This window comes from Cenococcum geophilum, assembly GCF_001692895.1.
Source record: "Cenococcum geophilum 1.58 unplaced genomic scaffold K441scaffold_21, whole genome shotgun sequence".
NCBI lineage: Eukaryota > Fungi > Ascomycota > Dothideomycetes > Gloniales > Gloniaceae > Cenococcum > Cenococcum geophilum.
Window position 1 is genome coordinate 770665 of NW_027137579.1, and position 72089 is coordinate 842753.

Sequence of the window (72089 nt, forward strand, 5' to 3'; positions counted from 1 at the left end):
ATAGTTAATAAATATAGGTCGTCTTCTCGACAGAGGGTTGCTGCTACGTAGTTGTGGCCTTAGTAGACCGCTATGTTGTTAGGCCACTACCCCTAAAAAGGGATGAGAATTTAGTACTGTTAGGACGCTAAGGTCCTTAGGGTATGTAGTAACGTGATAATAGTAACGGGATGCGAAGAGTATCTGGTTCTTAATGAAGTAGAACTGTAGAACTGAATTCTGCTATTCTCTGATGCGGGGCGACTACGTTTTGTAGGCGCCTCGCCTGCGCCTCGCCTGCGCTAAGCCGGTTACGGCTAGTGCGTCTCTATGGCCTAACAGCTTTATAGTAGTAGGTTATATTTCTTAGCTATATCTGCTATATAGTCCGCTATTACCTTTTCTAAGATTTTACTAAGGGTATTTTCTAAGGTAATAGGGTAGTAGCTTCCTAAGATTAAGTAATCTGCTTTACTTTCTTTCTATAGAATAACCGTTGTTATAGATCTTCTAAGTTGTGGGTAGTAGCCTATAGTAAAGTATACCCTAGCTATATCTATAAGCTAGGGTGCTATAAATGGTCTATAGGTTTTTAAGGCCTTATTTAGAATCCTATCTAGTCCTAGTACTATATTATTTAAAAGGCGGCTAATAGTTCTAGCCATTTCCTCTATTATTATATCGCTGTCAACCCTTAGGTAAGTTACTAGTGTTTTACCTATAATATTACTAAGGTCTACTAGAGCCGGTTAGGGGAAGAACCTCTTTATAAGGATCTTTGCCTTTTTATTATTATTATTAGTAGTCTATAATTCCCCTACTCTTTATAGGGGTAATAGGTATAAGTCTTTTACTAGGCGCCCTATCTTTTTTATTATCTATTTTACTATAGCCTAAAGGCCCTTATTATAGGGGAGGCTTAGGTTAAAAGTGTGCTTATTTATAAACCGTCTCTAGTTATTCCTTACTTCTTTCTTTAGGGTATTCTTTAACTAGTTTCTCGTGTCTTTATATCATCTCTTGTTTTTAGGGTTATAGCTACTTATATATTTCCTTCTTACTTATTATTAGCTAGTAATAAGAACTGTGTATTATGTGGACTATATATATTATATATAGGGGCCCGGTTTTAAGACTAGGTAGTGCTTTTCTAACCTATTTTTAATCGCTGCCTAGATTCTTTCTAGTCTTTAGTTAATTTCCTTAGGGGTAGCTAATAAGCCTTACTTATTTAGAATTGGGTGGATTTCTTCTAGGTCTTAAAGTTATTATTTAACTATATTAAGGAAACTGTTTGTCTTAAGCTTCCTTATTACATATCTTTTACTACTTAGTTACGCCTTAATATCCAAATCTAGCTATATCTAGATAGGGATATAGTCTAAGGCGAGTGCCTATTCTTCTTTAGGGTTATACTTTTTAAGTCTCTAATATAGGCCTTTGTCTATAAATATAAGGTTAATTATACTTTTAGAGGTTCCTTATTACTATATAGTTGCTCCTAGGGGGGTAGCTAACTTAAGGCCCTAGGTGTCTATAGCTCTTAGTAGGCACTTTACCTATTAATTAGCAGTAATATAGATACCCTTCTACCACGGGTGGTGGAGGTTTATATCTCCTAATAGGATAGACTCTATACCTTTGGTTTTTAGCAAGCTTATTACTAATATAATATTCTCTATTTATAGGACCCCTTTAACCCTAGGGTTATATATATTAATAATTTATACCGGTCCCCTATATATCTAGATTATTATAACTATAATATCTAGGTTAACTGCCTGCTATAACTATAAGGATAGGCTAATAGCCTTACTAATTATAAAGCATACGCGTATAGCTACTTTTGGTTTATATAGGAGCTAGAATCCTTAGGGGCAGTATATTAATTATATATAGGTATTATAGTACGGCTCTTATATAGCAAGGATATAGTATTTCTTTAGGTCTAGACTGTCTAATAAAGGCCTTATAAGACGGTGGTTTATATTGCCGCAGTTATACTATATAATGAATAGGTGGCGGACCCCCGGCAAGGGTCCTTTGCCTCTCCTTTATTTCTTACTTCTTCTATTTTTACTTTCTCTAGGATATTTAGAACTTTTATCTCTTATATTTATACCCTAGTTACTACTTATTTTATATAGAGCTTTCTATTCCTATATTTTATATTCCTACTAGCACTTTTATATCTAAATCTGTTATTATCTCTAGTTTCTCCCCTATTCTTACTAGCTAGCTATACGCCCTTTATAGGTCGGCTGTAAATATTATATTTGCCGCGTTAAATCTAATTCTTAATTATCCTGGTCTTAAGCTTACTATAGCTGTCTATAGGGGTCTTCCTACTAGGCGTCCTCTCCCTTATATCCCCTATAACCCTTATATCCCTATACGGTTTAGTAATATTACGCGGCGCCACTTCTGGCCCGTTAAGGCTTAGAATAGCTAGCCTAGCCCCCTAGTACTAAAGGTAGGAAACGCTAGGAAGGCACCTATATCCCCCTAGCTTATTACTTATTGTTTCCATTTATATAACCTAGCGTATAGTTATTCCCATAGCTATTAAGCCCTTACCTTCCGCCTCCTATATTTAATGCAGTCTTCTCTCTCCTACGCCTTATATATGCTTTGGTGGCAGTTTACGCATTTTATTTAATCTTAATTTAAGCAGTGTTTTATATTATAGGGGCCTATATAGTGGCCGTAGCACACCTATACTATATATATGGATTAGGTATGTCCCCATTATATATAGCGGTAGCATTATTCTAGGCGTAGTCTGTAGTTATAGAGCCTTGCGTTGTATATAAGGCCATTTATAATTATTTCTTTTTAAATAAGGAGTTTTTGCATTCCTAGTATATATATACTAACAATAAGGGAGCTATGCGTTTAACTAGCGTCTCCCTAATAAGTCTCTAGCGACCCTTATATCCTTTTATTATTCTTATTATTTGCTTAGTTTACATTTTCCTATTAAAGCTATTAGATTTGGGTAATCTTAAGGCCTAGTATAAGGCGTTCTGTATGTTTTACTATCTCCTATATAGTTACTATATTATCCGCCTAGCGTCCCTTTTCTACCCTAAAGCTTATAGAAACTGCTAGGACTTTAACTAGGTAGTCTTTACGGAGCACTTTTATGCTAATACGTTCTCCTAGCCTATCCCCTACCCTTATAGCTTATTTCTTTACTTATTAGTCCTTTAGGGTAATTCTAATGTCTCTACTTTTAAGGTGTTAGACTATAACTACGTCATAAACCTCTTTATAAATCTTTATAAGGACTTCTATTTCTAATTATCCCCTAAGCCCCTCTACTTTTTCTATATTTGGTTATATTATAATTATATACCCAGTTATTATCTTAAGGGGGGTAGGTTTCCTATACTATAGAAGCGCGGCTATAGCGGCCTAGGTGCGGTTCGCCGGTAAAGGGGGTTATTATTTATTTTTAATTTTGCTTAGCCGTTAGAGGATTTAATTAAGGGTTTACTAAAGGGGCGCCTAAGGTTTACTAGACTGGCGGAGCTATTCTACTAGCTATATTAGTTCGTTATAGCTAATAGTTACTCCCCTATAATTCTGGATACTAGACGCGTCTAATAGGCTTTATATTTTATTAGATGCCTTCTTAATAGAGGTATTTCCGCTTTATAGTGTGGTATTCGCCCATCTTTATTATAGAGGGCCGTTGTTAGGCGTGGATCTGGCGGTTACATATAAGTGCGAGCCACCATTAGTTAACGTGTGCCTCCCCTGCGATATATATATCTTAGGGGGATTCTCTAGGTATTTTTTAGGGTTTTTTTTAGTTGGTTTTAGTCTTTTTAGGCCGGGTATAGTAAGAGCTCCTTTTATAAGTATAATATATAAGTATATTACTAGTAAGGAATATTATCTTACTATTATAGGTTCCTTAGAAGTATAAAGTAAGGTAATTTATAAATACGCTGCTTTTAGCAGCGCCTATAGTATTATAGAGATGTAGAATTAGTTATAGGCTAAGCGTTAGTAGTAAAAAGGCGCAACGTAATGTTATGGAATGTGGGCAGTGGCTATAGAGCGTATATATTCGAGGAGTCTATAAGACGTTGCGCGATCGATCGTAAGGGTCGAGGGCGTAAGGAGGTGATATACCTACGCGTAGCTGATATAAGCTATACGCGAGGTATACGCGAGAGCACGGGGCTCTCCTATAGAGGCCCTTATAGTGGGGTTCTATAATATAGGACTAGATAGGATTTTAAATAAGGCCTTAAAGACCTATAGACTACTTATAGTATTTTAGCTTATAGATATAGCTAGAGTATACTTTACTATAGGCTATTACCTATAACTTAAAAGATGTAACGGGATTAGCCTAGTTATAGTGGGAATGTCTTAGTAAAGTACTTAATAGATAAATTCTAACGCTTTAACTAAATTCTACTAAGTTCTACTAGATTAATTAAATTCTACTAAAGTTAGTTAAAGACCGCGTATATATGTGCGTATATATTAACTACTAAGACCCCTAACTATTTAATATATAACTCTCTTGTTATTCCTTTCTCCTTTTTATATAATATCTTGTTCTTAGTAAGAGCTATATACCCTTAGATTTAGATAAAATTTATATTATTTCTTTAAATCTTCCCTAAAGTCTCTTTACGCCCTTATATTACGTTACGTTAAAATAACTACTATTAAAATAGCAAACGAACTTAAACCCCTTGCGTTAACTATAATGCAATAGTCTTTTATAGATGCTTTAGCCTAATAGCAAGTGATATTAAAAGCTTAGTACTAGTAATTAATGGGAGTAATCTATAAAGAGCTTCGTAACCTTAAAGCACTTATATTAAAGACCCTAATAGTAATACCTATAAACGAAATTAAAATAACTATATATAAACCTAACCTGTTAAATATAAACCTTAAACTAATAATAGTAGCTTAACCCGTACCTATAATAAACCTAATACCTACTATAAAATCTAAAAAACTCCCTAACCTTCTAATATTTAATAAAAATAAAAATAACCTATATCCCTTTATAACTAAGCTCCGTCTTAAACTTTTAATAATTTATAACTAATACTCTACTAAAGCTAGTAAGATTAGCTATAGAATGTCTTATTTAAGTAAAGACGCTATATAAACTATAGACCTATTCTTTTATAATAGCACCTTCGTTAATTTTAAAATCTTTATCTCTCTATTAAAATAAATATATAATAATACTAGCTGTAAATATATAGCTATTACTAAACTTAAAACCCTATAATAATAGAACCGAGACTTTACCAGCTTCTTTTTAGAATTTTTAGGCCTTATTAGTAAACTAGATTAGAATAAAGCCGCTAGAGTTACTGCTCTCTGTTAAGCTATTTTAAATAAAATTAGAGTATAGTTAGTAGGTAGAGAACTGCTAAAGGACTTACCCAAATTTGCTATAATATATTAACGAATTAATAAGAACCTTTAATATAATAAATAGACTCGTTTTCTAAAGCTAACTATATCTTATATTTAAAACTTTATAAAACTAGTATATACCCTAAAGCGCGATCTGTTTCTAAGACCTAAGAGCCCTATATATAACCCTATAGACCTTAATACCACCTAATTCTATATACCCTTAGGAACTAATAAATAAAGAACTTAAGCTATAAATGGAGAATGCTTTAGATGCGGTAAAAAGGGATATATTTAAAGGAATTATTAAACTTACCCTTTTAAAAAGGTCCGCCGTAGTTCCTTCTAATTCTTAAATTATACTCGGTTACTATAAAGTATCTCGTCTTTAGTTAGCTTAGAAAATAAATTATCCTAAGGCTAAGTTACGCCTTAGGATAAGAAATGGAAGAGTATAAGTATCTAGGCTTTTTTAATACTAATATATAATACAACTCCCTTAATATAATTAGCAAAATTTAAACACTTAAAAAATAAAAGGAAGTATAAATTCTTATAGATAGTGGAGCTACTAGTATAGGCTTTATTAATATAAACTATGCGAAAACTTAAAGCTTAAATTTAAAGAAACTTAATAAGCCCTAAGGCCTATAAGGCTTTAATGGTAAGCCTTTAATATACAGTAAATTAACATACTACGCTTTTATAAAGATATAAATAAGCAAATACCTTAAATATATTTCCCTATTTATAATACCCTTAAAGTATTATAAGGTAATACTTAGATATAGATAGCTAAAATAATATAACTCTTTAATTAGCTAGGCTAAAGAAATATTAAAATTCCGTATAACCTACTGCCGAAATTATTACTTAAAATACCACTTACCCTATAAATATACACACAACTATTTAAATTTAATATAATATAAATTGCCCTTACTATAAACCTTAAACTAATATAATAAAGTTATAACTACTAATTATAGTAAAGAATGCGAAGATAATATATTAAAACCCCTTAAAATTTATATAATATAAGCTATACCCTTTTATTTATTAGCAAGAAAATAAAACTATAAGATCTTTACTATAATACTAAAAGATATTAAGAAGGCGTTAGAACTAAAGTAATATATATATATATATTATTTATTACTTAACGTCTAATTCGGATCCCTATTGGGCCTACGCGGGCTACTCCTTATATACATATAGGGAGAAAACTCTATTTAAGAAAAACCCGTAATCTATCTCCCTACCTTTAGGGACTCGCCTACAAGGCGCCTACAAGTTACCTATAGTGCTCTACTACCTTACTTTTTAACCTTTTTAGGAACCACTACTGCCGTAATAAGCCTACGGACGCGCTAGTATTATAAACTTTACTTTACTACTATAGAGTCATTAAGGGGCGCTTATTGCTCGCCTCCCTTGCCCTTTATTACTATTTCCTTTATAACCCAGAACTGGTTTAGTATATTTTAGCTAATAAGCCACTAGGTAACCGCCTTAAGGCCTTTTTATATTAAGAGTAGTATATTATAGTTCTCTATGCTAGCTACTAAGAGTATTACTTCTTAGTTGGTGCGTAAGGGGTATAACAGTATTACGTATTTTAGTGTTTATCTTAGCTAGCTATATTTACATCTTAGGCTACCTACTAGGACACCCACCTAGTAGAGCCAATCTTTTAGTCCTATTATTCCTATTCTTAAGAGTATTACTATTATATTTTTTTGCCTTTATTAGGCCTTCTTAGAGCTCTAGAGTGTTTACCCCCTATAACGTTAACTATACTACGGCTTAGGTTTCTCTTACCTTAGTTAGCCTCTATACCTTTAACTCCTATATACCTCTTTAGCATTAGTCTAGCCAGTATTATATTATAGTAAATAGTTTCCTAGCGTTCTTTTATGCTCTATTTTAGCTTCTTTTTCTCTCTTACTATTATCTTTACTGGCCTCTTATACGTTTCCCTTCTTCCTCTATATAGGTCTAGGCCCTAAAGCAGCACTATTCTTCTTCTACTTTTTTTTACCTGTTTCTCTAATATATCTTCCCTACTTTAGGGTTGTTAGTTTATTCTCCTATAGGGCGCCCTAGGGTCCCTCTATAGTNTATTTAGGCGTATCTTAATATACTTTATAACATTAAAGTTGCGTTTATTTTACGCCCTTTATATTACAGCGGCTTTAATATATAGTTATAGGGGGGGAATATTAGCTTCCTTTTTAAGCAGTACTGTAGCCGTTCGCTTATATCCGCCTATTATACTCTAAAGGCAAGCTATCTAGACCTTTTAGAGTGGTTTAAGGAGCGATTTAGGGGGGCCTTTCTTAGATTCTCTAATGGCCTAAATACTGGACCTATACGTTATGGTTGGCCGGACAACTACTATATATAGTAGGCGTAACCTCTAAAAGTATAGACCCTATATAGAATTAATAATCCTGGATAATACGATATACTATACTTAGCCCTTATAGGCCGCTTACGCCGCATATACGCTTTACTAGAGCTTACTATCTACCTATACTCCTAATACCCTTAAGCCCTAAACTAGTTAACCCCTAAAGCCTTAGATATAAATTATATGCTAAAGATCTACAGATTAGTTACGTTTTCTTATAAAGTGGATTAGCTAGTATTTCTCTAATAAGAATTGGACTTTATATCGTCTTGCCTATTCTATATAGGTATTATAAGCTTTCTCTAGTGTTCTACAATTCTCTATAGCTATTAGCCCGTATATAATTAGGTTTATATTATTAATAAAGCCTATCCCCTAGGTCGCCCCTTTCTTAAAGAAGTTAAGTAGGTTGCTTATAAAGAAAAGGAAGAGTATAGGCGAGAGGGGTAATCCTTATAGTATTCCTATTATAACTATAATAGGGGGGCTCTAGTATCCGCTAAAGACTAGTAATATTTCTTTCTAACCTATAAACCCTTAAACAAATTATATAATCTATTCTAGGAAGCCTTTTACCTTAAGGATATATAGGAGACGCTTATGGGGTATATTATTATAGGCGCCGCTAATATCTAGGCTAAGTATTAATACTATAAAGTCCCTTCGCATCGCCCATGCGTATTTAATAGTAGCAATAAGTAGCGTAAGTACTAATAGTATTAAGCGGTTCTTTCTTGCCCCTATTTAGCTTTATAGTAGTAAATTATATTTCTTAGCCATATCTACTATATGGTCCGCTATTACCTTTTCTAAGATCTTACTAAGGGTGTTTTTTAAGGCAATAGGGCGGTAGCTTCCTAGAATTAAGTAATCTACTTTACCTTCTTTCTATAGAATAACCGTCGTTATAGATCTTCTAAGTCGTAGGTAGTAGCCTACGGTAAAGTATACCCTGGCTATATCTATAAGCTAAGGTGCTATAAGTAGTCTATAGGTTTTTAAGGCCTTATTTAGAATCCTATCTGGTCCTAATACTATATTATTTAAAAGGCGGCTAATAGTTCTGGCTATTTCCTCTGTTATTATATCGCTGTTAACTCTTAGGCAAGTTACTAGTGTTTTACCCGTAATATTACTAAGGTCTACTAAAGCCAGTTAAAAAAAGAACCTTTTTATAAGGATCTTTACCTTCTTATTATTATTATTAGTAGCCTATAATTCCCCTACTCTTTATAGGGGTAGTAAGTATAGGTCTTTTACTAAACGCTCTACCTTTTTCTTTACCTATTTTGCTATAACCCAAAGGCCCTTATTATAGGGAAGGCTCGGGTTAAAAGTGTACTTATTTATAAACCGTCTCTAGTTATTCCTTACTTCTTTCTTTAGGGTATTCTTTAACTGGTTTCTTATGTCTTTATATTATCTCTTATCTTTAAAGTTATAGCTACTTATATATTTCCTTCTTGCTTATTATTAGCTAGTAATAAGAACCGCGTATTATGCGGACCATATATATCGCGTGTAGGGGCCCGGTTTTAAGACTAGGCAGTACTCTTTTAGCCTATTTTTAATTACTACCTAGATCCTTTTTAGTCTTTAGTTAATTTCCTTAGGGGTAGCTAATAAGCCTCGCTTGTTTGGAATTAGGTGGATTTCTTCTAGGTTTTAGAGTTGTTATTTAACTATATTAAGAAAACTATTTATCTTAAGCTTCCTTATTATATATCTTTTGCTACTTAGTTACGCCTTAATATCTAAATCTAGCTATATTTGGATAGGGATATAGTCTAAGGCAAGTGCCTATTTTTTTGGGGGTTATACCTTTTAAGTCTTTAATATAGGCCTTCGTCTATAAATATAAGGTTAATTATACTTTTAGAGGTTCCTTATTACCATATAGTTGCTCCTAGGGGGGTGGCTAACTTAAGGCCCTAGGTGTTTATAGCTTTTAGTAGGCACTCTACCTATTAATTAGCAGTAATATAAATACCCCCCTACCGCGGGTAGTGGAGGTTTATATCTCCTAGTAAGATAGACTCTATACCTTTAGTTTTTAGTAAGCTTATTACTAATATAATGTTCTCTATTTATAGAACCCCTTTAACCCTAGGTGTAAGGGATATTATTGCAGACACCTTAGGTTGCCCTTAGGACAACCCCCGGACGCCCCTTGGATGGTCGCCGATTACGTACTAGAGGTACGTGCCCGTAGTATATAGTCTCCACAATCCCAGAGGCCTTACCTCCTTAAGGATTCGTCTCTCTTACTAATCTATCCTGTTCCACAATCGTGTCCTTATAGCCCCCTATCTACAAGATCCTCTTATATTTAAATCCTTTCTACTCTTTTTGGAAGGGTAGTTAGCTTTAAGAACCAGATTGTTTATTTATATCTTTTATTTATAACCACTATCCTCCCTTAAAATCTCGCGATAACCTAAATGGAAGCTCCATGGATACCTTATGGAAAGCCGTCGCGTAAAGGCAGGAAGGTCCCTCTAATAGCGAGAGATTGCGATAATATAACCCTCTAGGTAAGACGGCCGAACGAGCCCTAATACCCAGATGCTCTAGGAGCTTGAAGACTCTTACACACCTATAGTTACTGCTAAGGAAAACGCAGACACCCTTTATAACGGTTATAATGCTGCCGGAAAGCAACCGGAACCCCTTTAGTCCCACCTAGGCCAATTAGAAGATTAAGCGCTAGAGGCGACCTTAAGATCTTCCCTTAAGCTAGAAATACCAGAGGAATATATTAACGCGTCCGACTAGGGACCTAACCGGAACCCTCTTGGAAGACCACTAGCCTATAATTGGCATAGTAGTAGTATATAGACTGCTTACGAGCTAAGCGGGCTTACCCCTTTAGGAAACTAAACCTAAACACTAACTTAAGACCTAAGGCTTATTAGGAAACCCGCACTAGCTACTAGTGCTAATACTACCTCTATAGCAGGAGCTTCCCTAGGCCTAAGTTTGGAAGGTTAAGAGCCCTATACCAATCTCCTTTAAGACGGATATTAGGAAGCTGTTATAAGGCTCTTAGAAGCCATACGGGAGGAAGCCACTAATAAATATATTAGAACCCTTTAAGGGCAAATCTAGATCTGGTAGGGTTTAATCTAAGCTAGATAAATTCTTTTATAACCTAGTTAAGGCTAAAGGCTTTTTAAGGGCTACCTAGTACCTACCTAAGGAGGTGTGGAAGACTTAGAGAGGCACCTACGCAATAAATAGAAAAAGGACATAGACTGACTGGCTAAGGCCTTTAGTAGTTTAGAACTTTGTTATAAACCTAACGCCTAATAGCTGGATAATTGGGTTCGTGAGGTAGACAACTTCTTTAAGATGCTAATAATATAAGATAATACTAAAGAGCGTATACGCTAGATTATTAGCAAGATTAAAGACCGATTGCTAAACTAGATCGCGCTTAATTAATTTAGTAAAGAGTAAATTATAATATGGCTATAGCTATAGACCTTCCTAAAGGGTTAGACCTAAGATCCGTATATTATATAATATAACAATATAGAATAATTCTGGAATAGTACGTAGCTAGACCGTTAAGACTTCTGCCAGTTTATAAACTTTATGGAAACTTATGCTTAATAGATGGATCTAAAGCCCTTTAAAAATAAGGACGGCAGCGTCCGCGAGAAGGAGAAGATTGGATTTATCTAGGCTAGAATTAAGCTAGTAATTTGTGATAAAATAAAGCGCGTAGGAGCCCTACCGCGAATTACCGTATATATGGATTTTAAACGAGCGGTTCTAAACGCTAAGGATGCGGTAAGGAACTAGACCTCTTCCGGTAGGAAGCTAGGGGGTTACTAGAAGCGTAGGCACTCTAGTAGTAATATAGGGTAGACCTAACCTTTAAAGAAGCCGTTCTTAAAGAGAACTTCAGAAGGGTTAAAGTTAGGAACCTTAAATAATGGGAAAGACTCTTGGGGTTAATCTAATACCTATCTAGTACCTTTACGGGAACACTTTAAGAAGTTAAGAGAAAACTCTAGAGGTAGATCCTATTGGAAAAATAAGTAGGGCGATAACTGCACTAACAATCTAAAAAAAGAAAAGCCCTAGTTATAGACCTCTCCTAGCTGCAACTAGGGCAAGATATAAAAGGAGAGACTCTCCGTATTGCTGTTAAGCTAGAAATAATACTCCCTATAGGTGAGGTACGATAGTTCTAAGCACTATATAATAGCGGCGCCGAAATTAATCTTATACGATATAATTTAGTAAAAGAGCATAAACTTATCCCATTATAAAGGTGGCGGAAACCTATTATAGGCTTCCTGGATAAGTATTGGATTAAGCTACACAGTGCCTATAAGCTTATAGTGTTAGTGGCCGATATATATAACTATACTAAGGTAGTCGGCCCGCAACCCTTTTAGGCGGCTGATTTTGTAGGTTATAACCTTATCTTTAGATACCCTTAGCTTATAGAAGCAGATCCTAAGATACGCTTTAAGACTGGAGCCTTTAAATAGTGGAATAATAAAGATTTAGAAGGGCGTATATTACTAATAAGCCTAAAGGACATCCTAGAGAATATAGCCCTAGGCGAAATAGTATACGCTCTATACCTAAAGGAGTATTAAATCTAACCCCTATTTAATAGCAAGATAGGTATAGAGCCTAGTATAGGTAATAACCCCTCTATAATAGAGACCTTATAGGGAACTACTGGATAGGTTATAGAGACATTGTAGGGAGGCGGCGATCTTAAGGATCTTATGAGATACTTTAACCGCTATAGGTTACTCTAGCTTAAGTAATATGCGGAGAGTATGCTATGGCACCTTAAACGCTGCGTTAAGGAGTTCCCTACCCTTTACTGGCTACCGCATAAAACGGTTTAATGTATAGTGGCAACTATATATAAGCAACCACTATAGCGCACAACGCTGCCTGTAAGTATTTTAAGGGAGCTCCGGAACCTACTTGACAATAATATAAAGGATAAACGCGACCCTAATTTGTTAAATATTCTAATAGGCCTAAGGGACTTACTAAGGGTATTTTTAGGTAGGAGAGCTAAAGTCCTACTATAGAACTCGGAGTATGACTATGCAATTAATTTAGAAGAAGGTAAGTAACCGCCAAATCTTTCTATTTATAACCTCTTGCGTAAAGAGCTTAAGATCCTATAGGAGTACCTTAATAGCTTACTGGAAAAGGGATAAATCCGGCCCAGTAAGTCGCCGTTAGGCATACTGATCCTCTTTATCCTAAAACTAGATAGAATTATAAGGCTATATATAGACTATTACAGTCTTAATAAGATTATAATTAAGAACCGTTACCTACTACTACTGGTTAGTAAAATGCTAAATCAACTATTTAGGGCAAAGATCTTCACGAAGCTAGATCTATAAGACGCCTATTATAGGCTCTATATTAAAGAAGGGGATAAGTGGAAGACCGCTTTTAAGACCTAATATGGCCACTTTAAGTATCTGGTAATGCCTTTTAGGCTAGCTAATACGCCTGCGATATTCTAATTGTATATTTACAGAGCCTTAGGGGGACTAGTCGACCGTATATATGTTGTTTATTTAGATAATATCTTAATCTACTTAGAAGATAAGGATTAATACGAGTAATATATCCGCGAAGTGCTGGAACGTTTGGATAATTAGGGCCTCTACGCTAAGGCGTTAAAGTATATCTTTAATACTAAGCAGGTCGAGTTCCTAGGTTATATTATAACGTCTATAGATATAGTTATAGACCTAGTACGGGTGTAGATAATCTAGGAGTGGCCAGAGCTAGAGAGCTATTGGGATGTTTAAGTGTTCCTAGGCTTTGCCAATTTCTACAGGCGCTTTATCTATAACTACTTAGACGTTGCCCAATACCTATTTAACTATATTATAGAAGCTTCCTAAAACCCAACCTAAGGAGCAAAAAGCTTAAAGGCGGTAAGGAAGAAAACTAAGAAGGGACTAACCAAATAGTATAAGCCATAGTTATAGCCCAGAAAGGTTTAGGAGGCCTTTTGGGAACTTCGCGCGAAGTTTATAGAAGCTTTATTACTACGGCATTTTAACCTAGATTAGCTATTAATGATAATTACTAATGTATCAAACTTTGCCCTTATTGGTATCCTGCTGCAACCTAATAGGTATCCGGATGCTACCTAACTCTATTAAAGACTAGTAGTATTTTATAGCAGAAAATTCTAGGGACCTAAAGTTAGGTATTATACCCANGATAAGGAACTACTGGCTATAGTNNACTGCTTTAAATAGTGGCGATACTACCTTAAGCACGCGAGCTATACTACTTGTGTACTCTTAGATTACTATAATCTACGCTACTTTATAACTATAAAGGAGCTTATACCTTAATAAGCTAGATAGGTAGAAGAGCTTACGCAATTTAATTTTAAGATTAAATATAAGCTAGGGGAAAATAACCCTGCTAATGGACCGTTACGACGGCTAGACTATGCCAAAGGCTTTAAAACGGGAGAAGGAAAACAGATAATAGATATCTTACTCCCTATATTGCAGAATAAGCTCCGGGTATAGGATGCTTAAGTACCTATAGCTCTATGCACTAAGTCTTAGGCGGTATAAGCCCTATTGGTTTCTACTAACGTTTTAGCTAGTACCCAGTCTATTGCCAATAAGGGTCCAAATATACCTAGATAGAATATCCCCGATATATTCTCGGAACCTAGTAATATACTATCTCTAATTACTAAGCTATTCCCTTAAACAAATAGTGAAGCTATAGAGTAATTGGAACTCGGAGCCCTATAATAACTAAAGGACTTTAACCTTATAGCGGCCTTCCTAATATATACGCATTAAAGAGTTGTAAGATCTATGGTACTATCTAGTCTTATACTTAGAGTAGTATAGGACGAAATAGCTTTTACCCGGGAACTATCCGAAAGGTTAACGGATCTCATTTATAAGGTGTAATAGAGGGACGCTTCCTATACTAACCTTAATACGGAAGTAGACCGGAAACGTGACGGAAAGGAAGCTGCTAGGCGCCACTATTGGGAACTAGACCCGATGGGCCTACTACGTAGAGGTAGTAAGGTTTGGGTGCTATAAGAAGTAAATCTACGATAGAAGATTCTTATAAAGAATTACAATGATCCTCTGGGCGGCCACTATAGTTAAGCAAAGACAGTGGAATTACTTTAGCGTAAATACTATTAGCTAAGGCTTAATTAGGAAGCAAAGGAGTATATTAGCTATTATAAGAAGTGTTAAGTATATAAGATCCGCAGGTATAAGCTATGGGGTCTACTTAAATTAGTTTCCCCCGCTAGTAAGCCATAGTAATATTATGCTATAGACTTTATTACGGATCTCCCGCTATTTAAAGATAGCTAAGGATAAACATACGATTCGGTCCTCGTACTTATTAATAGGTTTTTAAAGTATATCTAATACCTTCCTGTTAATAAGACGATTAATATATAAAAGCTCGCTAACCTAATTAAGGAGAAATGCTTTCTTAAAGTAGATTAGCTACACTCTATTATTACTAATAGGGGCAGCGTCTTTATAAGCTAATACTGGTTAGACCTATACTTCTATTTAAAGATAGACCACTAGTATAGTACGGCTTTTTACCTATAGATGGATGGGTAAACGGAACGCTAGAACTAGGAACTGGAGTCTTACCTATGGATATATTTGAACTACTAGTAAGATAACTAGTGCGAGCTACTTCCGTACGCGGAGTACGCTTATAATTTAAAGCAATATATATTGTATAAGTATGCACTAATCCAGATTGCCTATAGCGTTCGACTATTTAGGTTTAATGGTATACCTAACAATCACTAGTTAAGGCCGTATAATTAGTTATAGGATCCTACTAGGAAGTCTAAGGATATCCACTAGAGAGTATAAGGATACCTCTAGGAATAGGAGGAGTAATAGAAGCATGCGAAGTAGAGCCTATAAGATGCTTAAGTGCAGTAGAGACTTTAGTATAACCGTAAGTACTAGGATAAGTATTTCGGAGTAGGCGATAAGGTTCTATTATATTTAACAAATATTAAGACCCGTTAACTATTAAAGAAGCTCAATATAAGATACCTAGGTCCCTTTTAAGTTAAGGAATAAATTAGTAAGCTAGCCTATTGTCTCCAGCTACCCCCATCTATAGCCTATATATATTTAGTGTTTTACATAAACCTACTAGAGCTATGGCATAGACTACTATTAGAAAAGAACTTTTATCTAGGCCTAATTAAACATCCTAAGGTGGTGGGCGAGCGGTATAAGGTTAAAGCTATACTATGCTATAAGTCTGTTAAGAACAAGCTTTAATTTAAAGTTAAATAGCTAGGCTAGCCCGCTAAGGACTCTATATAGGAACCAGAGGATTACCTTAATTATTGCGAAGATATTTTAAAAGAATATTGGGACTAAGGTCCACAATCTACAAGTCGTAGAAAGTGCTCTAATACTACGGTGTTATCGCGACCTAGGAAGAAAGCTCGCGAAAAGAGTAAATAGGTTAAATTGGATATAGAACGGATAGGCTCCGGAAACCATAGGGATAGGGCTACGGCCTAAGGCAGGATAGGTTTTTAGCCTTTCCATATATATAGCATAGAGTTAATAGGGCATTTTACTAGAATTATATTCCCATTTATTAATTTATACCAGGAACATTGTTCTTAGGGCTTTTAAGCCCTTTCTAAAAGCCTTATAAGGCCTTCCTGAGCACTTAATTAAGGTCCTTAATTGCTACTATATACAAGAACGAATCCTAAAAGTCTAAACCATAAATGCCTAATCTAAAAAGCCACTACGCCTTATTATTATTAGGAGTAGGATTAGTGTCTATTAAGCTACTAAGTAATAGCTAATAAGAATAGGATCTAGATGCCTTAATAGGCGTACGAGTAGGTATAAAAATAGGGGCAGGATAATAAGGTGTAGCTAGAGTAGAGACTTTTAAACGCTTAACACTAATATTAGGTCCAAACCAATACTAACGAAGCTCTTGTGGCGTAAGCTTATAGTTAATAAAGATACGCTTAAGCCTAGAATAAATAGAGATGTTAGCTAGCTGGCATAATCTAGAACTACCGAGACCTTACTACGGCAATTATTAGTTACCTATCCGCTAGGTACCTAAAGGGTAACCTACCTAATACCGCATTATATTATACTCTTTTAAAACTTAACGCGTATACGCGAACTCCTTTCTATAGTAGACAGCGACCTTCTTCTTATTACCCCTATTACGCACCCTATCCTTAGTATACTAACCTTACTCTTATATTAGGCGTTACTAGCTAGCTTGCTAGGAATTATAGGTAGTGTAGATAGCTATAGCATAGTCTTAAATTTGGCCAAGTTGTTTAGTATTTGCGCTAGAATGAGAGAGAGCCCGGGTGATATAGTAGTTAAGGATATTAAAGGAACGTTGCCACTTAGGCCTAGGCTATTAAAGCTTAAAGTTAGCAATGGAAATCTATTAAGGATAGAAAAACTTACCTTAATGTAACTGCTGCTCTTAATACGCATGCATTAATTATAAGGACTAAAGGTATTAGATCTAATATAGTGCGTCTTATTATAAGCCTCCAGAATCCTATTATTAGATTTCTAGTCTTTTAAAGACGTACAGGCAAAATTATTTAGGTAGGACTAGCACTAGTTATGGGTTAGCGGGGGTTAGGGTTTTATATATAAAGGTAGGGCTAGGATACGCTATAGAATTTACTTAGAAGAGTAGTTAGTAGGAAAATAAAGAGGTATATTAAATTAATAATAAAAAAGAAGAAAATCTTAATAATATATTAAAGATACGTCTAAAATTAGACGAAGGTTAATAATAGGAAAGTAAGGTGTTAAGGAAAAGGAGCAGCTTAATAAGTAAAGGTGTCCTTATACTTTACCGTCTAATACCCTTCTGGTAAATAGCCGCAACCTTGCCGATATAACTCCGTTACAATAGCGCTATTTAAAAGGAAGGAAATACGCGTATAAGTTATTTAACTATTACTTCCTTATAAAAACTAACTACGCGGCCGGGGGAAGGTAATTAAGACGTTAAATTAAAGACGTATATAGGTTAAATTAGACCTAAAACAATACTATAGTATTAAAGAATAACGTTATAGACGTTCTTAACAATTGCATAATAGCTATAATTACTATCGCGAAATGTCCCTATTTGCTAGGTAGTAGAGCTATACTAAATATACGGCACAGGACTATTAGATTTAAAACCATATACACCAAATTTTAAGAGATAAGTCTCTTTAACTAACTAATTAATACCTTAACCGTATTTAATAGCCTAAGGGTAAATACAGGAGTAATGCGTTAGTAACGTAGAGGATTATAAGAAAAGGATTATAAGAAAGAATTATAGACTATATCTTAGCAGTTAAAGACGACGGCAAGCCAAGGCTCTATACGTTAAATCCCATACTAAAAGGTTCTACGGAACTATACTAGAACACCAAATTGCCTATAATACTTGTGATTAATTATAGACCGGCATAAAGGCTTAAAAGCAGAGTTGTATAAAAATCCCTATATTAGCCTAGGTAGCTACTAATATACTTCCAGTAAGCTTCTAATAGGTTTTCTAGCAATCCTTATATCTTTTCTCCAGTCATGTTTTTTCCTTATTAAGGTTTTTTAGGAGTTTAAAGTAGGGGTTAGATAGATAGATAATATATAGCGGCATACCGATACCTCTTTAATATCTCTCCGAACCTCTTCCGGGACAAGCCCTTATAATCTCCTTACCATAAGGTAATGGCGATTAGGGGCCGACCGCAAGAAGGGGGGGGGTAATATAAGGGATATTATTGCGGACACCTCGGGTTGCCCTTAGGATAACCCCCGGACGCCCCTTAGATGGTCGCCGGTCACGTACTAGAGGCACGTGCCCGTAGTATATAGTCTCCACAATCCCAGAGGCCTTACCTCCTTAAGGATTCGTCTCTCTTACCAATCTATCCTATTCCACAATCGTGTCCTTATAGCCCCCTATCTACAAGATCTCCTTACACTAGGGTTATATATATTAATAATTTATACCAGTCCCCTATATATCTAAATTATTATAACTGCAATATCTAGGTTAACTGCCTACTATAACTATAAGGATAGGCTAATAGCCTTACTAATTATAAAGCATACACGTATAGCTACTTTTGGTTTATATAGGAGCTGGAATCCTTAGGGGTAGTATATTAATTATATATAGGTATTATAGTACGGCTCTTATATAGCAAGGATATAGTATTTCTTTAGGTCTAAACTGTCTAGTAAAGGCCTTATAAGACAGTAGTTTGTATTGCCGCAGTTATACTATATAATAGATAGGTAGCGGACCCCCAGTAAGGGTCCTTTGCCTCTCTTTTATTTCTTACTTCTTCTATTTCTACTTTTTCTAGGATATTTAGAACTTCTATCTCTTATATCTATATCCTAGTTACTACTTATTTTATATAGAGCTTTTTATTCCCGTATCTTATGTTCCTACTAGCGCTTTTATATTTAAATCTATTATTATCTCCAGTTCCTTCCCTATTCTTACTAGCTAGCTATATACCCTTAATAGGTCGGCTATAAATAATATATTTACTATATTAAATCTAATTCTTAATTATCCTAGTCTTAAGCTTACTATAGCTATCTATAGGGGTCTTCCTATAGGGCGTCCTCTCCCTTATATCCCCTATAACCCTTATATCCCTATACAGTCTAGTAATATCGCGCGGCGCCGCTTCTGGCCTATTAAGGCTTGGGATAGCTAGCCTAGCCCCCTAGTACTAAAGGTAGGAAACGCTAAAAAGGCACCTGCGTCCCCCTAGCTTATTACCTATTATTTTTATTTATATAACCTAGCATATAGTTATTCCCGCAGCTATTAAGCCCTTGCCTTCCGCCTCCTATATTTAATATATTCTTCTCTCTCCTACGCCTTATATATACTTTAGTAGCAGTTTATATATTTTATTTAGTCTTAATTTAAGCAGTGTCTTATATTATAGGGGCCTATATAGTAGCCGTAGCACACCTATACTGCGTATATGGATTAGGTATATCCCTATTATATATAGCAGTAGTATTATTTTAGGCGTAGTCTATAGTTATAAAGCCTTACATTATATATAAGGCTATTTATAATTATTCCTTTTTAGATAAGAAGTTTTTATATTCCTAGTATATATATGCTGACGATAAGGGAGCTATATATTTAACCGGCGTTTCCTTAGCAAGTCTCTAGCGACCCTTATATCCTCTTATTATTCTTATTATTTACTTAGTTTATATTTTCCTATTAAAGCTATTAAATTTAGGTAATTTTAAGGCCTAATATAAGGCGTTCTGTATGTTTTACTATCTCCTATATAGTTACTATATTGTCCACCTAGCGTCTCTTTTCTACCCTAAGGCTTATAAAAACCACTAGGACTTTAACTAGGTAGTCTTTATAAAGTACTTTTATGCCAATACATTCTCCTAGCCTATCCCCTACCCTTATAGCTTATTCCTTTACCTATTAGTCCTTTAGGGTAACTTTAATATCTCCGCTCCTAAGGTGTTGGACTATATCTATATTATAAACCTCTTTGCGAATCTCTATAAGGACTTCTGTTTCTAATTATCCCCTAAACCCCTCTACTTTTTCTATATTTAGTTATATTATAATTATATATTTAGTTATTATCTTAAAGGGGGTAAGTTCTCTATACTATAGAAGCGCAGCTATAACGGCCTAGGTGCGGTTCGCCGGTAAAAGGGTTTTTTATTTATTTTTAATTTTACTTAGCCATTAGAGGATTTAATTAAGGGTTTACTAAAGGGGTGCTTAAGGTTCGCTAAATTAGCGGAGCTATTTTACTAGCTATATTAGTTCGTTATAGCTAATAGTTACTTTCCTATAATTCTAAATACTAGATATATCTAGTAGGCTTTATATTTTATTAAATGCCTTCTTAATAGAGGTGTTTCCGCTTTATAGTATAGTATTCACCCGTCTTTATTATAGAGGGCCGTTATTAGGCGTAGATCTGGCGGTTACGCGCGAGTGCGAGCCACTGTCGGTTAACGTATGCCTCCCCTGCGATGCATATATCTTAGGGGGATTCTCTAGGTGTTTTTCAGGGTTCTTTTTGGTTAGTTTTGGTCTTTTTAGGCCAGGTGCAGCAAGAGCTCCTTTTTAGGTATATATAATATTAACTAAAGTAATATATTAACCCCCGACCTCTTATACCTAAAAATATTATAATTTATTTAATATATTTAAGAAACGATTTATAAACTAACTACCCCTATATTAAGACGAGTATAATTTTAAGATAGAACTTAAACCTAGTATAACACTAAAGTTTAGCCTGTTATATAGTATATTACAAAAAGAGCTACTTATAATACGATAATACCTTAAAGAGTACTTAAGGAAAGAATTTGTTTGCCTAGTTAATTACTATTTACCTTATTTATACTATTTATTAAAACCAGTCTGCCGCAGGGCAGACGACCTCCTCTATAACAGTCTGCCGCAGGGCAGACGACCTCCTCTACAACCTGTCTGCTGCAGAGCAGACGACCTCCTCTACAACCTGTCTGCTGCAGAGCAGACGACCTCCTCTACAACCTGTCTGCTGCAGAGCGGACGACCTCCTCTACAACCTGTCTGCTGCAGAGCGGACGACCTTCTACAACCAGTCTACAGCCGTTATACTGTAGACGACCTCTACTGCAACCGGTCTACGGCTGTCGCGCTATAGGCAATCAGGCTATAGAGGACCGCAGGCGTACCGTAGGCGCACCGTAGGCGTACCGCAGACGATGCACTGCTAGGGTAGCTATAGTAGGGGATAGGGGAAGGGGACCGGCCCGTGTTACCATTAGCACGTTAAATATAAGGTGTATAGGCGAATTGGTGTTTATACCCTATACAGACAACCTCATGAAAATTTCCTATGGGAGTGGGTTTATGTAACGAGGTTTTCGCCCTTATAAAATACCATTAATAGCCTACTTTTAGGGAGAGTAGCTATTAATTACTAATTCCCCTACCTATTTCTTTAGCAAGAAGGGGAAAATAGGTACAGAATAAAAAGTCGCTTAGGGTAATTGGTAGCTACTTTCAAGCTAGTAAGCTATATTGTTTCTCTTATTCTTATGTGCAAAACTAATAGAAAAAAAAAATCTATCTTTTAGAGCGCTTTTTTCTACTCCTAGAAACGGCAGAATACGGCAGAATAGATAAAGAGCTAGGATTTCTTTAGTGCGATTTTGGTATAAACTAGACAGTATGTAGTGAGCAAAATACCAGGACAAGACACCAATTCGCTAGGAGCTCCCCCTAGTATTTAAAATGGGCTAGAGTGTCCACTTTAGCTACTAGTATATGTTAAGCTGCCTAGAAAGGATTTATGTATATAGAACTATAGCGCCATAGCCTAGAGGCTGCATGCGCAGTATTGTACGTAGTATAATACAATCGGATATAAAAAAATAAAAATAAAAAAAACTATTTATTAAAAAACCTAAAGGAGGCTTAAGGTTCTATATTAATTATTAAGCCCTAAATATAATTATAATTTAAAACTAATATCCAATTCCTCTGTTTTAAGAAACGCTTAACTACTTAATAAAAGTATAATACTTTATAAAGCTTAATATAGTTACTACCTTTAATTAAATCCGTATTTATAAAGGAGATAAAAAGTATACANCTTTCCGTATATAATAGGGACTTTTTAAATGCCTAGTAATGCTATTTAGTATAAAGAATAGTCCTAGTACGTTTTAGTAATATATTAATAATACGCTTCGCAAATTCCTTAATATATTTATTACCGCGTATATTAATAATATCTATTTATATAACCTAGCGTATAGTTATTCCCGTAGCTATTAAGCCCTTACCTTCCGTCGCCTATATTTAATACAGTCTTCTCTCTCCTACGCCTTATATATGCTTTAGTGGCAGTTTACGTATTTTATTTAGTCTTAGTTTAAGTAGTGTCTTATATTATAGGGGCCTATACAGTAGCCGTAGCACACCTATACTGCGCATATAGATTAGGTATATCCCTATTATACATAGTAATAGCATTATTTTAGGCGGAGTTTATAGTTATAAAGCCTTACGTTATATATAAGGCCATTTATAATAATACCTTTTTAGATAAGGAGTTTTTATATTCCTAGTATATATATACTAACAATAAGGAAGCCATACGCTTAACTAGCGACTCCCTAATAAGTCTCTGGCAACCCTTATATCCTCTTATTATTCTTATTATATACTTAATTTATATTTTCTTATTAAAGCTATTAAATATAGGTAATCTTAAATCCTAGTATAAGGCGTTCCGTTTATTTTACTATTTTATATATAGTTGCTATATTATCTATCTAGCGTCCCTTTTTTACCCTAAAGCTTAGGGGGACTATTAGGATTTTAACTAGGTAATCTTTACGGAGCACTTTTATACTAATACATTCTCCTAGCCTATCCCCTACCCATACGGCTTATTTCTTTACCTATTAGTCCTTTAGGGTAACTCTAATATCTCCGCTCCTAAGGTATTAGACTATAATAGTATTATAAACCTCTTTATAAATCTTTATAAGGACTTCTATTTCTAATTATCCCCTAAGTTACTCTATTTTTTCTATATTTAGTTTTATTATAATTATATACCCGGTTATTATCTTAAGGGGGATAGGTTCCCTATACTATAAAAGCGCAGCTATAGTAGCCTAGGTACGGCTTGCTAGTAAAAAGGGTTTTATTTATTTTTAATTTTACTTAGCCGTTAGAGGATTTAATTAAGGGTTTACTAAAGGGGCGCCTAAAATTCGCTAGACTGGTGGAGCCATTCTGCTAGCTGCATTGGTTTATTATAGCTAACAGTTACTCCCCTATAATTACGGATACTAAACGCGTCTAATAGGCTTTATATTTTATTAGATGCCTTCTTAATAAAGGTCTTCCCGCTTTATAGTATAGTATTCGCCTATTCTTATTATAGAGGGCTATTGCTAGGCATAGGTTTAGCGGACACACGCGAGTATAAACTACCGTTATTTAATGTATGCCTCCTCTACAATATATGCATCTTAGGGGGATTCTCTAGGTGTTTTTCAGGGTTCTTTTAGTTGGTTTTAGTCTTTTTAGGCCAGGTATAGCAAGAGCTCCTTTTTTCTTGGAGTTATATTATTAAGATATATATACTTTATAATCTGCTTAAAATATATTAACTTAATAGAGGAGAAATAATATAGATTTAAGGGTTATTATATTAAATAAAGTAACAAAAAATAAGCTTTATATTTTATATTTTATATAATAACTTATATAGCTATTAAGGAAATATAATTAAGCTTTATTACTAAATAACTTAGTTTTAAGTATGAATTTTTTTAAAAATTGCCTAAATATAATATAATTAGCTATTTAACTATTCTTTAAGGTTATATATATTTAATAAAGTACTTTACCTTAATATACTTATATTAATTAGGGGTATTCTTATAAGAGTATCTAGTATTTCTTATCGTCCTTTAAAACTATATAAGGCCGAAGTTCTCTATTAGTGGGGGGGGGCTAGGGCATCTATAGGGGCTTCCTTAGGTCACGTAATTATCGCTTAGCTAGTATATAGAGTTGTCCTAAAGGGATAACTCCACCTTATAGAGTCCACACTTTTATACACCTACATTCCCGTATAACATTCTCTATAGAGAGCTTAGCTGGCTTATTACGAAGATATTAAGCTAAAAAGTAAGAGAAGGTGGTAAGGCCATGTCTATATATATATGCCAAGTCCTAAGCGAACCCCTAACTAGGTAACGCGCTACAGCGCCGTTACAATATCTATAAATAGAAATTAGTTTAGGTAGATCTTTTAGGAGTATATTTAGAAAGTTAGCTAGCTTTATAGTGCACTAAATATCTATTAAAGTAAAGATATTTACTCTGGAGTTATCTAAAGTAGAGGTTAGATCTTAATATCTATTATAGAATAAAGTATAAGAGATAGTATAGCTTTTTCTGCTAATTAGCCAATTAGGATTAATATATAATATATTAATCTCTTTTAATCCTAAAGATAAGTCTTTCTCTAAAGCTCCTCCTTTTCTAACTCTATACTATCTATTTAGATTAATAAAACCTTATCTATTTTTATCCCTATTAGGTAGTTATAAGGCAGTATTACCAGGGTATATAGTAGGGAGTAGGCAAGCCGAGCATAAGTCACATAGGGAGTTAATGGAAGAGGACGATATAGTAAAGAGTAGGCAATAGCCTCGTACGGAGACAAACTAATAAGGAGGGAAGGGCTATAAGCCTAGGGTGCTTATAAGGAGGTGCCAAGGGCTAGCCGAGGCTAGCCTTGGTGACCCTTAAGAGCCCCTAGGTAATATAGCCGAGTAAGGGCTAAAATAACCCTTATATTGCCCCCCCCTTAATTAGGGCTAGCCTCTAGCCCGTATCCCAATAGATTAATTCTATATATAGAAAGGTAAGTAGTATAAAAGCCTTACTTATATAGGGGAATAAAGAAATAGGGGAAAAGGACTAGCCAAGCAGCCTTAATAAAAACCTTAACCTATAGCCAAAACCCAGTAGGAAAAAAGGCCTAATTTAGGTAGGAAAAGAGCGTCTGCTAGTAGGGTAAGACTTAATCGTATATAATCAGTCTTGGAGATAATTGCCTGCGATTAAGTCTTAATAGCTCTATAGCTGACAGCCAAATAGTCTTTACTTAGAGCCGGCTTAATCGCAAGAATATCCCTTATATTACCCCCCCCCTTTTTACAGTTAACCCCCTCTATTACCTTACGGTAGCGGGAGATTATAAAGGGCTTGTCCCGGAAGGGGTTTAGAGAGATATTAATAGGGTTTTATAAGCTTTTAAAGTAAGCTAAAGCTCTTAAAGCAACTAAAGCCTTACTAAGAGATTGCGTAGGATCTTTAAGCTACTGCCATTCTCTTAGGTAAGCTATAGCTCTTAATATAAGCTAGAGCTCTTAGAGCGACTAAAGCCTTACTAAGAGATTGCGTACGATCTTTATAAGACGTAGCTCTTTTAAAGACTTTAAATTAACGTCTTAATTGCCTTCCCCCGGCCGCGTAATTAGTTTTTGTAAGGAAGTAATAGCTAAATAGCTATACGCGTGTTTCCTTCCTTTTAAATTACACTGTTATTACAGAGTAATATTAGCAATAAGAAGAGATTACATAGGATCTTTAAGCCGCCGCCATTCTCTTTAGCAAGCTATAGCTCTTAATGCAAGCTAAAGCTCTTAGAGCGACCAAAGCCTTACAGAGAGATAATCGCGTACAATCTTTAAGCTGCTGCTATTCTCTTAGGCAAGCTATAGCTCTTAATGCAAGCTAGAGCTCTTAGAGCGACTAAAGCCTTATAAAGAGATCGCGTACGATCTCAATAAGCCGTAGCTCTTAAAGCTGTAGCTATAGCTTAAGGATGGCATTTAACCGCAATAGGATCTCATAAGCTAAGCTTATAACTTCAGAAGAGACAATCGCGTACGATTAAGTCTCGGCAGCCCTTTGGCTGACAGCCAAAGAGTCTCCAGGTCGGAGCCGTAGCTCCGTAAGAGATCACATAGGATCTTTAAGCCGCCGCCATTCTCTTGGGCAGGCTGTAGCTCTTAATGCAAGCTAGAGCTCTTGGAGCGACCAAAGCCTTGCAGAAAGATGATCGCGTACAATCTCTAAGCTGCTGCCATTCTCTTGGGCAAGCTATAGCTCTTAAAGCAAGCAGTAGCTTACAAGATCACATAGAATCTCTAAGCCGAAGCTCTTAAGGTAAGCCGTAGCTTAATAAGACAACCGCCTACGGTTTAGTCTCGGCAGCCCTTTAGCTGATTGGGCAGTAGCCCTTAATTGCATTTAATCTGGAAGAGAGGGTAGTAGCTATAGCTTTAAAAACTAGCCGTTAGTTCTTCGGATGGCCATTAAATAGCAATCGGATAGCCTCCAGGGTAGCTACATCTCTTTAAGGACGTTTAACCTTCCAATCTCTGTTAGTGGGACCTCTGTAGCGAGTAAACCGCGGTTGGCCTATAGAGTGTTTGCAAGCTTAATCGCGTAGGATCCCCCTTAACTTCTACCAGAAAGCTTTCGGATAGCAATCAAATCACCTTTGGGTCGCCGTCGGGGCAGAGCTGCACCGCTGCACTGTCGATCGTATGCGGGTATACCAATCGCGTCGAGAGATGATCGCGTACGATCCGGATAACCCCTAACCCTTGGCCAGGTAGCTACCGTCTCCCTTATCTCCTAATCCGTATCTACCACCGTAAGCGGATGCGATCTGCCAGACGTCTTGCTGGTGTAGCTGCTTTACAGCATACGCGATCGTCCTAGGTAAGGTAGAGGACCTAATCCGTATTCCAATGAACCTTTGTATGCGGATGCGATCTGCCAGGCATCTGCTGGTGTACCTGCTGTGTCGCAGTGAACGCGATCGTCCTAGGTAAAAATGGAGGATCGTGATTTTGCTCGAGGGCGCAGCCCTCGGCTTGCTGCAGGCTACTACCCGCGAGGGTGTAGGATCGGTTCGAATGTAAGGCAGTATTGCCAGGGTGTACGGTAGGGAGCAGGCAAGCCGAGCATGAGTCANATAGGGAGTCGATGGAAGAGGACGATATGGTAAAGAGTAGGCAATAGCCTCGTACGGAGACGAACCGATGAGGAGGGAAGGGCTGTAAGCCTGGGGTACTTATAAGGAGGTGCCAAGGGCTAGCCGAGGCTAGCCTTGGCGACCCCTAAGAGCCCCTAGGCGATGTAGCCGAGTAAGGGCCAAAATAACCCTTATAGTAGTCCTTTATAAAGTAGTCTTTCTAGCTATATAAGAAGTAAGCTCCTTAATTACTAAGGGCCTATCTATAGGGGTCGCTATATATAGGCTAAGTATACACTAAACCTATAGTAGGACTAGCTATATAGTAAGCTACTAAATTAACGGCAAGCTATACGTCCGGTACTATAGGAGTTTGTAACGTGGCCCGCCTCCACGTCGCCATATAGCCAAAAAGACTGAGAGTGCTTGCGAACTTGTCGTAAGCGCGGCGGGACCTAATATATATACTCTTACAGAGTTATAGATTATACTAGGGCACTACGTGCCGTTCTTATATTACTTATAGTCTAATTTAAGGGGTTCCTAATTTTTAACTACTTAGCCGATGCCTTAATTTAATAGCTAGGTAGTAGTCTATCCCTTCGTGTGTTTCTTATGACCTGGCGTTCTTAGCAGCTCCTTCGTGCGGGCGCTAGGCCTAAAACCCTCAAGCGTTATTTTTAGGAGGCCTATACACTAAAATTAAGACACTATTATAGTTGTAGGTAAGGAGCTTTTAAAGCAGCTGCTAGTTGCTTATATATATAATATAGATAAAAATAATGTCTAATTTAATTATATTTACTACCTTAACGAATATAGAGTCCTCCCCTCCCTTTAAACCAGTATTACCTACGCCGTTAAGTTATTTAGTGGAGGAGCAGCTTTGCCGCGTTAAGTGCTAGGCTGAAGGATCTGGTAGAGCAGGTAGATTATATAGGCAGCTAAGGATTGTCTATATTAATAGAAGGTCAAAAATAGTGGTAGAAAGTAGTTACTAATTAGTTAGCTCTTAAATGGAACTCTATAAAGCAGCTCTTATATAGAGGCTTTAAATAAATAGAACACTCGGTAGTTATCTAGCGTGCCTTTATAATAGCGTTTCTAGCCTTCTTTTACCTATAAAGCCAGTAATATGGAAGAGCTTTTAAGCCGTAAGTTCGCGAATATGTAGAACGTTAAGTATAAGAGCCAAGCTGCTGTCGAATTAATAGAAGGGGAGTATTTAACGTGACATACTCGCTCCTTTGTGGGCCGCTATTTCTATAGCCAGGGCCTTTACTACGTTAATATTAGCTAGGATTTAGAACGTTAATAGAGTGGGTAAGGGCTTGTACTTCCTTATTAGTTACCCCCATCCTTTTACTGCCAAGGACGACAAGATTCCAGGCTAGTTAAATTTGGAACAGTTAGTGCGTCTTTAGGAACGGCTTCCTTAAGGTTCTAAACAGTGTTTTACTAATAAGGAAGGCGTTAATAACTGCTATATTAAGCGCCTAAAAGAATAGCGGCATCTAATTCCTAACTGACGTAATTTGTGTAGTATAGTAGCTTCGTAATTAATTATGGATGTCAACGCCTCCTATCCAGTTATTGTAATTAATTGATAGACGTGGCAGCATTAGCTTCTTCCTAGCCTTATTACCCTAGACGCGTATAACTAGCTCTTTTAGGAATGAATTATAAGGCCTTAGGCGACGCCGCTTAACCTTACTAATGTTATCTACACCGCAGTTATGTGTAGTAGTAAGGAAACGCACTAGATTCTTATACTGCTACACAATTAAGAGGATTTTACTGACCTCTACTCTAGAAATAAGGTTAAACGGCAGCCTTGCCTTCTTCTTATCCACCGTCTTATATACCATTGGATAATTAATGGAATTTGCATAAGCTGTACCGTAGGCAGCAATTTTAATCCGCCAGAGGGCCTTAAACAGTTAAATATTGCTAAAGAAGTTATCACAAAATAGGCAAAATCGTTAGATATTTATTAGAAGAAGGCGGTAGAGGTAGAAGACAGCTTCTAATATAGGATTAAGCGTAATATCGGTAAGTTCGGTTCTAGTAGGTAGGTAATAATATTTATTAAGGCCGCTGCTAAATATAAAGCTAAAGCAATATCTATACTAATAAAGGCTTAGAATCTTATATCCTTTAGGAACTAGCTTGCCTAGTATCTTAATCTTATGGCTTAATCTACTAGTAAACCTCACTATTATCTTATTAATAGATACTATAGATCTAGGCACTATAAATCGTTAAAAGGCCTCACCGAGGGCGCTGGTGAGAGGTTTAATTTTAGCGTATAGGTGCTCCCTAACGTTATCTATCGCGGGCGACAATATGTGGAAATAACGCTTAAGCTACTCCCACTAAGCCTTTGGTATAAAGCTGCTGATTATATATATAGGGAATTTATTATCTTTCCTCCAAATATTACGTGGCTGGCGCTGCCGGAAGACTCCTATATAGATAATGAGGCCGATCCAAATCATTAGTTTACCCGCTAATGTGTCCCTTTAGAGCCTCTTCTTTCTGCCTATATAGCGTCCTGTTTAGTGAATACCGTTAGTGTTGTGCTTAGTAGCATAGAGATTAGTGTTAGTAGCGAGCAATTTAAATATAGGAAGACTAAAGAATAGCAGGAAGATCCTTAGCGGTAGGTCCCACCCGCTTCTACACCCCTCTAATGAGCCTATTTCCTGACGATCTAGTATAGAAATATGGGCTTGGCGTTCAGAGCGATCAGTAAGATTAATGGGAGGCTTATTTGGAGGACCTTCGCAGCTACTAGCGACAACGCTCTCCTCACTGATTTCCTTACTAGCTTGCTAAGCAGCAATATAGAACTCGTGCGGAAGGTTCATAATACGTATAGGCTCCTTAGGAATATAATCCATGNGCTGCCAGCTAGTAGGAATAGATGGAAGGCCTAGCTTTTGAACCTTATTAACTAACAATTTAGGCAGAGTAGTATCGTCCACCTAGTCCTCCTTATAGCCCTTATCAGCTCGCTTACTATGCGGCTTGATTGTGGCTCGAAATCCTACCTCCTCTGCCTCCTCTGCCTCCTCTGCATCCTTGTCCTCGTCCATTACCTCTACCACCTATATACTATATGGCGACATATACTGGCGCTGCGGCGTTGGTGAGTCCTTACCTATAATCAGCGTCCGCACGCGGGTTACCCGATTAATTAGTGAGCTGTGTATATACTGAGGCGACTGGAAGGACTGCATAAAAGCCGTCCAGGCGGGCGTTGGCGAGGAAGAGCTTGAAAGATCTATTGATGGGTGAGGAAGTCGATATTACAATGAGATTCGATTGATATGCATCAAAAAATTGACATCTGCTGAGGGCAGCGATGCGGCAGATTCCGAACGCCAGAGCTAGGGAGGCCTGCGACACCAAGCTTATTACAGTATAGAAGCTATATACGTGGCTTTTGGCGTCAGTCCGTCGCTCGACGGCGCGCGGGAACTAAAAGTCCATGAATTCAAACACACAAAGGGATGAGTTCCTTTAATATCCGTACGGTAGTAAAATCGAGTCTACGCGAGATTCTTTCGAATTTGTATTTCAGGGTGCACAACCCATCCACACCCGAAAATGCCAATTCATTAATTTGCACCATGATTCGCATCTTTTACCAAGTCCGGCATGTTCGCAGGCATCTCCAAGCGCCCTGGGCCCTTGATCGACGCGACTAGCCCCTGCAATTAAACCCTGAACTCTCACTGTCAAATCGAAAAGTGCATGGCAAAACAGCTCATAAGTCAGCTCAAGTACGCCCCTTTCCCTCCACCCTTTGAAGGGTGACTTGGACAACCCAGAATCCTTGATCTGTATTCGAATTATGATGATTAGCCAAAAGCCATTTGTCTCTTGAGGGAAGACTATCGATCGGGATCTGTGCGCTTCCAGATACTGTATCGCTTGCACATACACCGGCATCATTGCTGTGATAGCACCTGACAAGAATCTCGCATTTGGGCTACGAATCACATTCATTCCGGTTGCCATTAAATTGTCGATCCATACATATCCCGTTGTCCAGAGTCTGGTGTGGCAACACTTGTGGGACTCCAGGCCAGGGCCAAGCAGCTTCTGCTGTTGCAGGTCTCCGGACAGGATCCGGGCAGTAACTCTTGGCAGTAACTTTACTGCCCGAATCTTCTGCCAAGTTTCATTCTGCCGGTGCAAAATTAGTGGCTTAGAGCTTATTTTTTAGAGTCGTAGCTTAATTTAGCAGGGTTTACCCCTAGAGGTACCTCTGCGCCTTTACACCTCTCCCTACGCCTCTACGCCTCCGCGCCTCTACGCCTTCATATCTCCGCGTCTTTACGTCTTCATATCTGCGTCTGTCTTTACACCTCTCTACCTAACCCCCCATAAGACGTGCAAGAAACGCACAAGGAGACGCAAGGAGACACGGGTAGAGATACGGTTAGAGACACGGTTAGAGACACGGGTAGAGCCACGAGCAGAGCCACGAGTAGAGCCACGAGCAGAGGGAGGAGCAGAGGGAGGAGCAAAGAGAGAAGCAAAGAGAGAAGCAAAGAGAGAAGTAAAGGGGGCAGTCTAGATAGGAAAGTGGGTCGGTGGGGGGGTGGGTCTAGATGAACAGTGCGCAGTTGATCTACAGGGGTAAATTAAGGCTTAGCTTTAACATTCCCTTTCTAGACACCCCCTTCCACCTCTACGCCTCGCACCTCTATAGCTCTACCCGTGGCTCTACTCGTAGCTCTGCTCGTGGCTCTGCTCGTGGCTCTACTCACGCCTCTACTCGTAGCTCTACTCGCGCCTCTGCTCGTGCCTCTGCTCGTGCCTCTGCTGCCCGTGTCTCGCCCGTGCCTCTCTTATATAAAAAGGGAGACGCATAGAGAGAGACATGAAGAGAGAGACGCGTAGAGAGACGCGTAGAGAGACGTGTAGAGAGACGTGTAGGGGAAAACGCGTACTCGGCCCCTCTCCGGCTGTTCTACAGATTCGCTTCGCAAATGGCCGCGCGCTGCGCGGCCCGACAGGCTCAACACAAATACTAGCTCAACGCCAAAATAATATACGGATTGACTTAGAAACTAGCTAGCCCTCTAGCACAGGGCCTAATTAACCCGGAATAAATTCCTGGGCCTTGTCCTATACGTCCTCATCAGATTCTGAGTCACTAAAAACAGGCTCGGCTGCCGTACGCGGTCGCAGCCATCGCTTTACTGCCGCACGCCTCGCGTCCAAATCACTGTATATTAGGCGTGATATACGCCACCTAATAGGCTCTGTAGGGTTGTAAACCTTGCCCTAGGCCTTGCTAATACGCCTAAGATTAGGCATAACGCGTTCCTTGTACTTCTTCCTCTATGCTTTAGTTGTAGCTACTTCCTGTTCTATGGCCACCTGTAGCGTACGAGCGGCGTCGGTAGCGAGCCTTGCTACCTTCATTTTGCGCGCAGTCTCTGCGTATATAGGCCCTCCTGTCTTTACAACTCGGCGGCTGGCCTTCTTACGAGAATTGTACGCAGCTTGAGCGGCTTGTATTCTGTGTAGCTCCCGCTGGTACTCTGCGCCGGCGTAGGCCTGGCTAATAGCCCCTCTAAGAGTTGATTCTAAGGACCGTATAATAACTGGATTAATGTCTAATTGGACTAAATCGTCGGCTTGGCGTTTAAGAGTACGTACGGTTAGTGGCGTCGTCCAATCTGTATCTGCAACGTGCTAATATGGTGGAGTTTTTGGGCGTCCTACGCCACGAGAGGCCTCCCACGCACGTATATTAAAAGCAGCAATATCCGGCTAGGGATGGTTAATAAAGCGTAGCTCCTCCTCTGTAGGCTAAGGCCTGCTGGCCCTAATTGGGCCTATAAGTTGTGGATTAAGAGGTCGTTCGTATATAACTTCTTATGTAATTTAATTGGGGTTAACATTCTCTAAGAAACGTAGATGTGGAAGAACTTTCTTAGGATTGAACGGTACAATACCCGTGCGCCCGAAGCCTGCAGTAATTATACTTTGTGTAAACGTGCGCTGCCTAATATAGGGCAGCGTAGCAAGGAAATTGGTCTTGTTAAATTTGTGGCCGCTATACCAAGCTAATTCGTTAAGAGCCTGGCTATGGTGCCACTTTATTAGCTGGAAGCAGCCTATATCTAGTGGTTGTAGGAAATGTGACGTATGTGGAGGAAGCGTATATATCTTAATTTTCTTCCTCTCTATATACGAGAGGAACTCGTACGTGTGGTGGGAGTCATAGCCGTCCATTAGAAGTAGTCTCCACGTGCCCTTAACTTGATTCTTTGTTATCTTATAGAAATGCTTAATATAATCTAGGCACGTAATATCCGTAGAGTAGCTACTCTCTGTCGTATAAATGAGATAGCCGGCTGGCAATTAATCGCACCATTTTTTGAGTATAGTTTTTACTGCAATTATAACCATTGGCGGGATATGATTGCTACTACCGCTTATAGCCTCTATAAGCGTAATAAGCTCCCTGTTATTTCTATGCGGCATAAAAACCTGTCGTCCGTTCTGTGTAAAAACGTATTAATTCTTTACGATCCCTATTCGTATGCCGCTCTCGTTAAAATTCTATACGTCATCGTCTAATATACCCCACTTAAGGCAGTAGCTATAAAGATCTGTAAACCACTGCGCAATAGAGGCAGGCTGTTGGGCACGCTTGCGCTGTACGTCTATCGGTTTCTGCGTAATTCTTGTATATTTTAGATGCCTCTTAAGTTATCTCCTGCCCTAATTAATGCCTACTTTCGGCGGTTCTTTGTATTCGATTGCCTATCCTTCTGTAAGGATTGCGTTAGCCGCATTAGTAACCTACTAATAACGAATACCGAACCTAATTCGATCTATATAGTCCAAGTATAATTTAAGGGCAAGAAGTTAAGCGTTATTAAGCACTTGATTTATAGGAGGACGCGTAGACCTATTATTGCCGCCGTTATAGGCGTGTAGAAGCCTGTCGTAGGGCAAGCCGTGATCGCGAGCGTATGCCGTAACATGCGGTTTTCTACGTGTGCGCAGCACTTCTACTGCCTTAGTAATTCACTGTGTAATAAGGAGGTACTCGGCTATTATTGGCACGTGTCAGAATTAAAAAAGGACCCCTGGTTGTGCGGCTACAGGCCTTAGAAATAGATAATTGTATTATTTTTGGCGTTGAGCTGGTATTTGTGTTGAGTCTGTCGGGCCGCGCAGCGCGCGGCCATTTGCGAAGCGAATCTGTAGAACAGCCGGAGAGGGGCCGAGTAAAGCACATAAAAGTACGTGCACCTTCGTTTTATCGTGCAGCAGCTTGCGGGGCATGCAGGGGTGGGGGAGTATTGGTAAACATTACATTTGTATGGCTTTTACTAGTAAAATAGGTGCCCGAGTAGTGCCTTGGCTACCCTTACCGCCTGCTAGGCCGCCGCTAATCAAAAGATTCGGGCAGTAAAGTTACTGCCAAGAGTTACTGCCCAGATCCTCCGGCAGGTCTCTATGTTCAAATTTCCTCTCATTAAATTTCATTGAGCATGTCAAAGGTAATTTCCTCGTCATCCCCGCAATTGCTGGGACTTGGACAGTTGATTTAACGCCACATAACGCCTAGACTAGCGCATTGAGACAAAACATCTCACATATCAGCTCATCTAGCGTCAGTGCCTGGTTTTTCCATAGGGACCCGAAATTTCTCATCTATTTCATCACAAAGTCGATCACCTCTCAATCCACGATACTCGCCTTATCAATTCATCGTTTCTGTGAATTTCGGAAACGCTAGAAAATCCTGCACTTTCAAGAATTCAGTGCTGTAAAAAATCTAGTGCTGATATGAATCCAGCGCAAGTTAAGAATTCGGTGCTGTTAAGAATTCGGTGCTGTTAAGAATTCGGTGCTGTTAAGAATCTAGTGCCGAGCTGATTGATTCCTACTTCTGGTCGCGGGTTGCGTTGGCTATTTGAAACTAGAGGTAATGCATGAGACGGGGTTCGTCGCCGCTCCCGCTGACTCCGTGTGCGAAGCATGAAGAAGCACACTGTTTCATGCACATAAAGAAGAAACTGGGCGACGGCTCTAGTAGCAATATCCCTACAGCTTCGGGGCTGTTGAATAATCCAAGTTCGGTAATTAAGAACGTGTCCGACTAGGAGAGGGCATGAATTCAAACATCCGACAACACGAATCAACCTGGGAAGCACGCGGAAACGTGAGAGGCTTGTATTCGGCGTGAACCGGATGATAGTCTTCCTATATTGTTTATCCCGACGATTCCAGGGGCAAGTAGGAAGGAAGGGCAATTGCAGTTTTGACCTTTGATATGTGCATCATGGACTTGTTATGCACAGTTGCCTAGAAAGGCGTCATCAGAGGAGACCCTGATTATCCTTGAGTATTTCCTCTAGCGAAGTTCCCATGCTTGCTTGCTTCCACAACGGTAGTTAGTGTGTCCAACAGTCAGCCTGGCTGCCAGCTTGAGCCTCATAGCTGACCGCGTCAATTGGATCGCTCGCTGTCCGCTGACTGAAAGATATCGTATGCTGACTGTCACGCTACAACTAGCTATCCCAATTAGGCAAGTAATATAGACTTCGTGGTGTCCTATTACGGTTTTTTAGCAGTACCTCTCTATATATAATATTAACGTTTCCTAATTAAAATTTAGCCCTAATTTACCTAATATCCTATACGCTGTTAAGATAGAGATCAGCTGTCAGCGACGCTAGCTCTTGGACACACTGGACGCGGCTACATGGGCGGTTTACGAGCCAGCCGCGGCAAGGCTAACAACTTTGTGACCCAAGTCCACATCTCATACACCAACCCTACTTATATAAAGCGTAGGAGTTCTTGTGCCATAATCATCTTGAAGCATAGCTACAGTATATTTTATCTCCGTCTCAAGTCATGCATCTGCCAAGAAACTTCCAAGTCATCGCTCTTTTGATTCTGTGTCCCTGTCTGGACTCGGCAGGACAAACTCTCAATGTCTTTCCAAAACCAAGCGGTCCCTTCGATGTCGTCATCAATACCATGGAATTTATTGACACCTCTCGCCTCGATCCGTACGCACCCTCCCCAATGCCTCGCGCAATCATGGTCTCAGCCATCTACCCGCTCCAATACCGAGCACCTTCCTGCCGGTATCCATACATGCCTCCTCTCACCGCAGCATGTGAAGACAGGGCGTATGGATTTCCAAGAGGAAGCTACGAGTCCCTGTTCCTTCAAGTTGGATGCAGATCCAATCCATTAGCCACACCCGTCGTGCTCTTTTCCCCAGCCCAAGGCAACACCCGTCTTGACTACAGCCTCCTGATTTCCAATATTGCCAGCTATGGCTTCACAGTCATTATGATGGACCACCCCTACGACGCCGATATTGTCGAGTTTCCCGATGGCTCATACATTAAAGGCATACTAGTCAATGAATCCGCGCCTCTGGCACAACTTGTAGCCGAAGCAATCGTAGCAATTGATGTCCGCGTCGAAGATACAGCATTCGTTCTCAACCAGCTTTCCAACGCCACCGTTGTGGATCAACTCATACCCGGGAAAGACTGTGCACTGAATACCAGTTCCGTAGCCATGTTCGGGCATTCCCTCGGCGGCGCTGCGACCGCCAGCGCAATGGTAAATGAGACGCGTATTAAAGGAGGTCTTAACATAGACGGACAACTCTTCGGGGACGTGCTAGAAGAAGACCTTGATCAACCATTCCTGCTGTTCGGTCATACCAACAATACGCGTTTCTATGACGGAGATGATCCTGAGACGCAGTTGTCGGCGGCGACGTGGGCGCAGCTGTGGTCTGTTCTTAGAGGCTGGAAACTGGAACTTGAGTTGGCGGGATCGCTGCATTATATGTTTTCAGATTTTCCGATGCAGATTGAGAAGTTAGGATTGAGGTTAAATGCGACGGAGGAGGTGGCGTTGTTGAGTGGTGGTGAGGACCTAGATGAGTCCGATGCGGAGGCTGAGGTGAAGACATTGCTGCAGCCCGAGAGGGGTATGGAGGTCGTAGTTGAGTATGTGGTTGCATTTTTAGAGTTCGTATTAAAGAGGGAGGAAGAGTGAGAAATCTGGGGGCCGGTGATCTATTGGACCGGCGCGAACACTCGCGCCAAATTGGATCCAAAATGGCGGGCTAGCCTATCCCATCGTGCCCATGTGCGGTTAAGGCGCAATAAAAATGCGGTCCGTGCGCGAACACCAAAACATTAGCAAATATCTCCACCGTAGAAACTATATAGCTTCCTACCTCAATTATATCACTACAACGGGCCGCAAACGTACTTCCAACGATGCAGATCTTGCGTAAACCCCCCGGTCGCGTCGCTACAACGGAGGAAAAGGATATACATAAGGCACCAGCGGAGGAGCACGGGCAAGAGCCCATTCAGATCTTCTCTAAACAACCAAGCCGTGCAGCGACGCAAGCTGCACGCAGAGGCTCTGTAATAGAGAAGATAGTATGCCGGAAGCCTCTTATAGAGCTTTTAGTGAATACAACACAAAAATCTCGCGATAGTAAGTAGTGGGCAAGACAACAGCGTCCTCCGAGAGTTATTGCGCCTATCGTGACCGCGCATGGGATAGGTTACTATTATTCCTATCTAGGGCGTTGGATTTGGACTGGAGCATTGGAGTGGATTTGACCTCAGTCTAAATAGATCACTGCTGGGGGGAAGATTTTGCAACACTCTTTAGAGGATAGCAGAAGCAGAAGACCTTTCCCGAATGAACGCCTTTTTATATTCTGAGAGAATTTATTGGTACAGGCAAAACTCCTTAGTACGATACCGGGTATATAACGATACCATTGGTACAGTCGAAACTCTTTAGTACGATATTTGATTACAACGATATACTCTATATTACGATCTACACCCCTTAATCAAATTTTTTTTGGTGTAATATTACGATATACTGACTATTCACAATATCGTTAAGTTTTCTCTACCAAAATCGTTATAACCAGTAGAGATTTTGTATNGGAGGGGTCCTACTTAGCNNGTGAAGTAGATGCCCTACNCCCTTTTAGGATGCTTAGCCACGCGTCAGCCTCCTTTTTCTTGCTTATTAACCCAACACGTGACTCCATGTATAACAATACCATTGGTATTACGATATGGTCGGCCGTACGACCCGCATCGTTATAAAGAGTTTTGACTGTATTACGATCTACACGCCCTGATCAAGCCTTTTTTGGTGTAATTAACGATAATCTGACTTTTGACGATATCGTTAGGTGCCTCCACCAAAATCGGTATAACCAGTTTTAATTCATCGGATTTGGCCTCATCTCACCGCGAGTTTAGCCGTCAACTTTTATCACACAACGATCAAAATCTATCAAATTGAACCTCAGATCTTACTCTCCATACTTGATTCTACCTTATTGATATAGGTAGGTCTCGCAATTCTAAGAGGCCACGCCGTCATGGATTCTCTAACTTTGAACGCCAGAAAATACGCGCCCACTACCAAAAATACCCTGGCCTGCTACAATCGGAGGTTACTCGCTGGGCAAGCGACTTCCTCCGTCGAAAATTTAACCAATCCTCAATATCAGAAATACTAAGCGATAAATTTAAGCAGCTTGATCTAGCTAAATTGCCTTGTGGGCAAGGCCTACGAGAGCGGAAGAGGCCTAGTGGTTATTGTAACTCTGTTAAGGCACGATCGTCGTATTCAAGACCGACGGCTTCAAAACACCAAGCAAGTGGCAATCACCTTTTTTTGGTAGAGCCAGTCGCCCAATTACGGCTTCGCGCATGTAGATACACAATATATACTATAATTTTGATTTTTGGTGTATCTTACATACAAAACCTGAATACAACGATACCATTGGTATTACGATACGCTCGGCTGCAGAAGCCATATCGTACTAAGGAGTTTTGCCTGTAGTCCGAACCCTCGGGATGTGATGGCGAGGTGCGGGGCAACTTCGAAGCCTTATGGCTACCTAGCGTCGTGGCCACGCGATTGACAGAAAAAGTGGGACTGCAAAATCGCGAGATCCACGTTCTCATCGCCCACCACCGGAATTTGTAGTCGTCTTTCCGTTTGACTACTTTTACTACTAAGAATACGATAGCCAGAGGCCTTCGAGCAGCCGTAGTAATTAAAGACTTTATTGTTAAAGCCCTGAAAGCCTATCGCGTGGTTAAACTCGATCGCGCCAGTAATACGGGCCTTCTGCGGCGTTGTATAGTGTTTTTGAGACCTATGCTGCCCGTAGTAGGGATATTGCTTATTATTTTAAGAAGTATGGGGACGGGGCATAGTGTAGAGCGCTCTGCATCTGCAAAATGTATAATAAAATATATGGGGGGAGAGTTTTGGGGTACTCTCGCTTATTTGCAGTCTCGTTTTTTTGGTCAATGGCGTGGCGTCCTACGATAATTGGACCGTGCGCAGAACACCAAAACACTAGAATCAAAAGAGGACGTTGGTAGAATATAGTTAATATTTTAGCTATAATCACTCGCTTATTTAGTAGCGGATTAAAAATTTTAATATAATCTTGCGTATCGTATCGATCGTTATCGATTAGATTTTCTACTACCCTGATTTATCGCGTAAAAGGGGGTGTAAAAGACGTATCTACGCTAATTCTAGTCCGTGCATAGTCCGTGCATTTACTCTTCTATACCTAAATTAAGGTAGTATACGCCATTACTAAGAGTTAAATAGTCTATCCATCGTTTGTAATATATCCTTAATAGTTTGTCCAGTTAGTGCTCTGATTAGTTGGTCGAAGTCTTATCAAGCCAATCGACGGCTTATTAGCCACGCTGCACTAGGCTCCAGGTCGGATAGCCAGCCGAGATAGACGCTAGTGTCCTATAATATATAGTTGCGGTAGTACTATATATTAATTAATTAACTTACAGGTTATAACTGGATCCTAGTAGCTTAAGTCTCTTATTTAAGCCTTTAGTACTTGCAGCGATTCGGACTCGGAAGTATTTATAGTTATCCTAATCCTTACACCTGTCTAAATATACTGAAGGATTCGTCCATTCCATTTGAAGAAAAAGCTGGTATCGACATTACTAGAATACCCTCTCTACTCAGCAAAAAAAATTAGAGCTAGAGACGCCTGTTTGGTACTCCCGATTAAACAAGTCGATAAAGTAGAATATAAGTAGCCCAAAGGTCAGTAATAAAAGCCAAGTAAATAGATGAAAATTTAAATATATCTTGGTTCAGAGAAGCGAAAACAAACGACCTATGTCTCTCGAGGAGAAAATGAACTAAAACCTTCCGAAACTGGCGAAAAGAATAGCACACCGAAGTTAGCGGAAAAGCGCGACTTAAGGTGTCGCAAACCTGTATGCAATAAAGCGTTTAGAGAGAGCGAATTACAGTCGTGAAGTGCTAGCATCTAAATATAAGGATGACCGGGAATATTAACATACGGAATCGCTGGGATAGCGGCTGGAACGCCAACATCATCGAATTGCGCGCCGATTCCGAACAAAGAATCGTATTGGGAGATGGTCTTATGGCTAGGATTTGACTTCGGCCTTAGGTGGCGCTTCATACGGTGGCTGTTACCCTGGATAGAGGATGGTCGTTTCAGTGGTGGCCACCTGCGAAGCACGTGAGGTTCCCGAGGATTAAGAGGCAAGTCCATGGTCCCTTTAAATGATGAGCGAAATTTTCGAGAAGATGTTATTGAATCCTACAGTCAAACGACCGGGTGGTGAATAATTAACGTACCATTGAGGTACACCAATGATGTATAAGGGCGTCTAACCCTCAGGTTGGTTACCTCGCAATCCGCTTCTTGCTTCTTCAATGGTATATTGGCAAAGGAGAAGAAGGGCTGACCGTAATACTTCGAGAAGTTCCCCATCTTTGATTCCTGGTTGTGAATGCGGAGTTGATTGTTAGGTGATGCAGTGTTTGGAAAAATTTGAAGGCCGACTTTGTCTTGGTCCCACTATAGTTCTACCGTCAGTTCTAATACTAAAGCAGATTGGTTAATATGTCTTAGGTTTTACAGAGCTTCTAGGCTTGTTTGAGAACAGCAGGAAGCTTATTGGATTTCGTGGGATACCGATCACGTGGCCGGTGAGCAAAACGATATCGCTTTGTAACAATAGTTGGGGCTGATCTACGTGTTGGCAAAACGCCTCTTAAATTAGTACAATGTAGGTGGCGCAAATTTCTAAACATCTATTGGCTGCTGCAAGGAAAGAACTAGAACATTCTCATCCATATCATCCCGTCGTTCAAAGTGTCCATTATGAACCAGTGAGGCTGTACTGCCCGCGGAAACCATCCACAACTGCAAAATTTGCCTTGAATCCAGTGATACTGAATGCGTTGTTAGCAGTGTTGGATTTCGCAACTTTCTTCAGTACCCTCACCTTACGAAGCCGTTCTTGGATGCCCAGAGGTCCTCGCCTTCTACACTCCGCTCAGCTGCGCGTTTCATATCTGGCATATCTGGCGCCCACCGAAACTGTAAGACCCGTCTCGACTTAACCTCGGCATGGTCAATAGCTTTGAAAAGGCTGCCTTGGGTCCAGTAAGCTTTGGTAGGCACTGTGAAGTAGATCGCCTGATCGGCAATATCCGGTACCATTGGAACATTGATGTTATAGAGCTCTACACCTTCTGACCAGTTGCGTTCCAGATTTTCAATGAGTTGAACGGCACGTCGGCAGGCACCTTTGATTAGACCTGGGGGCTGGACATCCTTACTGCCGAAGGATAAAGCAACAGACCTTTTGCCGCAGAGTGCGCCTTCTAACGCGCCACCTACAGTTCCACTGGACAGGTTATAGATGGTGGAGGCATTTGGTCCATGATTCGGTCCAGATACAACCAAATCAAAGTCACTTGGAGCCATACCAGAGTGGAAAAGCCCCACTTGAGTACAACTTGCAGGTGCACCATTCAACAAGAGCCATTGATGCTTTAGACAATTTTCCTCACTATGAGGGACGCGATCGTCCTGCGCAGAGAAGTCGTCCGGACAGACAGGTGTGGCCGTTAAGCTCTTTCCGACAGCATGAGCCTTCCCAATCCAAGAAAGAGGGGAATCTGGAATGACAACGTGGGTTGAGTGGCCTGCCGCGTGCAATGTGTCTATGAACGGTCGAAAATAAGGCGACACCTTGCTTGGCGGCCCATCGTCGTTCACAAGCTATGCTGATCAGCTTTATATGCCGGTTGGATGAACCGAAGGCAGCATACCAGAAGCCGCATGGTGAATCGGCGGACTCTCAACCAAAGTTGGAGTAGGGGAAATTCTTCAGATGGAAATGAGGCGGGCGGGATACTCGAAACGTCACCAGCGATGAACACGAGTCTTCTAGGATGCACAAAGCCTTGTATATTCCATCTTAGTCTCACCACCTCTCTCAGACATTGGGTGGACTATAGACTGATCTATTATGCAGCACCACGGGACGTGAAGTTGGCTGGAAAAACCACGCTAACCGTAAACGCTCAGCGGTCCGTGCTGCGATTGGAGAGAAAGTTGCAGGGATCCTAAACCCCAGCGTTGTGGGGTGACACCTATCCAGCCTTGCCTCGAGAAAGATCAGTTATATTTCACTAAGGCGTGTCACGATGTGGGGATAATCTTTCATTCTCCTTGCAGCATGCGCGAATATGGAGACCGTCGACCCACGGTGGTTGACCTTGGCGCCTGTCCAGGGAGTAAGACAGGTTCAAAAACCCCTCTCTAATATGGGCATATCTGCGTGTGAGACTATTTCCCACTATTCCCTTGTAGAACAAAGGCTGTTGCCTCCACAATCAAGCAGTCAAGGTTCTTGTGCCGATGGCGAGAAAGGATATTTGGGGTGCGACTCAAACCCGATATTCCCGTAGGTTACGGCTTCGTCCAACAACTAGTCTGACCTCCCATTAGTATACACCTGACCTAATGTGCTGTAGGGAACCATCTGCTCGTCAATGTGTTGCAGAAACGGTACCTTTTACCAGTTCTAAATTCGGGATCTCAGAAATCCAGGCTCCCTTGGGCAATGAACCTCATCAACACTACAATGGACAGGAGGTTCTTGACTTATCTCTTGTCGACGGCACTCTCGCTGGCGACTCGTCGGCTCATTGCCCCGCCACACCGGATCGGCCTTACTACATGCACGGTTGGCTTCTCGCAGATGGCCCAAATCAAGGCGGCTTGCCGTCAATACTGCCAGGATTTACGCCATCCCGGACTGTCCCTGAGCGAAGTGGTATCTTGGATAGCGATAGCTACTTCCAGGCTTTAAGCAACCTAGCTGGTCTAGATGATTTCAGTCACAATACCCATTATCGTCTCGATCATTCTTTAGTTGACGTTGATGAAACCACCGTTGTTTCTACCACTGATGTTGAATCTTTTGGGCAAGATATGGACCATCCCCACTTTTCATTTGAGCCAGGTCAGTCAATGTTATCAGGTGGCTTTCATCCACTGGATCATCTAAAAGTGAACGATGACGTTTCACTTGGAAACATTGTGGGCACCGCGATGCCTAGTGTTGAACCGGACAACGACTTCATCATTGATCCTAGACCTCTGGAACTAGCAACTATACCAATTTGGAAGATACGACGCAGTTCAGAGCCCGAACAGCCTGCAATCAAGAAACGAATCCTGGCCCTAAGGCCAACGCCAGAACGTACCGATTACCCGAACTGTGTATTAACACCCGCTCCTTGCCCCAATGTACCTCAATCGCCTCGTCGTTATACTTTCGCTACGGACTCAATATCTCTATTTGGACGTCCGAACCCAGATCTCACATTCATTCAAGAAATTCCTCCAAACAGTGGGACTGGTAACAAGGGTAAAGACATGAAAGGCCGGAGAAAAGGGCCTCTTTCAGCAGAAACTCGTGAGCAAGCCAAGAAGAGTCGGAAACAGAAGCTGGTATGCATTAGATGCAAGAAGGACAGGCAAGCCGTAAGTACTGGTGCAACAGATATTCAAATGCAGGTGCTGACTTAAACAAGTGTGATGGTGACCCATGCATACGCTGCGTAACTCTTGGTATTAGTACCACATGGCCACAGCCATGTACTAAAGCACACTTTCTTGATATTGTAGAGTCGGGAACTTGCAATTACATTTGTAAGCACGTCTCACAGATGACAGAGCTAATAGCCCAACTTCCCTACACTACGGACTAACGATAATTATACTTCCCCTGGTAACATTAATCATGGACTTACGGGCGTGTTATAGCTCAGAGAGCCGTTAATCACCAAACTATTAACGGCACTCGTCGAATACGCATTGACCTTCCGGAAGCATTCGATCTAGATCGAGTGTTAAACCTCATCGATAGCCGTCGACACCGCTTTAATATCAGAGTTCGTCAGGCCGGCCGATCCGTGTATGTACTTGACCTGGGAAAGTGCCACCAATACCTTTCATCGATCCACAAGCAACAAACCAAGACAAAACATGATCTGCGGGACTTTGTTGATCAGGAGATTCTCAAAGCTGATGAATGGAAACAATGTGTAACGGAATGCGACCCTACTAAAGACCTCATGGTATGTTCTTCCTTTCATTGATCAATCATGATGCCTAGTCTCATCAAGTTCAAGGTTCTCCTCGGAGTATGGAACAACATGCCTAGCCGGGCAAGCTACTCCTATGTCCCAGTGCACCGTCGCCATCTACCAGATGACGTTCCTGACCGACCCATGGATGTGGAAGATCTTGCAGAGAGGGAAGATATCGTCCTCGCCGCCCAGCTCTCGCGCATCATGTGCCGCAAGCTCGAGGTTGACGCCTACTCCAGCCTGCAAACGCTACTCAACAAGTGGAACGACTGGATGTCCCTCCATCCAGAAGATGGGATCAGGTTCGTTAAAGAACTCGGCATCATTCTGCTAACTCTCCGCTGGCGCGTTTCCTGGTGGCATCTATTGGGTGATGGGGGCCAAGCCCCCGACGCTGGTAAAAACCGCTTCGAGTACCGTGTCAATAATCTATGCAGGGTACTTTATTTCTATTATTGCAGGGTGAGAACCAAGATTCCGAGTTTCAGTAATAAGAAAGATCTGTTTGGCGTTTGGTCTAGCTATGCGGATACAAGTTTACCTATTTTTGATGATTTTCCGGATACGGAGTCGATTAGGGGGTTTGAAGCTTGGATGTTGCGTGGGCAGGAGCTAATTGTTAAGGCAGGTGTTGCCGGGAAGCTTTCTGTGATTGGATTGAAGCCTCAGTGATTGCATGACCTTTATTTGCGCGCGCGCGCGTCCGTGTGTGTGTGGGAAATTGACCGTTATCCGTTGTGATTATAATGATTAACCTATTATTTCATAGCTCGCATGCCGATACTCTAAGGAATTGAGCCGCCATTGTGACCCCCTTGCTCTACCTAAGTAAATATATTCCCCCCTATTCCTAGGTAATTAAAGTTTAATATGCAGTCTCCAAATATTCTATAATGCCTGTTGTACCCTCCCACGATTCTCTACTCTACTAATCCTAGCACAAAGTATTACTATAGGATCCGCTCGGCCTAGTAACTACCCTATTATTAAAAGAAAGAAAGATAAAAGGAATACCTCTTTTAAATAAAATATAACTAAATTTCATCAACCTCTCTGCAGAAACAGCGTTGGATTCGTGTTTTAGCAGACACAACGGGGGCGTATATAGAAAAGGGGAGAAGAGGAAGTATACGTCAGGCAACTTCTTCACTACTTTAGGGGTCGTTCGGTTACAATCTGACGCTTTTGAATCTGAACCGAAAGTCCGGCAGAAAGAACGCGTTCCTTGCCGATTCGACACGCGTCTGTGGCTCTACGAGTCGCACGAACGTGTGCAATCTGAAGCCTTCAGATTCAAATGAGGAGCTCGAGGCTCATTTTCAAACTGACGCCAAGACCTTCAGTGCAGATCCTATATATGGTGGTAAAGTGCGCCTAGTTTTATCGTGTTTTTTGGGCGGTCAGAGGAACATGAAAAATTTGTGGCTGAGGTCAAGTTGCACTGGAATTCAACCGAACAGTCGCCTCAGAATCAGATTGGAGCTCCAGATCACTCTATTCTGAACTGAATCTGAGGCCTCCAGATTGCAACCGAACGACCCCTTCATTTGATTCTCCTGGCCAACTACAGTGATGTGCACGACCAGCTTCCACCCCCCCCTTTGGCGAGGGCTCCAAAATTTTAAATTCGGTACGCGCATCCAATCTCGCCTGGTTGCCACCAACTGTACATAGTAATTGTAGCGAAGCCGCATGCTTGGCCGCAAGAACTTTTGGTTCTGCAGTGTCGTGATCTTCGTCAATATCGTAGGTTTCCACCCGTACGACATTGCCAAATTTCATCGGCAATTGCGGAGACGGCTTTGTATTTGCGTTTTGGCGGAGGCATAAGCAAAAGAGGAAGCGTACGTTAAGGAAATATATGTCGGGGGAGCGTCGTCAAGCAAGTTCTGAATTTGATTCTCCCGGCCAACCAGAATAATTCTCCATGTCCTTGCGTGTAGCCACAACCGTTCGCTACAATTAGAAGGTCTCCCTGCAGCGTGCACGTGCATTTACCCACAAGATGGAAAGCTTCAAAATTAATTATCTCTATCAATTCTTTACCAAATCACATAAAAATGAATTCATTATCTTTACAAAACGTGCCTCTTTCAGCTCCTACAACGCTAGTACGACAGCCCCATTGTACGACACTCGCAAGGCGCGCACAAGGCAAAATCGACCCACGGCATATCTACCGGGATAATGTCTCATTACTATCAGCACAACAGTAGCTTACCCTAGTAAATGAGATTAATCGATTAACTAATTAAGGGCTACCTCCTACTTGTGTAATAGTCCGAAACTTTGCTAAGGATATAGTTAAGAAACGCCCTGGAAAAAATTAGGCGTACGAGTTTATTAAGCGGCATTAAAAGGTCTTAAATCTGGCTTCTTAGCGGCGGCAGATTTAAGCCGTAAAAAGGCGGATAATGCATATTAATATACTCTTTATTTTAAGCTGGTTTGTAGCCTCCTAAATAATAGTATTTATACTAATATCTCGAAGGTTTGGGCCAAAATTGAGCAATATAACGTCCTTTCGCAAAACATATATAATATGGATAAAAAAGGCTTCCTAATTAGTATCCTTTAAAAAAGAGGATATTTAATAAGGATTCGGAAAAGAGGGGTAAATTAATTGGTGCTGGCTAGGATGGTAATTGTGAATGGATTACGTGCCTGGTAATAATCTACATAGACGGGACATATATTCCACTCTCCCTTATCTACTAGGCTATAACGGGCAACATCTAAGATACCTAGCTTAATAATTTTAAGCCTAATAAGCTAGATGCGGCCTATTTTATAAGTTTACCTTTAGGGTGGACGAATAATAAGCTAGGGATGGCGTGGTTAACTACCGTTTTTAATCGCTATACTAAAGCAAAAGCTAGACACGGGCGTGACTGGCGGCTTCTCTTTATTAACGGGCACGGCAGCCACGTTAATATACCATTTTTAGACTGGTGCCTCGAGCATAGGATCCTAGTAGCAGTATACCCCCCCTATTTAACTTATTGACTTTAGCCTCTAGACGTTAGCCTTTTTAACCCTCTAGTAAACTACTACTCCTAGGAGCTTAATAAATGGATCTATAATATGGTAGGGCTTTGCCGTATTACAAAGAGAGAGTTTTACGGCTTATTTTGCGCCGCCTGGTGACGTACCTTTACAGAAACTAATATCCTTAGCGGCTGGCGCAAAACCGGCTTATAGCCCCTAGATCTAGACCTAATACTTAACCAGGTTAAGCCGGCGGCCCCTAAGCGGCCTAGTATAAGTAGATCTGCGTTATCTATATTAACTATATACTTAGCATTAAATATCCGTTAGGTACGGAGACTTATAAAGCACGTTAGTGGTATTAAGCCGTTACGTAATACGGCTAAACTAGGTAACTTAGTAGAGAAGATAGTAGCTAAGAATAGCATTTTACAAGCCCAAATTAAGGGGCTTAAGAATGCTGTTGTTATTAAGAAGAAAAGGCGAAAGAAAGGGAAGTTGTGTATTAAGAATATTTGTACGATAAATGAAGGTAAAGCTACCTTCTGGTTGCCGACTAAACTTGAGACTATAAAGTAGGCTATTAGGGACGAGGAGGCTACAAAATAATAGATAGCGCTAGAGAAAGCCTAGGCGAAAATTTAGAAATAGGAAGAGAAGAAGAATAACGAGAAAGCGGTAAAACAAAGGCGTTAAGATTGGGAGAAGTTGGTACGGCAAAAGAAGTAGGCAAAAGACGATGAAACTGCTTAACGTTTAGCCTTATTATAGCTTAAAAGAGACTTATAACAATAAGTTTAGAGCCCTACTAAGTAGTCTAGAGGCTCGCCCTTAAAGAAACGGGTAACAATAATGGTGGAGTCTAGTGATGATAAAGAGGTAGTAAAAATTAGAAGCCCGCGGCTTCGGTGGCAAAGAAATGCGCCCGCTTACCTAACGGACTATATAGTTGGATAGAAGTTTTATATAGTATTCCTAGTTATAACTTTAAAATTTGAGCCTATTTAATGCAGTGGTTGAATTATTATTAATTAATTAGAGTAATGCGTTGTTTAAAAAAAAGTGGTGCAAGCCGCAGGGACGTGCACGCTGGCGGGAGACCTTCTACTGGCGAGATTGGATGGACGTACCGAATTTAAAATTTTGGAGCACTCGCTACAGCTCTGTGCACGACCAGCTTCCACCCCCCTTTGGCGAGATTTCAAATTCGCTACGCGCATCCAATCTCGCCTGGTTGCCACCAACTGTACATAGTAATTGTAGCGAAGCCGTATGCTTGGCTGCAAGAACTTCAGCTGTTCGCGATCGGCCTTCCTCCGCAGTGTCGTGATCTTTGTCAAATATCGTAAGGTTTCCACCCGTACGATACTGCCAAATTTCATCGGCAATTGCAGGGACAGCGTTGTATTCGCGTTTTGGCNGAGGNATAGGCAAAAGAGGAAGCGTATGTCGAGGAAGCGTACGTCANGCAAGTTCTGAGTTGCTTNAATTTTGATTCCCCTGGCCAACCTNGGCGATTCCCCAGGGCAACCAAAAAGGTCCTTGCGTGTAGCCATAGCCGTTCGCTACAATTACTATGTACAGTTGGTGGCAATCAGGCGAGATTGGATGCGCGTAGCGAATTTGAAATCTCGCCAAAGGGCACAGAGCTGTAAGATGCGCGTAGCGAATTTAAATCTCGCCAAAGGGGGCGCTGCGAAATTTTTAAATTCGGGAGGCGCATCTAATCTCGCTTGATTGCCACCAGCTATATATAGTAATTGTAGCGAAGCCGTATACTTGGCTACAAGAACCTTGCTTCCAGCGGACTTAAAGCTATTCGCGATTGGCCTTCCTCCGCAGTGTCGTAATCTTTGTTTAATATCGTAAGGCTTCCTCCAATACCATTTATAATATAGCTCCGCGAATAGGCCTATATCAGTACGCCCTAGTTAAGGATCTTCTTTAACTTAGAGTAACTTAAGCGAAGTACAAGGGGGTAACACGAATTGCTCAGACGCCCCCCCTGCTGGTATGGTACATAAAATAACCTAGCCCTGCTATATAGTTATATAACTCGATTAATTACCGCAATTAGGAGGAACTTATAGATATTTAGGTTAACTTAGGCTTCTCCAAATAGTAAATATAGCTAGTTTTTACTAGTTCTAAGTTTAATTTAGTAATATAATTAAGAGTTAAGAATTATATCTTGTTACCTTCTACTTACTTTCTTATAAAGGCCTTACCGAGTCTTCCTTCCTACTAAATACTTAATAACGACTACCCTTATTATAATTACCTCCATCCAAGCCCCCGCGAGAGCTACAACCTTAAAACTACGTCTTCGACGTTACCTAAGGCTTAATTACCGCGATATATTGCCTTTAAAAGTCGTAATATAGGTAATTCAATTATAAGGAAAATAAGGGTAGTAAAAAGGAGCTACTATAACGTTAAGTCTCTATAGTTATATTACGGCTCGATTGACTACGACGATTACTAAGTAACTTTACCTAATATAGGTATATAAGCGAGATAACGCAGGCTTAAAATACTATCTTATTTTACTAAGTATTTAAAGCCTACATTACGCAAATATAGGGGTCCACTGTAGAGTAGCTTTTTAGGACGGATTTTATGCGGATCTAAAAACCGGGGTGTATGCAACGGCGTCAAGCCACTGGGTGTTGATCAAGGCTCAATCGACGGCTTCAACTTCTAGATTGAGCGACTTTACGAAGTATACAAGGATTGCGAAACCTATGTAATGGGATCAAGCAGATGGCAAGGCCCTAGTGGAGCAGTAAGAGTAGGCCCTAGTGGAGCAGCAAGAGTAGGCCCTAGTGGAGCAGCAAGAGTAGGCCATGTGGCGTTAACTTAATGGACTACAGCAGATGCGGACGGGCATCCAATTCAGGCTCGTCGAGCAATTGAAGGCCTAGCATATGGCAGTCCGGTAACCAGCGTACCAAGTATACCTTGAGTATTGTGAGCATTTTGAGCGCTTTTTAAGAAGCGTGCCAGGCTACGTAAAGCAATCGCAAAAATCCCCCACAACAACGGGCCAGATGAGCGGCTGGCCGCGATAGCATAAATATGGGTGAATCTTGGCGGGCGCTGAGGCACCGCCGCCTTTTATATGTGGCACGGCGCTAAGCTACCAAATCAAGCCAGGATCTTGTTGCCATATTATCAGACGTCTTCTTTACCCATATTCGGTAGAACCAGCGTCAAGATGGGTAAGACCCCTGCGTTAGCGTAATTGGAAGAAAAGTCGACATGAGCGGTGGTAGTCGGTCTTGACTTATGGCGCATTGAAGAGACCTGAGTGGTCAAACTTCTATCCCTCTAGCTTGGCCGCACGTCGTTCGATTCTGCCATAGTAAGTACAAGACTTGGATCGGGTCCGTAGGGTCTAGATTTCAATCTAAAAATTCACAATCATTTTTGATCTCTCTTCAACAAGGATGATTTCACCAGTCTTCCTCGTGTTCCTTTCTTTATCAAGTTTCACGAATGTCGCGCTTGCTCAGCTCAAGTGCCCCAACGACAACAAGCAGACATATGTTGACCCGGCCTCCCAATTAACGTACGTGATCGAATGCGGATACGATCGTCCTGGTGCGGACATTCCCGGCAGTCCAGGATGGACAGATACTCTCGAGGAGTGTTGCACTCTGCTCAACTACATCTGTGTGTGTAGATGTTTCATACATTCCCGGCTCTCCTGGCCGCTGCTATATGAAGAACGCTCTTAACGCTCCAGTCGCGTATAACGGTATGATGGCCGCCCATCTACCTAGCGCCGAAGGTCCAGAATGTCCAGCATCTAATGGTGTATGCTTGGATGTCCCCGACGGTGGCACATGCTATGTTACTGAGTGCGATTCGCAGCGTGCGGGCGATTTTATATTCCAGGTCATTACAACCACGTTTTAGGATTGCATTGACGAGTGCGAGGCCAATTTTCTAAATGGTTGCACTTACGTCAACTTTGCTCCGGGCGAAGGAACTATCTTACCAGGAGGCACATGTACGCTTCAGAGCACGTATTCGCAGTCCCTAACACCGGCTTCGGGGTCATGGGGAGCATTTCGGTCATCTATTTGTCCAAATCAAAACGGGGCGAACGAAACATATTATCGGAGAGAATACCATCTCATGTGTGGCGCTGACCTTTATGGAGGGGATATGGGGAGTCCCGTCTGGACGACTGGTATATTTGAATGTATGGTAACATGCGATTTAACCCCAGGCTGTATCGCTATCGCCTGGCATTGGGGATATCCTACAGGTCCCTGCTACTTGAAAAGTACCGTCAATCCCCCGTCTAGTAACGACGCAGTCAACGCTGCCTATTGGATTCCCCCGTGCTACTCTGGAATTTCGACTTATACTACGACCATTTATACGGTATGTTCACTTTGTTATTTTAGAATACCCCTGATAACAGATATCCAGTCGACATCCATCAATACAATCTCCCCGTGGACGTCAGTACTATACACTGAAGAGTACCAATACAATTTGCAGACCGTCTTTCCCTCAGAAACACCGATAACCTATGGTGCAACACCGTCTCCTTCTACGATCCCGGGAGGCCCTCGATGTTATGGATGGATCGGACCAGGATGCACAGGAGATAATAAACGCGCCGTAATACCAGAGCCAACTACGCCTCCGGATGTGCCAATTAAGACCGGAGATGGCCCACATGTTCCAATTGAGGCCAGGGATAAGCGGGATGATCTAGTTGAGGCCAGAGATAACCCCTCATCTTGCGTCCCATCAACCGTAATTACACATACCGTGTCTACCAGGGCTCCCAATGATGAATGAATGTATATTCATACCACTTATCGTATTCATATCATTAAGAGCCCTAAGATATTCATTATCGCGATAATATCGCGATAATTAGTATCTTATGTAAGCTATACAACCAGTCTTAGCAAAGTATTAAATTACTTAGAATTCTTCTAAATTACCACCCACCCTATATACCTATGTATAGATATATATTAGAACGCGCGGAGTATCTATAGTTCTTAGCGAATCCTTTACTATAAGCCACTCTTTTACACTGCTACTAAAGCTTTAAAATATCTATATATATTTATAAGCTTATGAATATTCACAAGCAAATATTATATTCATATCGCTTATTATTATTAATATTATCGCGATAAGCTTATGAATAACGTTATCGTTGGGAGCCCTGGTGTCTACATACCTCTACTCTGAAACCACTTTGGTACGCGACTTCCGCAATCTGTTGGATGAATGCTGACAATATACTCTAAGTCCTCCACTTGCACTACTTACGGTAATGGTGGGTCAACTACCGTCCCAGCGTATTGCGAGCCGAGCTTCGCATATAACCTTCCTTCGCCTCCTCCAGCTCTTGCAGCAGTGCCCGGGAACAACGTTTCGACTGCGCCTTCTATAACTACTGTTAGCAAACTCGACTGCTGCCATGCCTGTACTAGAATTTTCAATTGCGTCTGGTGGAACTTCGAATTCGGCGCCGATACCCCCAACGACATATGGTCCCCTGGAACATGCACTTTTGCCTACTTTACAGGTATTTACCCTATTGGTGGGCAAATGCCAGCTATTTGTCCAAATGGTGTCGCCGGTGATTGGTCGGCCTATGAGAATGCTTCTGATGGCTGGCCAAATGATATCAATGCGTGGTACAACACTGGATATAATCCTGGTGCATGTAGTGGTGGTGCTCTTAATTTGTTTGAAAGTAATTGGGATATAGGTGTTCCTCCTGATGTCAATGAGAATGTATGCCCGGGCCAGTTGGATAATTTGAAAGCTTGAGGCTTAATAGTATGTAATTAGATTTGTCCAAGCAATTTATAATAGAAATCGATCCATCCTTTTCCATCCATGATTTCCTTGGTACGGATGAGCACTGATAAGTTACAAATTTTTATTATTATCCACGTGGCTTTACCGGTCTATACTGTACGCCTTCGATACACGGAACGAATAGACCAATGTAATCATGCCGATTATTGTATTTGGTCTAGCCGTCATGGAAGGCTCCTTGCGAAAGTTTCTATAGCCCGTGAGATCCATGCAAATAGTTGCTTTGCCACCACTTCGCTTTAATTTACAAAGATAGCCCTAGTAGTAGTAGTGTCGACCTGAATCGGATTTCTTTGCCACCTTGACTCGGTCACTGACCCCTTGACTCGGTCACCGACTCAGTCACCCTCATGTATATATAAAGGCCCTAGAGCCACCTTCAATAGATAGACTTCTCATTCTTAATCTGCGCGCGGACTTCTGATTGACAAGTAGCCTGCATATCCCGACAAGGTAGAGGTCAGGGTAAATGAAGACATGAACATGGACTCTATGGCGGAGTATGCTGACCGCAGTGCGGCCCACACATCGTGCCTTCGTAGGGACTTATTAAGAATATAGTATCCTATTACTAATTAATCGCTTTAAGGAATATCTTACTACTAACCGCGTACTTCTTGCTAAGAATTAATACTAGTAGGATCGCTGTAAGAGCCAGCCAAATCTTACTTGATTTATGCTTAATATATTAGCCGTGCCTTCTATAGGCGACAAATATAAGCGGCTCTTTAGTAGCTATAAGATTCTTCTTAAGGACCGACGTTCCCGATTATAAACATATATAATTAAGATAAATAAGGTTCTTTAGTACTTATACGAGCTACTATAAAAAGGTGTATTTAATAATAAGTAAGTAGATAAGATGGTAGGAGAGCCTTGCGAACGTAGTCGCCGAGTCTACTTAGATAGAAGATTATATAATTAATAAGGAGGAAGAGGAGCTAGATAAGTAATATACGACTATTAAGATTAACTATAAGACTAAGGTTATCGGTAAGGCGTAATATAGGTAGCTTTTAGCGAGTTATTCTATGTCTACGCTTCCTTTTATAATACTATAATAATGCTAAGCTTTTCTAAATATAGTATATAAGCACATTGGAACTCCCTTGGGCTCCTGGAGTCAAACAATTTACTAGCTGGATAGGGTGGATTTGAGCTCGGATCCACTCCAGTCCAGTCTAAGAAGATTACTGGCTCCGAAGACTTTATGGGACCTGCTTGCACATGTTCTGTTTCAAATTCCTTAACTTGGCTTTGCTATAATCATACCTTGGTCCCTGTGCCAAATCAACCACTCTGCCTCACTTTTGTCGTCTTCCGTTCATAAATCACACTCTAACCCTGCCGAACTCAACTTCTGGTATCAAACCATTGCCCCTCCAGCACCTCGCAGGGAAGTCAGACCTGATATGCCGTTGGGCACCCCGCTGCGGGAAAATCGTCTCTTCTTCTGTTCGCTTCGCCACTCGCCCTCTGCCTCGTACAGGTGAGAATAACGAATAAGGAAGCCAGGGCGAATCGTCTCCCATGTTCCGCTACTCATCGCAATGATTGCCGGAAACGCAACGAGAGTCACCTCCTCTTGGTCCTCGGGATCGGAAGCTTCGGCATTCTTTGTGTTCTGTTGGTGCTTGTGGCTAGGTACAGGAAAATCTTTCCATGATACCGGATACAATTCGTAGTTGAGAGTAGCAATGAGCTTCTGACGGCTCCATCGTGACTTAGTCCAGAAATTTGTAGCCTCTGTCATCAAATCCTTGACGTCGGACTTAAATTCCGTGCGAGATTTCGAGGAGAGTAAGGTTCCAAATGCTTCCAGGATCGATTTCACAAGCTGCTGGAGTTCTCTGTCTTGTGATGGATAACTGCTCGATGCTGACAATAATATTGCTCGACACAGCTCTTCCTTCGCCTCGTCTTTGTCCACTAATTCAGACAGGATACTATCAAGGCCAGCTTGTGCAAGAAGTGGTGGTGTCGCCGTAAATATATACTTTACAAACACAAGGGCGAACACATTCAACATGACAGCCATACGTGCAGCTTTGGCTGCGGAAGAGTTTGTCGGCGGAATGAGAATCGACCCGGATGGTGGATGTAAAAACCCGCATGCTTGCTGGATCCAATTTTCGTGCTCCTGGCAGCGCAAGACCGTCATTAGCTGGTCGAGATGCCATACAACGCTGCAGACTAACCTCGGACGACTCGGTCAAGATATCAAGCGAAAAGTACTTCTTCACTAGAGTATTTGTGCGTTCCCATATCTTCGCTACACCTTTAGAGCTAGACGGACAGCTGATAAGCAATACAATCTGCTAGACATTGTGGATATGGTTCCATACAATTTGCTCAGGTCAAGGTCAACGAGATTCGCTCTATAAGCGACATACTTCTCGAGTTTAATTCGAGTCTTGCTTAATTGGTCATTTAAATTCTCCTTCGCCGCTGTCTCTTTTCTTAGATCAGTCTTCAGCGCCTCCTCTCTAGCCTTCAGTACAAGCACCTCGTTTTTTAACTTGGCCGATTCTGTATCCTGTTCATCCAACAGGCATTTGGTCCTTTCCGCCTGCTCTTCTGCCTTCCCTTTCTCTTTTAGTGCCTGCTGTAGTTTGATATCCAGATTAGTTTTTTCCTTTACTATCTCAGCATTCTCCAATTTTATCTTAGCGACTTCTTTATGTCCTCCGTGAATGTATACTGCGACAGCCGACTCTAGTTTTTCGATCTGTTCATTTTTCTTCCTGATTTCGGCTTCCTTTAGTGAGAGCGTTTTTTTCGCCTCCGCTCCTTCTGCATAGATTGACTGATACCTGAGGAAATCTTTGACTGATTGGGTATGACGATGAAGCGCTTCTGTTGCTGCATCAGTCTGATTGCTCTGGGATACGGAGGCAGGCGTGACTTCTAGGGGGTCAGTCATGGCCCAAGCGTTTCAAAGTTGTCTGCCACTAGCACTATATACGATTCTAAAGTTCGCCCCGAAGACACAGAAGATATGTGAAAAGATGGATAATGGTGAATGATCCGTTGGTGCTCTTATGATTGCGCCCTCTAGGCTACCATTTTGTGGCTCCGTGGAATATCTTGTTTCTCATAATACCTTTCATAACGCTAACTACCTACATGTTCGTGAGAACCCGTCGTCCACGTGTCGTTCGATCATTGTGGGTGATGCATGCGGGGTAAGAAGACGTGCATTCGCCTTGGCATGCGCGAAAGACCCGGTCTAGTGCCTCATTATCTTGCCCCGTTAGGAGGCTATCCTCTTTAACAAGAAAGCTTAGGAAGAAACCTGGATTTATAAATATAGGACTTTAATATAGGCCTATATAGTACAGTAATTAATAAGTAATTACTATAGAAATAAACTAAAAATAAATAAAGGGAATCTACTAATATAAGTAGAAGATATATATAGAGAACTCTTCTAGAACTACCTTTAATTACTATTATAATAATAGGTAATTAATATTTTAATTGTCTTTTATATATATAAAAAATCTATATTAAATTTAAAGTTATATAACCTTTCTAAAAATTGCTAAAACAATAATAAGGCATAATCTATTTATAATAAACTATTCTTATATAATATTTTAATCCTATTATAGTAACTAGTATTAATAGAACTAGAATCGGAAATTTTATAAAATTTGGAGCTCTTGCTGTACCCGGCCCAAAAAGACCAAAAAAAACCAAAAAGAACCCTGAAAAACACCCAAAGAATCCCCTTGAGATGCATGCATCGCAGGGGAGGCACACGTCAACCGACGGTGGCTCGCACTCGCGCGCAACCGCCAAATCCACGCCTAACAACGGCCCTTTATAATAAAGACGGGCGAATACCACACTATAAAGCGGAAATACCTCTATTAAGAAGGCATCTAATAAAATATAAAGCCTACTAGACGCGTCTAGTATCTAAAATTATAGGAAAGTAACTATTAGCTATAACAAACTAATATAGCTAGTAGAATAGCTCCGCTAGTCTAGTAAACCTTAGGCGCCCCTTTAGTAAACCCTTAATTAAATCCTCTAATAGCTAAGCAAAATTAAAAATAAATAAAACCCCCCTTTACCGGCAAACCGCACCTAGGCCGCTATAGCCGCGCTTTTATACTATAGGGAACCTACCCCCCTTAAAATAATAACTAGGTATATAATTATAATATAACTAAATATAGAAAAAGTAGAAGGGCTTAGGGGATAATTAGAAATAGAAGTCCTTATAGAGATTTATAAAGAGGTTTATAACGTAATTATAGTCCAATACCTTAGGAGTAGAGATATTAGAGTTACCCTAAAGGACTAATAGGTAAAGGAATAAGCTATAAGGGTAGGGGATAGGCTAGGAGAATATATTAGTATAAAAGTGCTCTATAAAGACTACTTAGTTAAAGTCCTAGTGGTTTCTATAAGCCTTAGGGTAAAAAAGGGACGCTAGGCGGATAATACAGTAACTATATAAAAGATAGTAAAATATATAGAACGCCTTATACTAGGCCTTAAGATTACCTAAATCTAATAGCTTTAATAGGAAAATATAAATTAAGTAAATAATAAGAATAATAAGAGGATATAAAGGTCGCTAGAGACTTATTAGGGAGATACTAGTTAAATATATAGCTCCCTTATCGTCAGTATATATACACTAAGAATGCAAAAACTTCTTATCTAAAAAGGAATAATTATAAATGGCCTTATATATAATATAAGGCTCTATAACTATAAACTACGCCTAAAATAATACTACCGCTATATATAATAGGGACACACCTAATTTATATACGCAGTATAGGTGTGCTACGGCTACTATACAGGCCCCTATAATATAAGACACTGCTTAAATTAAGACTAAATAAAATATATAAACTGCTACTAAAGTATATATAAGGTGTAGGAGAAAGAAGACTGTATTAAATATAGGAGGTAGAAGGTAAGGGCTTAATAGCTACGGGAATAACTATATACTAGGTTATATAAATGGAAACAATAGGCAATAAGCTAGAGGGATATAGGTGCCTTCTTAGCATTTCCTACCTTTAGTACTAGGGGGCTAGGCTAGCTATCCCAAGCCTTAACGGGCTAGAAGTGGCGCCACGCGATATTACTAGACCATATAGGGATATAAGGGTTATAGGGGATATAAGGGAGAGGACGCCCTATAGGAAGACCCCTATAGACAGCTATAGTAAGCTTAAAACCAGGATAATTAAGAATTAGATTTAACGCGGTAAATATAACATTTATAGCTAACCTATAAAGGGCATATAGCTAGCTAGTAAGAATAGGGGAGAAACTAGAGATAATAATAGATTTAGATATAGAAGCGCTAGTAGGAATATAAGATATAGGAATAGAAAGCTCTATATAAAATAAGTAGTAACTAGGGTATAGATATAAGAGATAAAAGTTCTAAATATTTTAAAAAAAGTAAAAATAGAAGAAGTGAGGAATAAAGAAAAGGTAAAGGACCCTCGCCGGGGGTCCGCTACCTATCTATTATATAGTATAACTGCAGTAATATAAACTACCGTCTTATAAGGCCTTTACTAGACGGTCTAGACCTAGAGAAATACTATATCCTTACTATATAAGAGCCGTACTATAATACCTATATACAATCAATATACTGCCCCTAAGGATTCTAGCTCCTATATAAACCAAAAGCAGCTATACACGTATACTTTATAATTAGTAAGGCTATTAGCCTATCCTTATAGTTATAGTAGGTAGTTAACCTAGATATTATAGTTATAATAATCCAGATATATAGGAGACCAGTATAAATTATTAATATATATAACCCTAGGGTCAAAGGGGTCCTATAAATAGAGAATATTATATCGGTAATAAGCTTACTAGAAACCGAAGGCATAGAGTCTATCCTATTAGGAGATATAAACCTCCACTACCTATAGTAGGGGGGTATCTATATTGCTGCTAATTAACAGGTAGAGTGCCTATTAAAAGCTATAGACACCTAGGGCCTTAAGTCAGCCACCCCCCTAGAAGCAACTATATGGCAATAAGGAACCTTTAAAAGTATAATTAACCTCATATTTATAGACGAAGGCCTATACTAGAGACTTAAAAGGTATAACCCCAAAGAAGAATAGGCACTTATTTTAGACTATATCCCCATCCAAATACAGCTAGATTTGGATATTAAGGCGTAACTAAGTAGTAAAAGATACGTAATAAGGAAGCTTAAGACAAATAGTTTCCTTAATATAGTTAAACAATAACTCTAAGACTTAAAAGAAATCTACCTAATTCTAAACAAGCGAGGCTTATTAGCTACCCCTAAGGAAATTAACTAAAGACTAGAAAGGATCTAGGTAGCAATTAAAAATGGGCTAGAAGAGTACTGCCTAGTTTTAAAACTAGGCCCCTATACGCGATACGTATAGTCCATATAATACGCGGTTCTTATTACTAGCTAATAATAAGTAAGAAGGAAATATATAAGTAGCTACAACCCTAAAGACAAAAGATAATATAAAGACATAAGAAACCAGTTAAAGAATACCCTAAAGAAAGAAGTAAGAAATAACTGGAGACGGTTTATAAACGAGCATACTTTTAACCCAAGCCTCCCCTATAATAAGGGCCTTTAGGCTATAGCAAAATAGGTAAAGAAAAAGGTAGGGCGCCTAGTAAAAGACTTATACTTACTACCCCTATAAAGAGCAGGGGAATTATAAACCACTAATAACAATAATAAGAAGGTAAAGATCCTTATAGAAAGGTTCTTCCCCTAACCAGCTCTAGCAGACCTCAGCGATATTATAGGTAAAACACCGGTGACTCACCTAAGGGTTGACAGCAATATAACAATAGAGGAAATAGCTAGAACTATTAGCCGCCTTTTAAACAATATAGTACTAGGACCAGATAGGATTCTAAATAAGGCCTTAAAAATATATGGACTACTTATAGCACCCTAGCTTACAGATATAGCTAGGGCATACTTTATTATAGGCTACTACCCGCGACTCGGAAGAGCTATAATAACGGTTATTTTATAGAAAGAAGGTAAAGCAAATTACTTAATCCCAGAAAGCTACCGCCCTATTACCTTAGAAAACACCCTTAGCAAGATCTTAAAAAAGGTAATAGCGGACTATATAGTAGACACGGCTAAGGAATATAATTTACTACTATAAAGCTAAATAGGGGCAAGAAAGAACCGCTTAACACTATTAGCACTTACGCTACTTACTACCACTATTAAATCCGCATAGGCGATGCGAAGGGACTTTATAGTATTAATGCTCAGCCTAGATATTAGCGGCGCCTATAATAATATACCCTATAAGCGTCTCCTATATATTCTTAGGGCAAAAGGCTTTCTAGAATAGATTATATAATTTGTTTAAGGGTTTATAGGTTAAAAAGAAACATTACTAGTCTTTAGCAGATACCAGAGCCCCCCTATTATAGTTACAATAGGAATACTATAAGGATCACCCCTCTCGCCTATACTCTTCCTTTTCTTTATAAGCAACCTACTTAACTCCTTTAAGGAAGGGGCGACCTAGGGAATAGGCTTTATTAATAATACAAACCTAATTATATACGGGCCAACAGCCGTAGAAAATTACAGAACACTAGAGAAAGCTTATAATACCTATATAGAATGGGCAAGACAACATAGAGTCCAATTCTTACTAGAGAAATACTAGCTAATCTACTTTATAAGAAAACGCAACCAATCTATAGATCTCTAGTATATAATCCACATTTAAGGCTTTAAGGGTTAACTAGTTTAGGGTTTAAGGGTATTAGGAGTATAGGTAGATAGTAAGCTCCAATGGAGCGTATATACGGTATAAGCGGCCTATAAAGGCTAAGTATAGTATATTACATTATCTAGGATTATTAATTCTATATAGGGTCTATGCTTTTAGAGGTTACGCCTACTATATATAGCAGTTATCCGGCTAACCATAACGTATAGGTCCAGTATTTAGGCTATTAGAGAATCTAAGAAAGGCCCCCCTAAATCGCTCCTTAAACCACTCTAAAAGGTCCAAATAGCCTACCTTTAGAGTATAATAGGCGGATATAAGCGAACGGCTACAGCACTACTTAAAAAGGAAGCCAATATTCCCCCCCTATAACTATATATTAAAGCCGCTATAATATAAAGGGCGCAAAATAAACGTAACTCTAATATTATAAAGTATATTAAGATACGCCTAAATAAACTATAGAGGGACCCTAGGGCGCCCTATAGGAGAATAAACCAATAACCCTAAAGTAGGGAAGACATATTAGAGAAACAGGTAAAGAAAGTAGAAGAAAAATAATGCTGCTTTAGGGCCTAGGCCTATATAAAGGAGAAAGGGAGACGTATAAGAGGCTAGTAAAGACAACAGTAAGAGAGAAAAAGAAGTAAAAGTAAAGTATAAAAGAATGCTAGGAAACTATCTACCATAATATAATACTGGCTAGACCAATACTAGAGAGATATATAGGAGTTAAAGGTACAGAGGCTAACTAAGGTAAGAGGAACCCAAGCCGTAGCATAGTTAACGCTATAGGGGGTAAATACTTTAGGGCTCTAAGAAGGCCTAATAAAGGTAGAAAATATAATAGCAATACTCTTAAGAATAGGAATAATAGGACTAAAAGACTGGCTCTACTAGGTGGGTATTTTAGTAGGTAGCCTAAGATGTAAATATGGCTAGTTAAGATAGACACCAAAATATATAATACTATTATGCCCCTTATATACTAACTAAGAAGTAATACTTTTAGTAGCTAGCATAGAGAACTATAATATACTACTCTTAATATAAAAAGGCCTTAAGGCGGTTACCTAGTAGCTTATTAGCTAAAATATACTAAACCAATTCTGGGTTATAAAGGAAATAGTAATAAAGGGTAGGGGGGTAAGCAACGGGCGCCCCCTAATGACTCTACAGTGGTAGAGTAAAGTTTACAATACTAGCGCGTCCGTAGGCTTGTTACGGCAGCAGTGGTTCCTAAAAAGGTTAAAAAGTAAGGTAGTAGAGCACCACAGGTAACTCACAGGCGCCTCGCAGGCGCCTTGTAGGCGAGTCCCAAAAGGCGGGGAGATGGATTACGGGGTTTTCTTAAATAGAGTTTTCTCCCCACATGTATATAAGGAGTAGTCCGCGTAGGCCCAATAGGGATCCAAATCGGACGTTAAGCAATGAATAATAATATTAATAGAACTAGACCTTGCTATTATTAATACTAAAGGTGATTAATTATATTTCTTTAATTATTATTGATTCTATTTAACGTCTGATGCGGTCCTTATCTAGGTCTATGCAGACTCATGCCATAATATAGGTATAAAACACCTCCAAGGGAGACGTAAGAGGTAATACTTTTAGATAACATCCGTACTACATTAACGGGAGGAAAAATACCGTTAGGTTGCTGCTCTGAGACTCCTAAACGGGAGTGTCCTAATTGCCTATCTTGCCCTATCTGCCGCTCGTACCATGCTTCCTTTTAAAGTTGGGAATACCGTAAGATTGATATAATTCTGCCCTTGCTCCTATTTAAACGCCCTTGCCTACGGTCCTCCTGCTTACAGTATAATTTCCACCCCATAGGAACAGCGGGACGAATGTAGTGTAAAACTAGGCGTCTTGTCCTAGGGCCCCAACCTAGGTCCCCTATGCATATCCCCAGCCAAAGATGTACGTAGAGGAAGACGAAATGCCGCGCGGGTAAGTCTAGGCTGTCGGGTAGGATAGGGAATGAGAGGCTTATTACAGGCCTCTCGCCTGCGAGGTGTATATGGTTCGATTGCGCATATAACGTAGTTATACCGTATAGGAGGAAGGGGTCGCCGGAGGTAGAGATTGCCGTGGTTCGATGGCTCGAATACGTACGTTGAGATACGGTAGCTAAGTCTCCGCTGGGGCTTACCCTCCTAGCAAGAAATTTTTTCCCGTCACCACTACGCCGCAGCGCCCGCGATGCGCTGCCGTACGTAACGTCTCTGCGTTTGCTCTGGCAGTCTGTTGGCACGATCCTAATGGAACGCCGATAGCTGTCTGTCAGGTTCCCGGGCTCCACCGCGTGGGGTGCAGAGGCCGATTTCATGGAGCCTATTTCTTTAATTAACTTTTAAGCTTAATATAAGGATTATATTACTAAATTAAAGCGTAGAGTTTTTAGATTCTTCTACTATTATATATAAATTTATATAAATCTATCTAAATAGTTAAATTTAACTAAACCATTTATTAGTTTGATTAACTAAATAAAATAAATAAGTATAAAGCTTTAAAATATCCAATTAACTAAACCGAAGATCTATAGTTTGAATTGTTTATTTATTAGCAAGTCTAACTACCTTATACTAGCTTGTTATATAGAAGCCCTATGCTAAGATTTAGTAAGCCTAAGAACAGTCCTAATATATAATACATTAACATATTAATTGGGCTTAGGCTAGGTATAATAATTACCCCATAAATACATATGTAACCGACTACCGACACTGTGCTGAGACACAAGATCACCGCTTGGAAGGATCCAAGACAGCGTCAACGCCACCCTATATATTGATCGCAGATCAATATTGCTTGCAGATCACTGTTCCCATTTCATCCTGTTACCTACACCATTTCATGTATATATACCTCTTGATTCCATAGATTTACAATCAAGTTACTCGTTTAATTCCCACACACTGCAAAAGCTTACAACATATTTTCGCGTATAGTATCTACCGTGGCGTATGTACCTTATAGTCCAGCTAATACAGCCTTATAACCCGTCTTTGCCACTATAAACGCTACGTTGCCATTCGGCGAAAACGCTACAGTGTTAATACCGCTTGGACAATCTCTAAACCGTCTAGAGCTTTTATCAATATTCGGTTCTTATTAATAAGGACTTAGTATTCCTAAACAACTCCACAATAACATTATTGAATTAAATATAAATTAAAAAGCGTTTAAATACCTATATTATTATTTAATAATATAATTCCCTCTAAATATTAATAAAAGCACTCTCTAAATGGGTTAAATCAGCTTAACCTTTTACCCTAGAGGAATAGCGGAATAAACTAGGTATTGTATCCTATGTATATATATATGTATATATATTCTATTATAGCCATGCACTATTTAGGGTATAGGCCGTTACAGAGCGCTAACTAAATATTTCCTATTATTAACATGCATGCTCTAGTTTAGAAGCCAACTATAAAAACTATATATCTATTACCTAATACTATACTTAACTAAGGAAATAAAGGAAAGTAATATATTACTATTAGAAGAAAGTCAGAGTTTAGAGGTAAGCCTAAGTAAATGGTTTTCAACGCCTTATATCTGTAGGGCTATTCCAGCGTTATATGCTTTTTAATCGGCGGCGTACTAGTAGAGGCACGTATAAAGGAGGCTCGTAGTATATTTAGTTAGATAATTAGAGGAGAAATCCTTAAGAGTCTTCGCTTATTAATGTTAGCTTTTATACTCTCTATATCTTATACACTTAAGTATAAACATCCAGTCTCCTTTATAAATTTAATTATAGCTTTAACTATGCTAATATCTGGCTTCTAGCGCTTAATTAGACCGTTAATATTTCTGCCTCCTTCTTATCTGCGTAAGTCCCCCCTAATATATATAATAGATCCCCAAATTAATCTCTATGCTACTCTCTTAGTTTAATCCTCTACTATACCCACCTTCTATAAGAGAAGAGAAAGTGCTACATTAATTCTATAAGCCTATAGTTGCATAACACCGTCTTTAATATATTAATTTCAATGGAGGGTGGGGAGGGCGAGCAACGGGCGCCCCCTGATGACTCTACAGTGGTAGAGTAAAGTTTGCGATACTAGCGCGTCCGTAGGCTTGTTACGGCAGCAGTGGTTTCTAAGAAGGTTAAAAAGTAAGGTAGTAGAGCACCACAGGTGACTTGTAGGCGCCTCGCAGGCGCCTTATAGGCGAGTCCTAAAAGGTAGGGAGATGGATTACGGGGTTTTCTTAAATAGAGTTTTCTCCCCACATGTATATAAGGAGTAGTCCGCGTGGGCCCAATAGGGATCCGAATCGGACGTTAAGCAATGAATAATAATAATAATAATATATTAATTTTGTAAAGATATTCTTTTAGAAATAACTTGCCAGTTTATAGCTGCGTAAAAATAGTAGGTTTAAAGCTAATTAGCTATTAGTATAATCCTATAGCCCTTTTAAGGTAGAGTACTACGTTAATTTTTTATATATAAACTTGCCTATATTAGATCTTCCCGCTAAAAGTAGTTCTATTATTATTATAGCTTTTTTTAAGGCTTACGTTATAAGGTACTATAGGAGGCCATTTCTATATAGTGGCTCTTTACTCTCTAGTTTTATTACTACTTTAGTAAGCTTATTAACCTTCTTATTTCCTATAAATCCTAAGTAGCCTAAAATCTAGTATAGCGTAATATTATTTAGCTAAAGCTTCTTTAAGATCTTTATAACTATTTCCTAATAGGCTTTAGCCCTTTAGCTTTATACTAATAGTAACGCTAATTATAAGTTAGAGAATATTCTTATACTAAAAGTAGGTATTAAAAAACCTTTTTAGTTAATAGCTGTATATATAGGGTTATATAGCTAGTTGGCTGCCTTACTAATTGCTAGAAGCTCTATAAGGTGGGCATCGGCCTAATTAAAGCTTATCACCGTTTTTAAAAGCGTTGCTTTAGATAGTGTAGTATATACGCCAACTTCTGCCCTACTATTGCGCACTAATATATTAACGTATATATTAACCTGCCCTAGCTTATAGTCTTTAATAATAGCTTAAGTATTATATAATTACAGCACCTGTCGTACCAACCGCGTGCCTACGCGCTCGGTACGCTAGGTACGCGTTTACGCGTTCAGTGCACTAACCACTCACTTACGCGTTTGGTGCACTTATAAAGCACTAACTAATTAGGGGGAGGACATATTAGTATATAGACTACGTAGTCTTCTTTAATATAAGAGACAGTCACCATCATCCAAAAGAGCATACGATACTATATGTATTTCGTGCCCCTGGATCTGACTTACTTGTACCATTAAATTGGTATAAACACTGATTAGTAAGCGCGTACAGATCAGCAATTACTTAACACCTCCCCCCGAGCGATACACGATAGCGATTACCTGTTTAGACTCCTAGTATAACCTGCTAAAAGGTCGGAAGTCGGGGATTACGGACTATCACCAACTCTGTATACTTATTTAAGTCTTAGTACGGTTTACTAGAAGTTATAGATGTAAATATAGACCTATACGGAACCCCCTACCCTAACTTACCTTTAAACCTTAAACCTCTATCCTTAAACCTCCTTAAACCTTAAACCTCTTCGGACCTTATGGAAACCCCCTACCCTTTTATAAACCATTATGGACCCGTTAATCGCCTTTACGGACCACTATAAGACCCCTTAAACTATTACGGACCCGCTATAAACTACTATAACCTGCTATAGCTTATATAGATATATAACGCTATATAATATAGCAGATATAAGCAAGCAAATTAGTAAAGGTCAAAAGAAGTGGAGCTAAGGAGTTGACCTCACGTCTATGGATAACGTTAACAACTATATTAATTTTAAAATCCTTAAATACGGATACTATAAGCTTCTAAATAACGACCTATAGGAGTAATATAAGGAAGACTTTACGGACTTTATGGAAGCTATTTTTAAGGCTTATAACCCTACTACTATCTATAACCTATAAACCCTTTTACGTTACTAAGGTGTATAGGTTAAAAAGGATAAACGAGTTACTATTATACGGTCCTTATACAATATAATATAGGAGGAGGACTAAATAGAATGGACTAAAGAGAAAATCCTAGACTAGGTTAAAGCTACTAATAATCTCTCTGCTTCTCCTAAACTTAATAGCATCGCTAGCCTTATACCTAACCTACTTAACCAAATTTGTTCTATAAACCTAAGTGATTTCGGAATTAATCTTACGGGCTAAAGCATACCTAGTACCCAAGTTACGGACCGTAATACCCCTGTAAACCAAAATACGGATTAAAACCCTTCTATTAATAAAGCTATAGATCCATAACCTACCTAAGTTATAAATCCGCAAGCTATATATCCGTAAACTATATATCCGCAAGCCATATATCCGTAAGCCATAAATCTATAAGTTATAGATCCGCAACGCACCTAAGTAAAGACCTATGGTAAGGAACTAGCTAACCTAGCTAAGCTCTATACTAATAAATCTAAGTACAGTAGTGAAAACAACAATTTTAACTTTAAACTAACTATCTTTACGGACCTTTGCTAAAAGGCTAATATTTCTAAACAAGAGTTTAGCTAAGCCTACTCTACTATGCTATGCGGCCTAGCACTTGACCACTACTACACTAACCTTAAGAGTAACCCCCTTAGTGTTCCCTTTAATAAGCTATATAAAGCTACCTATAACTACTTTAAAGGACCAGAATATAGGCGTAATATCCTTACCTAATAGAATACAACTAAGCTATGGACCGTAATTAATAAGAATACTGAAAAATTAACTATAGAGTACCTGCAAATTCTTATTAAAGACCTCCAGCACCTATAGTACGGCTTTAACGCCAAGCTTTAAACAGACAACTTCCTATACAACAAACTTATTACGGCCTACCAGGAAGTAGAGCCCTATAAGTACGCCTATTATAAGCCTATAGACACCTTAGCTGGCCTTATTAATAATCTATACTCCTCTATTATAATATATAAAGTCTTAAACCCACTAGGCAGTACTTAAGCCTTTATTGCGGATATTTAATATCCGTAAATAGACTTAGACGTCTACTTTACGGACCGCCGCTACCGCTAGCAGTACCCGTATCGACCAGGCCCTACCCGCAACCCCTATAATAACTCCCGTATAAAAATATACCCCCGTAGATAAACCAGCTAGAAGTGCTTTGTGTATAGTAAGGAAGGATATTAGTCTATAAGGTATACCTAAAAAGAATGTAATAAGTCTAGGAAGAGACTTAATAACTATATTAGCCAGTTTATTTTAGAATACAAAGGAGAGGAAGTAGAAGAGCCCCCTAATAAGTCAATAGAAGCCCTTATAATTAACTTTAACTTAAACGCTTAGGAATAAGAGACCTTAGAGATATTCCTAACTACTTTTAGACCTTTTACGGATAGCTAAGCCTTTAATATTACAACCGTATTAGCCGACCGTTCCTTTATACACTTAGTTACGCCTAAAAACTATTCCGTAAGTACCCCTATTACGGACGTTATAGATTATAAGCAGGACCTATTTATATATATTATTACAGAACGCTATACCCCTAAGGAATTCTACAGCGTTATAATCGATATAGGTGCCTCTAAGAAGTCTACCGCAGGCTATAAACAATACCTCGCATATAGGACCACCATAAATGACAATACGGATATTGATATTACGCAAACTGGGGCCATAAACGTCTAATTCGGCATCGGCTCAACCGCATTAATTAAATTAGTTAAAGTCAAGACTCTAATTAGCCTAGTTAACTTCTACATAGTAAAAGCAGACACCCCCTTCCTACTCTGTCTTATAGATATAAACAGGTTATAGGTATACTACAACAATATTACGGATACCTTAATTGGCCCCGCAACTGCCCTAGGAAGCAAGTATATTACCCTACTAATTATACGACAATTTAGACACCCGTTCCTTATATAGGGAGAGACTTTACAGACCTATATTTAGGAATCTTTTGACTATAACCCATGCTACCTTACTAGTACGGAAATCCACCGTTTATACCGCCGTTTCGGCTACCTATTAGCCGAAAAGCTATATAGAGTCCTTGAACGCTTTAAACACAACAATATTAATAGGAAGGTAGTTAATTACCTAACTAAATACTACTCCTTCTGCTAGAAATACGGACGTTCCCCAGGCTGATTTAAGTTCACCCTTTATAAGGACCTTAACTTTAACTACTTAGTATACGTAGATATTATGTATATTAACGGCAGCCCAGTATTACATATAATTGACGAGGTAACCCGCTATTAAGCCGCCCGTTAGTTGTAAAATATATTTATAAAATATACTTAGGATATTTTACGAACCTACTAGATTAACATATACGTCGGACCTCCGTAGTATATTACCCACGACGCTAGTAGGAACTTTATTAGCAAGAAATTCTAGCAGTACGCTATGGCCATAGCTATATTAACAAAAGCTGTTTCAGTTAAGGCGTACTGGTCTATTAGGCTTATTAAGCGAGCTTACCTAGCCTTATAAAGAGCTTACTAGATTATTACGGACGAATATAAGAATATCTAAAAGGAACTGGCTCTACAGATAGCCGTAAAAGCCGTTAACAACACTGCTGGCCCTAACGAACTAGTACCTACCCTCTTAGTTTACGGAGCCTACCTAAGGATAAGCAACCTAGGCCCTCTTACTCCGTCTATTATAGAACGAGCAGCTGCAATACGGAAGGCGATAGCTGAGATAGTTAAGCTACGGGCCAAATAAACTATTAATAACGCCCTGTACTACCGCAACGGACCTAATACAACCTTAGTATACAACCTCCCGCTTAACTCTGAAGTCCTTATATAGCGTAAAAGCGGTAGCTAAAATGGACCCTATTGTCTACTAGCTATAGAAAACAAGACGTGCTGCGTATAGCTTCCTAGCGGGCTAACTAGCTTCAGAAGCACGTCTGTAAAACCCTACTTTTAGCCTAAAAACACCTATAACGTCGAGCTAGATGAACTAGAAGCACCCACCAAATTAAATAAACTAGAAGCACTCGTTAAACTAGATAAACTGGAAGCACCCGCCGAATTAGATAAACTAGAAGCACCCTTACCTACCTTAAAGGTCCCCTAGAAACCCACTAAACCTACTAAACCTACTATAAAGCGTGGCCGAGGACGCCCCTAAAAGCACCCTATAACCAAGAACCCTATAACAGAGAATTACTTAACCTCCGTAGGAATATCCGTAAGGTAATCTTTGCCTATAGATATATTAGTTCTAGTATAGGAAACCCCATTTACGGACTTATAATATAAAGAGATTAACGGACTACTTAAAAAGGGTGTCTTTGCGGTTATAATGGAGAAAGACGTTCCGCAAGGCGTCTGTATATTTAACTTACGCTTTATTAACGAAATTAAGCACCCTAGTACTGACAAAGCTTTTAAAAAGTTAAGGCTTATTATATAAGCCTATAACGACTAGGGAAAAGACTTAGTCCTTACGCAATCGCTTACAATTTAACGGGTTAGCCAACGGATTATACTTGCATTTATACCTGGACTATAGCAAACCAGACCCGTAGCCCTCTACTTACGGGACATCTTGTAAGCCTACGTGCAGTCTAATACCTACCTAAGTAGGGATATCTTTATATAACTACCGCTTAAGCTTAATCTGCAACTAAGAACAATTTTACGGGTTATAAAACCTCTATACAGAGTACCAGAAGCTAGAAACTATTAGTTTAAGACATATTACTAGCACTACGTTAGTAAACTTAAAATGGAATAGTTGACCTATAACCCCTGCCTCCTATACAGCCCATCAAACGGCCTTAGTATTATTAGACTCTAAATAGACGATACCCTATTCCTAGTAAACTAGACCTTTATAGACACTAAAGAAACTAAACTATAAAAGGCTAAGTTCTTAGCAAAGCCGTAAGAGTAGTTAACTAAGTAGAATCCGATTAAGTTTAATGGAGGCTTAATTATATAAAAGGGCAACCTAATTAAGCTAACTTAGGAACGCTAAGCTTAAAACCTAAAGCCTATTATAGCAAAGCCTATGGACCTTACTAGCTCCCATAGAGAGACCCGTAAGACCGTAAATATAAAGGACTAATACGTTGCATAGCGTGTAAGAGGCGCCTATATTGCCACAGTCTGCTAACCCAAATCTACCTATAATTTGTCCTTTACGGCCCAGGCAGTAGATCTATAAGAAGAAAATATTAAGCAGCTTAATAAGCGCATTTAGTGGCAAATTGATAATATAGTAAGGGGACTTACTTTTGTACCACTAGACCTAAGTTTTTTTAGCTTACTGGCATTTACGGACGCCTCCTTTACTAATAATAGAGACCTATTATCACAAATCAGCTTCGTAATTGTACTTATAGACCGTAATTAGGACGTAAATATACTGTACTGGTCTTTAATTAAGTGCAAATAAGTAACCCGCAGTGTACTAGCTTCTAAACTATATGCACTAGCTTATGGTT

The 72089-nt window shown here is 39.6% G+C and overlaps 6 protein-coding genes across 6 annotated transcripts; 3 read left to right on the top strand and 3 right to left on the bottom strand.

Moving 5' to 3' along the window:
• Positions 1 to 32748: 32748 nt before the first annotated feature.
• On the bottom strand, positions 32749 to 33824 carry K441DRAFT_720335 (uncharacterized protein; the record flags this gene model as incomplete). The annotated part of the gene is made up of 3 exons (XM_067654040.1): positions 32749 to 33152; positions 33183 to 33230; positions 33360 to 33824. Coding segments are annotated over 3 exons (870 nt in total), but the record flags the coding sequence as incomplete, so codon positions are not given.
• A 2351-nt stretch (positions 33825 to 36175) lies between these two features.
• K441DRAFT_659826 (uncharacterized protein) lies at positions 36176 to 37514 on the top strand. Its single transcript, XM_067648595.1, has one exon. The coding sequence runs from the start codon at positions 36339 to 36341 to the stop codon at positions 37506 to 37508; it is 1170 nt and encodes a 389-aa protein (XP_067504007.1). The 5' UTR covers positions 36176 to 36338; the 3' UTR covers positions 37509 to 37514.
• Positions 37515 to 41516: 4002 nt separating this feature from the next.
• Positions 41517 to 42823, bottom strand: K441DRAFT_659829 (sure-like protein). The gene is made up of 3 exons (XM_067648596.1): positions 42651 to 42823; positions 41819 to 42600; positions 41517 to 41765 (listed from the first exon to the last, which is right to left on the bottom strand). The coding sequence occupies exons 1-3, from the start codon at positions 42660 to 42662 to the stop codon at positions 41693 to 41695; spliced, it is 867 nt and encodes a 288-aa protein (XP_067504008.1). The 5' UTR covers positions 42663 to 42823; the 3' UTR covers positions 41517 to 41692.
• A 715-nt stretch (positions 42824 to 43538) lies between these two features.
• On the top strand, positions 43539 to 45850 carry K441DRAFT_659831 (uncharacterized protein). Its single transcript, XM_067648597.1, has 4 exons — positions 43539 to 44373; positions 44424 to 44541; positions 44656 to 44969; positions 45024 to 45850. The coding sequence occupies exons 1-4, from the start codon at positions 43564 to 43566 to the stop codon at positions 45651 to 45653; spliced, it is 1872 nt and encodes a 623-aa protein (XP_067504009.1). The 5' UTR covers positions 43539 to 43563; the 3' UTR covers positions 45654 to 45850.
• A 5640-nt stretch (positions 45851 to 51490) lies between these two features.
• Positions 51491 to 52437, top strand: K441DRAFT_720347 (uncharacterized protein; the record flags this gene model as incomplete). The annotated part of the gene is made up of 3 exons (XM_067654041.1): positions 51491 to 51762; positions 51979 to 52364; positions 52413 to 52437. Coding segments are annotated over exons 1-3 (481 nt in total), but the record flags the coding sequence as incomplete, so codon positions are not given.
• A 2592-nt stretch (positions 52438 to 55029) lies between these two features.
• On the bottom strand, positions 55030 to 56892 carry K441DRAFT_610994 (uncharacterized protein). The gene is made up of 3 exons (XM_067645557.1): positions 56180 to 56892; positions 56033 to 56120; positions 55030 to 55974 (listed from the first exon to the last, which is right to left on the bottom strand). The coding sequence occupies exons 1-3, from the start codon at positions 56755 to 56757 to the stop codon at positions 55201 to 55203; spliced, it is 1440 nt and encodes a 479-aa protein (XP_067504011.1). The 5' UTR covers positions 56758 to 56892; the 3' UTR covers positions 55030 to 55200.
• Between the last annotated feature and the right edge of the window lie 15197 nt (positions 56893 to 72089).

What these genes read in the sequence shown, in the direction of transcription:
- K441DRAFT_659831 (XM_067648597.1), top strand. Translation starts at nt 43,564, where the DNA reads ATGCACGGTTGGCTTCTCGCAGATGGCCCAAATCAAGGCGGCTTGCCG. An exon ending in GGGAACTTGCAATTACATTT is followed by an intron (nt 44,542 to 44,655) that starts GTAAGCACGTCT and finishes GGCGTGTTATAG; the next exon opens with CTCAGAGAGCCGTTAATCAC. An exon ending in ACCCTACTAAAGACCTCATG is followed by an intron (nt 44,970 to 45,023) that starts GTATGTTCTTCC and finishes ATCAAGTTCAAG; the next exon opens with GTTCTCCTCGGAGTATGGAA.
- K441DRAFT_659826 (XM_067648595.1), top strand. Translation starts at nt 36,339, where the DNA reads ATGCATCTGCCAAGAAACTTCCAAGTCATCGCTCTTTTGATTCTGTGT.
- K441DRAFT_610994 (XM_067645557.1), bottom strand. Translation starts at nt 56,757, where the DNA reads ATGACTGACCCCCTAGAAGTCACGCCTGCCTCCGTATCCCAGAGCAAT. An exon ending in GACCTTGACCTGAGCAAATT is followed by an intron (nt 56,121 to 56,179) that starts GTATGGAACCAT and finishes CTGTCCGTCTAG; the next exon opens with CTCTAAAGGTGTAGCGAAGA. An exon ending in TCTTGACCGAGTCGTCCGAG is followed by an intron (nt 55,975 to 56,032) that starts GTTAGTCTGCAG and finishes TTGCGCTGCCAG; the next exon opens with GAGCACGAAAATTGGATCCA.
- K441DRAFT_659829 (XM_067648596.1), bottom strand. An exon ending in TCCAAGAACGGCTTCGTAAG is followed by an intron (nt 41,766 to 41,818) that starts GTGAGGGTACTG and finishes CAACGCATTCAG; the next exon opens with TATCACTGGATTCAAGGCAA.